At 33.5% G+C, this 61243-nt stretch overlaps 5 protein-coding genes, 1 long non-coding RNA gene and 1 other non-coding gene across 17 annotated transcripts; 5 read left to right on the top strand and 2 right to left on the bottom strand.

Annotated features, from left to right (window-relative positions):
* The first annotated feature begins 519 nt into the window (after positions 1-519).
* Positions 520-7779, top strand: LOC146920796 (phosphoenolpyruvate carboxykinase (ATP) 1-like). Its single transcript, XM_085714240.1, has 13 exons — positions 520-651; positions 1086-1347; positions 2626-2801; positions 3234-3387; positions 3660-3744; positions 4837-4937; positions 5178-5476; positions 5650-5823; positions 5946-6011; positions 6577-6755; positions 6840-7009; positions 7103-7271; positions 7375-7779. Exons 2-13 carry the CDS (start codon positions 1094-1096, stop codon positions 7519-7521), a joined length of 1974 nt encoding a protein of 657 aa, XP_085570366.1. The 5' UTR covers positions 520-651; positions 1086-1093; the 3' UTR covers positions 7522-7779.
* A 2958-nt stretch (positions 7780-10737) lies between these two features.
* On the top strand, positions 10738-16647 carry LOC146920795 (uncharacterized). The gene is made up of 10 exons (XM_085714241.1): positions 10738-10851; positions 11313-11373; positions 11499-11734; positions 12611-12728; positions 14024-14098; positions 14187-14310; positions 14411-14859; positions 14951-15090; positions 15275-15367; positions 16276-16647. Exons 2-10 carry the CDS (start codon positions 11335-11337, stop codon positions 16379-16381), a joined length of 1380 nt encoding a protein of 459 aa, XP_085570367.1. The 5' UTR covers positions 10738-10851; positions 11313-11334; the 3' UTR covers positions 16382-16647.
* Positions 16648-18050: 1403 nt separating this feature from the next.
* LOC146920793 (UDP-Glycosyltransferase superfamily protein) lies at positions 18051-27520 on the top strand. 4 transcript variants are annotated; one of them, XM_085714236.1, is made up of 20 exons: positions 18051-18205; positions 18719-18754; positions 18843-18876; positions 19622-19691; positions 19783-19905; positions 20309-20513; positions 20651-20785; positions 20921-21025; positions 21212-21310; positions 21560-21689; positions 21987-22037; positions 22222-22332; positions 23804-23913; positions 24387-24555; positions 24729-24815; positions 25525-25596; positions 25889-26008; positions 26334-26395; positions 26496-26592; positions 27198-27520. In XM_085714236.1, the coding sequence occupies exons 1-20, from the start codon at positions 18111-18113 to the stop codon at positions 27315-27317; spliced, it is 2031 nt and encodes a 676-aa protein (XP_085570362.1). In that variant the 5' UTR covers positions 18051-18110; the 3' UTR covers positions 27318-27520. The 4 variants fall into 4 exon arrangements, with proteins under 4 accessions (XP_085570362.1, XP_085570363.1, XP_085570364.1 ...); XM_085714237.1 differs by having other exon boundaries at positions 25525-25597; positions 25893-26008; XM_085714238.1 differs by lacking the exon at positions 21987-22037.
* TRNAL-UAG (transfer RNA leucine (anticodon UAG)) lies at positions 25229-25308 on the bottom strand. Its single transcript has one exon. It is a non-coding gene; the product is annotated as a tRNA-Leu (tRNA).
* A 2508-nt stretch (positions 27521-30028) lies between the features above and the next one.
* Positions 30029-41199, top strand: LOC146920792 (putative sphingolipid transporter spinster homolog 2). Its single transcript, XM_085714235.1, has 16 exons — positions 30029-30148; positions 30242-30373; positions 30473-30574; positions 31888-31992; positions 32087-32162; positions 32263-32337; positions 33781-33883; positions 33976-34041; positions 35162-35207; positions 36309-36400; positions 36606-36682; positions 37262-37375; positions 37824-37943; positions 39560-39688; positions 40203-40281; positions 40619-41199. Exons 1-16 carry the CDS (start codon positions 30096-30098, stop codon positions 40741-40743), a joined length of 1494 nt encoding a protein of 497 aa, XP_085570361.1. The 5' UTR covers positions 30029-30095; the 3' UTR covers positions 40744-41199.
* Positions 41200-42563: 1364 nt separating this feature from the next.
* LOC146920791 (uncharacterized) lies at positions 42564-50493 on the top strand. 3 transcript variants are annotated; one of them, XM_085714232.1, is made up of 2 exons: positions 42564-44369; positions 45722-46824. In XM_085714232.1, the coding sequence occupies exon 1, from the start codon at positions 42631-42633 to the stop codon at positions 44335-44337; it is 1707 nt and encodes a 568-aa protein (XP_085570358.1). In that variant the 5' UTR covers positions 42564-42630; the 3' UTR covers positions 44338-44369; positions 45722-46824. The 3 variants fall into 3 exon arrangements, with proteins under 3 accessions (XP_085570358.1, XP_085570360.1, XP_085570359.1); XM_085714234.1 differs by lacking the exon at positions 45722-46824 and adding an exon at positions 50179-50493 and having other exon boundaries at positions 42565-44369; XM_085714233.1 differs by having other exon boundaries at positions 42565-44369; positions 45730-46824.
* Positions 50494-51453: 960 nt separating this feature from the next.
* LOC146920790 (uncharacterized) lies at positions 51454-54569 on the bottom strand. Of its 6 annotated transcripts, XR_015011918.1 has the most exons (5): positions 54442-54568; positions 54244-54303; positions 53784-53938; positions 52781-53112; positions 51454-51864 (listed from the first exon to the last, which is right to left on the bottom strand). It is a non-coding gene; the product is annotated as an uncharacterized LOC146920790 (long non-coding RNA). The 6 variants fall into 6 exon arrangements; XR_015011919.1 differs by having other exon boundaries at positions 54142-54569; XR_015011917.1 differs by having other exon boundaries at positions 54244-54569.
* Positions 54570-61243: the final 6674 nt, after the last annotated feature.

Here is a 61243-nt window from a genome sequence, read left to right as displayed (position 1 = left end):
TTTTCAAAATATATTACCTTAAAAGCTCTAAATCATAGCATAATTTCACAAAAAATAATAATAATGAGCACCGTTGGGTATTTGAAGTTTTTTCTATAGAGGGGTATTTGAAGAAGGATTATCAATTTCATGTTTTAGATAAGTATAAAAAATGTATACGCTGTTATTGACAAAGTTTCCAAGTGTTAATAAAGAAAGAAGATTGAAAAATGTTTATATGGTAACGTGATATTGTTTATTTATTACACATATTGTAACATGAGTTGTGAATGAGTGTATGCTACGTTGGATATGAGAAACAGAGGATTGATTTCCCTCTTTGGTTCATTCAGATACAGAGTCATTAACCAGCTGCCCCTTATTCCCGAATAATGAGTCGAGTATTGACCGCTGACCCTGATGACAAGAGGGATAGGATTTAACCATGGTTACCCTTAACCATAGTTAATATCTAACTCTAGTTAAGAAGTGGCTATTACTGCACCCTATAAAAGGACACCACCAATATTGCAAATTTCCATCACCTAATTGTCTTCCACATTATATCATTATTGCACTTCTTATGGTCGTTTTTACAAAAATTTCCTTTGTTTCTCTTTAGCTTTCTCATTTTCCAGATTTTCTCAGCAACATCCTAGCTACAATTCCTTGGTTCGTTCTGTTTATTTTTTTCGTGGTACAATGTTGTTTTCTTTACATGTAGTTTGGTATCCAGTGTGTTTGATATTACGGTGAATTTGTCAATTGTGGTTCTAACAAATCTTCCGTGATAGCAAACATGCAAACAATAATTTATGTAAACACCACACTGACACATAAATACTGTTAAAATGATCAGATGTAACCCCTCCATCAATATCGTGTCGGTGTCATGTTTTTTTTAATATATTTTGTGCATGTTTGAAATAATCTCGTTAAACCACCGTGATTTTATAAAAGTGCACTTAGGGCTTTAACAAAACTTTGTCAAACACATGCACTTTGAATCTTTGATCTTGAACCATGGAAAGTTTCAAACAAAGCATTGTTTATAATAGATATATTTAAATATATGATTTTGATTAATTCTATTTTTTGTTCTGCAGAGAAAAAAATGGCATCAAACGGAAACGGAAGTGTTGCAACAGAGAACGGGAGCAACGGGCTTCCAAAAATCACGACACAGAAAAGTGTGAATGGGATTTGTCACGATGATAGTGGTCCCACTGTAAATGCAAAAACAATTGATGAACTTCATTCACTGCAGAAGAAGAAATCAGCACCTTCTACACCTAATACAGGAACTTCAACTCCATTTGCTACTCTCTCTGATCAAGAACGCCAGAAACTGCAACTTCAATCAATTAGGTACTATCTTTAATTTCTCACATTTTTATTTACAATGAGTATTGATATATCGTGTATTCATATCCATAAAAAATGGGGAGTATTATGGTCATGTGAAAAAGTGGTAAAGCGGTGATGTAGTTAGATTTTATTAAATTGCGTGCCTACATTTATTTGACTTTAATTTCAAGTTTTTACACGCTTCAGTCAATCAATAAAAAATTACAGTAGTTATAATTGCTTTATGATTAATTTTTTGTTTGTGAGTCTAATTTAAGAAACTTTATATCATCAATAAATCAGAAATTATTTATGTGGGTTTTTACGTAGTTATAACTCAAATTATTTTCCTTCAAAAAAAATAACTCAAATTATTTTTTTTAATGATCAAATATTATAATTGATTTTTTAAAGGTAATAATATATACTAATTGATTGATATGCTAAAAGTGTTTATTTTTTTTTATTTTGTTGGGTACAACTAAAAGTGTTTACGACTAAAGTATTTTTTTTGAAAGAGTTTATGACTAAAGTATTATTGTTGTGCTTTATATTGTTTAGATGAGATGACATTTATCCCTTCTAACTTAATTATAGTTTCAAATTAAAGTTTTGACATGCAAAAATTATATAATTCATAAAAAAAAAAAGTTTACCACTCAGTTGAGTCTACTAAAAGAAATAGTCTCTAGAGTTGTGCGTAAAAATACCTTTTTAATAGAAAAAGGGAAGAAAAATAAAATACGCGTAAATTTTTATAATATTTTCGTGTAATACACTAAGCATAATTAATTATTTATTGCAAATCGGTGTTAAGTCAATTGAAGACTAGCGGAAAATCCGTTTGGGCAACCTAAAAGGTGGGATTGTGGGTCCCATTTTATGTGGCGCCTTGACTAAGAAACTGATGAGATGGATCTGACGGCGCCAAATGCTCTGATTGCGTGGGACCAAATCAGCGTATCATCTTGGGTCTCTCACGTACACACACGTTTGCATATAAAATCAATTTTTTCTTTAAAAATAATAAAAAAAAAATATTGACATTAAATATTTTAATAAATGCCTGGAAAATTTATTTTAAAAAATGTGATATTTTTTCCTTAAAAGATCGATATTTTTGGATTGAACATTTAGACTGAATTTTAAACGATGTTTGTCACTTTATCGTCTTTTGATAAGACATATGAAATGGACTTTGAACTAGATTAATTTTATTTTTTATTTTTTGGTGGTGTAAATTATATATGTATATAAAATAAATTGTGACTATGTAAACATTTTTTTTTCTTGAAACAGTGCATCACTTGCATCATTGACAAGAGAAAGTGGACCAAAGGTGGTGAAGGGAGATCCAGCCAAGAGCCAGAAGGTTGATCATAATTTACACCACCATCATGTTCCTACTCCAACCATTGCTGTTAGTGACAGTGCTTTGAAATTTACACATGTTCTCTACAATCTCTCCCCAGCTGGTACTATACTCACTTAATTTCTAAACCTCCCTTAGTTAAATTTTTACTTTTTTGATTTTTTTATTTGGTCATGTTTTTTCTAACTAGTTTATTTATGATAGTTATAGTTATAATCATCAATTTTGTACATGTAGTGTACGAAATGGTTTAAAACGTCACCCTCTAACAAATTTATTTGAAATACTACTAGTTATTTAAATCTTGTCGTTTCATGAGCAAAGTCACTATTATTTAATATACATTTAAGAGTTGAATGATTATGCATCATATTTTATAAAGTTAACAATCATATATCTAATAATAGTTAATGTAAAAAATTGTCACTTTCTTACCTTAATAAAATGTATCTACTACGTATAATTGGTAGCAATAATTAATGTGAAATTGTATAATTGATTTTGTTTTTTTCTGTTTTGTTTGGATTTGGTGTAGAACTATATGAGCAGGCGATAAAGTATGAGAAAGGATCATTCATCACTTCCAATGGAGCAATGGCAACACTTTCTGGTGCCAAGACAGGTCGTTCTCCTAGAGACAAGCGTGTGGTTAAGGATAAGGTTACTGAAAATGAACTTTGGTGGGGAAAGTAAGTACATACTTTGGACAATATTTGATTCGATCCTTCTATCTCTATCTTTCAATTTTATTTGTTATTACGAGAACATATACTCTTAGGATTAGACGTGTCTCTGTGTTGGATATGTATGGTGTCTGACACCGATGCATATGATTACATTGAATTATGTCATTTTTTTAAATTATTATCAGATGCCGATGTGTCGCGTTCGAGTCTGAGCCTCATTGGTTATTATACTATTTGATGTTGTAATAATATTGTGCAAATTTTGTAAATTGTAGGGGTTCTCCTAACATTGAGATGGATGAGGAGACTTTCATGGTGAATAGAGAAAGGGCAGTTGATTACTTGAATTCTTTGGACAAGGTGATGATTCCTCTCTTCTTTTATTTTATTTTTCCAAAAAAGATGTGATGATATAATATAATATAATATAATAATTATAATAATATTTTACTTAAAAAGTGTGATGAATTAACATCACTTTCACACAAAAAATGGTGATATCATTTTTTACAAGCCAAAAACATTAAAAAATAAATAAAAGAGACTTTATGTGTCTCATTCATTTCATGGCAGTTAAGATAATGACATAGAAATGGTGCATGTTGTCATTTTGCACAAGTGGGTTTTACTTGACCCTTTATCTGACACAATATTATCTTCATGATGTGAAATGTCATTTACTTGCAAAAGGATTGCGTTTTCTAATGACTTTGCGGTGCTTTGTATTTTAGTATAGATATGGGGATATTTTTTGTCACCATTTTGCATATTGCTAAGTGATAGAAGATGTGTCCATTCCACACCATTCTTTAAGAAAATAATTACTCAGCCTCAGAATCATCATGCTGAGAATAAGTATATATGCTTTTAATGCCTTTCACAGTATAGAGCACCATGCCTATGCTGTGCTAAGGCATGTCTTTTTATGTGTTGTTGTATTATGACTAATGAGTTGATTGCCTCCATTAAAAAAGCATCTAGCTCTTCCTTTGTCTCAGTTATTTATCTTTTCTCTTATCTCAATTAACAAATTATTTATAAATTCATTGGTTAACATTGTTATCTTTTTGTTGAAAGATTATTTAGGAATTTGTTTTGTTGCTACAAAGAGACTTAGTAGTTTAGTTCCATTTTATAATTAAGGGTGGCTACAAGTTGAAGTGGACTAATTTCATTTTGGATAAAGATCAAGTTTATTAAACTAATTCATTCCAATTGGACATGTTTGGGAGGTCAAGTTGATTTTATTATCCTTACAATAAATTTCAGTATTATAATGTCATCTTGGCTCAAGTCAAACAAGATAGAGTAGTGCATTCCTCGAAATTTTGTTCGATATAATAATGTTTTAAACATACATAAAAACAAAAGTCACTTTTGCGAATGCACAAGCATCTTATTAGTAAAAGTAAGAAATAAGCAATAACAATGTCGATGACTATGTAACCACAGGTGTTTGTGAACGACCAATTCTTGAATTGGGATCCAGAGAACAGAATCAAAGTCAGAATTGTATCAGCCAGAGCATACCATTCATTGTTCATGCACAACATGTAAGTGTAAACTAAAGAATACTTTACAAAAAATTGCCAACACTATTTGTTTGGTTTCTCTTTTGTTCCTTGAAGACAAAAAGGTAGGTGTATAAGCTCCACCAGATAAGTATCCTATATCGTTGAAAGCCTTATATATAATTTATATATGTATAAATAAAAAGGTATGCAAAAGCATCACTATAATAATGCAAAACATCCCAAGTATGTAAAAATAGTCGATAACTGGGTTGGTTACAGGTGTATCCGACCCAGTCCTGAAGAGCTGGAGAATTTTGGTACTCCGGACTTCACTATATACAATGCCGGAAAGTTTCCATGTAACCGTTTCACTCACTACATGACATCTTCCACTAGCATTGATCTTAATCTTGCTAGAAGGGAAATGGTTATCCTCGGCACACAGTACGCCGGGGAAATGAAGAAAGGTCTTTTCAGTGTCATGCATTATCTCATGCCTAAGCGTCAAATTCTCTCCTTACACTCTGGTTCCAATATGGGCAAAGGTGGCGATGTTGCTCTCTTCTTTGGACTCTCAGGTATAGTATTCAATGTGGCTACCTCTTCCAACCAACCATGCGCTCCCCGATATGTTCCCTTCCTTGTCCTATACTCCACTAGATATATACTTAGCCATGGATATTAGTTATGGCTTTTGTTTCATTTTCTTATAATTCTAATGGATCTTTTTTTCTTATTTTTTTTGAAATAGGTACTGGAAAGACCACTCTTTCTACTGATCATAATAGATATTTGATTGGAGATGATGAACATTGTTGGAGTGAGAATGGTGTCTCCAACATTGAAGGTGGTTGTTATGCTAAATGCATCGATCTCTCCCGGGAGAAAGAGCCTGATATCTGGAATGCAATTAGGTTTGGTACAGGTATATGTTTATCTTTGACTAATATAAAAAACTTCTATGTCGCTGTCTATATTCCAACCGTGTATATATTTTTCAAAACATTGAAAATTATTTTTGATTTGTTTTCTCTTTTGCATTGTCAGTGTTGGAAAACGTGGTGTTTGATGAGCATACTAGAGAAGTTGATTATTCTGATAAATCAGTTACAGGTAAGCAATGATTTATTTAATTAAGATGAGTATTTGGATTCTCTTAATTCTTTTGTTTAATGGTTGACTTCATCAAATTTGGTTTTGTACATGACTAAGATGGTTTCATTATTCAATAGCTGACAAAAGAGGACTAAGCTGTGACTTTGTCTTTGCCAATTAACAGTTGACTTCGTACATCCTTACAAGTTGTACTTCATATGTAACAAGTAATCTATATATTATTGTGAAAGGTCACTTTTGATTAAAATATAAACCTCCTGTAATACGGCATTATGGATAGGAGTATAGGACGGTGTTAAATAAAGAGACGAATATTTTAATTTCAAAGATAAACAAGTCAAACATCTACTTGCCAGCTGCTGAATTTTTTCATTGAATTTGTACATCATCCTTTACAAGAAACCTCTGTAGCACTCACACTTTTGATCGTGTTAGACACATGTGACTACATTCAATTAATTCATTTTTTACAATTATTATTAGTATCGTGTCTAATGTCTGCATCAATGCTTCATAGCAAAAAGTCTCAACTGATAGTTACATGTGGTAATTTTTATTGCAGAAAATACTCGTGCAGCCTATCCGATAGAGTACATACCAAATGCAAAGTTACCATGTGTTGGACCTCATCCAAAGAATGTTATTCTTTTGGCATGTGATGCATTTGGTGTGCTACCACCTGTGAGTAAGCTAACCCTGGCGCAGACCATGTACCATTTCATCAGTGGATATACTGCTCTGGTAATAAATTTCAAAGTGACTAATTTTTACTATTTGTTAAACCAATGTTGCTTCAATTATATAATTCTAACCATTTTTATGTAGGTGGCTGGTACTGAGGATGGTATAAAGGAGCCACAAGCAACATTTTCAGCTTGTTTCGGTGCAGCATTCATAATGTTACACCCTACAAAGTATGCTGCAATGCTTGCTGAAAAGATGGAGAGCCATGGTGCAACAGGATGGCTTGTTAACACTGGTTGGTCCGGTGGCAGGTATGCTTTTAGTTCTTCACTTTGCAATATTGTTGAGTTTCTTTGTTTTATCGCTCTAAACATGATGTTCTTGTCTATGTCAAATTAATGCAGCTATGGTACCGGGAATCGCATCAAACTAAGTTATACTAGAAAAATTATTGATGCTATTCACAATGGAAGCCTCCTGGGGGCAGAATACAAGAAGAGTGAGATTTTTGGCCTTCAGACCCCAACTGAAGTAGAGGGTGTCCCTTCAGAAATTCTTGATCCTATCAATGCGGTTAGTTATCCTAAAACAGTTCGTTTATTCACCTTGCGTGGTAATAAAACACTTCTAATTTAGAAACGAGATATTAATAATTTGTGTGTTTGATGGATTGCAGTGGTCAGACAAAAACGCTTACAATGCGACATTGTTGAAGCTGGGTGGATTGTTCAAGAAGAATTTTGAAACCTTCACCAACTACAAAATTGGAAAGGGTGATGACAACCTCACAGAAGAGATTCTTGCAGCTGGTCCAATCTTTTGAAGTGAAGCAATGTTGTGTTGTGTGGGGGACTAGGATTGTTAGGGTGGTAGAATAAATGTGGCCTTATAATATATTGGTTGGTTGGGTCAGGTTCATGTTTCTAGTCTTCACATTTGTGCTAGTCTTCACTTTTGAAGCTGTTTCCGAATGAGTGTAATTCATATGTCATATGTGCTAGTCTTTACATTTTCATATCCTCATATTGTAGTATACAAATAAATTATATCACTGTACCAAAAAAAATAAATTATATCACTATATCCCTCATTTTTTTTTTTAACTTTACCTTATCACGAACAATTTGCTAATAGCATAAGGACCTCTCGAACATTTTGCTATATCAAAGATCCAACGTAATTACGACTACAATTTTCGTATATCAAGGATCATAATAAAACTCTCAAGTTCCTATTTAAGAAAGAGTTTCCTTCCACCGAACAATTACATATTTAAGAGATTCTCCTCAAAGGTAAGGTAAATGATGAGGAACTCAGTTCAAAATTAACTTAGAAAATAGGTTCTCTATCACCAGTGGTGTAGTAGGCATGCATGAACTTCGACATACCATCAAAAATGTCAATTTACCTTTTGCCGTTTAACTTTTTACAAATTCATCTTTCACTCGTACTTTTAACTTATTTTTCCTTTGAAAATTTGGTATCCGATCCAAGGACCGACTAATCTGAGAGGATCAATCCCACCGTCTATTTGGCACTAGAGGGAATCGAACATGTGACCGTGGAGCACATTCCAAATTGATTTTAACTTTATTCTTATTTAGCATGAGTTTACCCTCACGTGCGTTTTTCCGTAAGTAAAAGTTTTTTGGGTTGAATTTTATTCTCGAAAAACTTCATTTCAAGTTTCAACATTTCGAGTTTGAATAGAATTCCCAGAAAATTTATTAAATAATATTCCAATTTGTTTAACTTCTACCATAAAACTTAATATGACTTTTTCAAAAATTTTATCGAAAAACTTATAGGTTTGTATTTTTCTTACGGGTGTAGTACTCCAAATTGGTGCGGAAGTCACCATAAATGAAGTTATATTAAGTTTCAACATGTTCTTTTGGATTATAGCGAATATAGAACTCTTGAATTTTAAAACTTAATAACGAAAATAGAGTTTGATTTTCGCTAAAATTCAAGAGTTCAATTTTCTTTTGAATGGTAGCGGAATTTGAACTCTTGAATTTTAAAACTTTAATATAACTTCATTTATGGTGGTTGGTGAAATCGTACATGAGTTTCTCGGGAAACTTTATGAATTTATATTAGTTCCTATTCATGATTTTGTCCCCTAGGTTTATTAGCAAATAAATTTTCCGTTTTTAAGTAACATATAATTTTATTTTATTTTGCCAATAATAAGTAAAATTGTTTCCTTGACTGTGAGTGAGTTTTGTTAAAAAAAACAATACGGAAAATTCGAAAATTCTTATAAATAAAAATAAATTTTAAATAAGTTTTCTTAGATATTATACAAAACTATGAGTTTTGTTCAAAAAAACAGTCCAGAAAATTAGATAATTCTTATAAATAGAAATAAATTTTATATAAGTTTTCTAAGATATTAAATCTTTGACACTTAAAGCTTAATATGTAGGAGAAGAAGGTGGAGGTGGAAGGAGGAGAAGCTTTGTCATTCCCCTCGCACACCCTCAGAAGAATCCGCGAGAACAAGATGGTTAAGCAAGAGAAGATGGAAAATGGTCGAAACAACCTCAAATCGAGTTGGATTTGAAATACAGGTTGAAATGAGACATCAAATTTTGAACATTCATACTAACCACTTATCTACTGCCACAAAGATCACTTTTGACCCTCTGTATAAAAGACCAACAATGTTACCATGACATTCTAACCCATTGAAACATAAGAAATAAATAATGGGAGAAAACGTGAATTGGGAGGAGAAATCGTGAATAATGAGTTTTTATTTATAGGAAAAATACCCACATAAAGCGTATCATCAGTCAATAAACCGTGTAAAACACCACATTTTGACCCAAAAATCAATTCGACCCTCCAAAGACTTGTTGACCAAGCCACTGTCCAAATTCTAGTTCGTTTCAGGTTACATAATCATAAAATTGTCCAGTATTAGTTTAAAGAATATAAACTAAAACATATCGACATTGTGCAAAAACTTGTACTTTTGAAGGTTTGGTACAATTCAGATTATATTCTCAAAACCAGTCAAGTACAAGATTTTTACGTGGTCTATATTGCACCAACAGTTCACGTAGTCCATGACGCACATAACCTTTTATAAACTGATGTGTTAAGTTCATTTTCAAACCACACTGCAAAACCATGAACACTTATAAAGTAGATATAAACATCAAGCTAGCAGCATGTTACTACAATTGAGGGAAGCCTAATATGTTTTGGTCCACGTTGATGTCACACTGTCTGGCCTGAAGGACCGGCTAGACCAAATTAACGGTCGTCTGATCATAGAGACACAAGAATGGTGGGAAATGTTCATTATCATCGTCTGTCGATATACTTAGGTCGACGCATTCAGTTTACCCATATGAAGCTCCAAAACGACGACGTGAAAGTCATCTTTTATATCTGGTTAGCATAGTTCGAAGGGACTGATTGAGTTAGACACTTCTTCGGTGAGATCTTTTTTGTGATATTCGGGAAAGTATAATTCATCTCAAGACCTACGAAGAAATCAAGGCGTGCATGGATTGACCAGATGAAAAATTAAGTCTGGCTGACCCATAATCTTGTTTGTGTTTTATTATGTTGTTTTTCGTTTTTGAATTTATGTTGTTGAAATTATTTTGTTGTAGTTGTGTTGGTTATGATGCCATGGTTGTTTGCTGACCATTCATACCATCTTCAAAATTGATGTTCAATTTTTACGGGATGGTACAATCATCATCAAAGTCATTTGTATCGATTATGGGTTTTGAAATATTTCAGATTAAGTAATCAAGTTGTTCTGATTATATAATCCAAACGGAGTATTTATAAGTAATCAAGTTGTTCTGATTATATAATCCAAACGGAGTATTTTATGAATTTTGAAAAGCGCATGAGAAGTTGGTAGTGTGAGAAAAGAAAATCTCAAACTTCTATTGGGCTAGACAAAACAATCTGATGAACGTGTAAAGGCCCAAGTACAAATACACTTGCAATAATTATTACACTTTTGTCGATTTAAAAAGATTAAACTCTTTTGAGGGGGGAAGGGACTATGGAAAAATCTGGAACAACAACAAAATAATTTCTTCCCCTTTATCAACTCATTCTTCGCACGATTTCATTCTACCGCTGCTCAATTTCACTTCGCATCGCATCATCAATCACGGTACTTTCTTCCTCCATTTTGATTCTTTTTTCTTCATCGCTTCACACCCATTATTCCATTTTCTTCTTTTCCCCTTTCCCCTTTTCTTTTTCCCGATTTTTTTTTTCAATTTTGCCCCAAATTTTCAATCGATTCGATTTTTTTCGATTATATAACTTGTTTTTCTTCATTCTCGCTATTCGATATTTCAATTCCGCAAGGTGGGTCGCTGATTATATTGGTGTTTATCAATTTGAGGAAAAAATCAATCGTAGATTTTGAAAACCCTAATTTTACAAATTTTCAGAAATTTTGTTTCTAGGGTGTTTTTTTTGTGCAATTCAGTTTTTTTTTAACACTGTTAGTTACAGTGGATGCGAAATTTAGATTTGAATCTAATGTTAATTGCATTGCTGTGTGTATGAATAGATTAGTGTTTTTTTGTCAATTGGATTCTGATTTGATTTCTTGATATTTTGTAGCTGTTGATTTGATTCTGTAGCTATGATTCAAGCCGCAATGCGGGGCTATGATCAAGAAGATGTAAGTATTCTCAACTTTAAGATTTGAGAATTTGAGATTTCAATTACTGTTATTGATTTTGTTATCTTTGTTTTTTTTTCTTTCTGAATTGAATATGGTTTTTCTTGTGACTTTTTTGTGTTCAGGAATATGAGGATTATGATGATTATGAGGACGAACAACTGGAGGAAGGGGAGGGATATGAAGAGGAGGAAGGGGAAGAATATGTGGCGGAAGAGCCTCGGAAGCCCACTAAGGAAGAACTGGACTACCTTGAGTTGAGGCAGAAGTTGAAAGAATCAATCAGAAAAAAGATGCAGAAGCAGAATAGTACTTCCCTTGCAGATTCAAATGGTAGAAAGAAGCAAATTCAACGTGATAAGTGAGTATCGAAACCATCTTTTAACCATATACACATAGTCATATTATAATGCTTGAGGTTCTGTTTACATTAATTTTTATGAGACTCAATTCCAAAATAATTAGGGAATAGGGATTTGGTTTATGAGTGCATTGCAATTTTATGTTACTCATTTCTTAAAAAGTCCTATTGTTTGTTCTACTCTCCACCCTATGCCTTTGCCTTGGAGGCATGATGGGAGTTAAAAATACTGCTTTTTTTGCGTGGCAATTTATTAAGGGCCTGTTTGGATTGGCTTATTTTTTATATTATGCAAAACAACTTATGCAAATAAATAAGCTTTTAAGTATTATTCATAAGCTTGTCAAGGTAGTTTATGAAAAAACCGCTTATGAAGTTACCATTTTCGTTAGTGAGAACTTACGAATTAACATAAAAGCTTATTTATTTGCATAAGCTAAAAAATAAGCCAATCCAAACGGGCCCTAAGTCAGTCGTTTCAGGAATGCAAACTCATTTTCTTATTTGCTTCACTTTTGGAGGCTTCTTTTCTAACAAATTTGCGACCTTTCTCTTTTATCTGATTATCCCCATAGATGTATGACCCTATTACATGGCCATGTTTTTTTATTGTTTTAACTGAAATTGTATTTTTAAATGCGTCATGGTTGGTGTTGCACGTTTCTTTTTTCAGATATCTGTTGTTTCCTATCTGTACCTTGTTGTAATTGTAAGGCCACAATTATTTTTATGGTCTTGCTTGTGTAACTATTAGTTATGCATGTTTTGCCCTCTTCATTGATATGGTTTGTTGTTTCATAGCACATATAATATGTGAAATATGCCAAGAGGAATAATCTTGAAATATCTGTCCTCAATATTCATTTGTTGCTACAGTTATGGGTCTTTTTTTGGTCCTTCTCAACCAGTTATTGCACAGCGAGTAATCCAAGAGAGCAAATCGTTGCTAGAAAACCGACATTTGGTGCCCATGCCTTCTAACACACCTCAAATTGTATGTACTCGACACCTTGTATTTTCTACTTTCCTTTCAATATTGGTTTATCAATTTCTGTGTGATATTGTCAATCTTCTTTTTAAGGTGTTATGCTTGATAATTTATACTGTGGAATTTTTTAAATGTGATTTTGTGTGGTAAATAAATATATGGCGTCTTGTGGCTACTGGTGCCTGTTTCCTCTTAGTAATGTAACCAAAATTTAAACTAATAAACAACATGGTGCCTTTTTACATTTGTTGGGGTCAGCTATATGGATCAAATAATACTTTGATGTTTTCTCCAAAGTTATTTACGTCAATCTCTCTTCATGGTTTGGTCTTTTGTAACTCTGTTGACCCCCCTCTACTTATTAACTATTGAACCTTATTTGTTCAGTCAGCTCTCTTCAGCGTCGTTTCTATGAGTATTCTTTACACATGACCAAACTACCTAAGTTGTGACTCTACCATCTTTTCTAGTGAAAACCATCCTGATTTTATATCTAATGACTATATATAATCTTAGATTGTTTGGTGTATTGACTCATCCATAGGATAATTCTCATATCTTCTATATTTAGTTTAATATTCTATGGTCATCACTTCCTATCATTTAGTGGGCGTTTAGAGTAATAACTTATTTGGGCTTATCATTTAGCAGGCTTTTGGAACTATAATAACTTATTTAGACTTAACTTATGACGCAGGAACTTTTGTAAGTTATTGAATAGCTTATAAAATATCTTATGATATGTTCATTATCTGTTTTCAGTTTATTTTCGTAAGCTCTTGGTATAGTTTCTAGAAACAACTTGTGGAGTGTTTATGTATAGTTTACCCTCATATCCTCCACGATCGTAGTAACACACTATACTTACGCTCCCATGTAATAAGTGCTTATTGAATATGTTCTTGTTTGATTAGCGATTACACAATCAGTGGGATGTTAGAATTTCTCATGGTCTACGACATATTTTTCACTATTTATTTCACATTGATATTTACTTCCTTAAGCTTCACTTCCGATTGTAAAATCCTCTTGGGAGTGATTCATGATATGTAATATGGTCAGAAATATGACAATTCTGCTCCTGCATATGCTGTGGCTGAATAGCTAAGTTGTTAAACTTCTCTTAATTTTGTGTGTCAATCTTGTATTTTTTTTACCATTATTGTAGTTGATGTTTTTTTTTTTTGTTGTTCGCACATTACTTGGGATATACTTGCTATCAACATTTCTTTGATGTCTTTTTTACTTTGTAGTACTAGTATGTACGTTATGCAACTTTCTCATAAATATCCTGTGTACAGAACAAAAGCACAAGTAAAGTATCTAATGGTGTATTGAAGTCTTCAGCTCAGAAGCAGCCACCCAAAGTCAACGAGGTATTGTAGCTGGTGTATACAATTTGCTTTTGTAACACACTAGTCATTATCTGCTATTCTAATACGATAAACTGTTGTGTTTAAGCAGAAGCTAGTTAAAGCCGAGAAACTCAAGGTTACCAGAGATTACTCGTTTCTTTTGTCTGATGATGCGGATCTTCCTGTTCCATCAAAAGAGCCTCCCTCCAGGAATACATCTGTGCGCAATACTGGTATGCTACTGTTTATATTTTGTGCTGTTCAATTGTGGGTGTTCAGATATATTTTACTGTGATTAAGGAAACTTATACAGGGTTTTTGCTGATGTTAAAGTGGGACAAGCAGCTCAAGTTCCAGGAAAGAGTAAACCGTCTTTTAGCAATGGTGGCAAGCTTGTTCGTGGTACTGGTGAGAACCGGAAACCTGTTGCTGGGGCTAGTCACTTGGCTCCTAAACCGCGATCCAATTACAAGTTAAGTTCTACGAGTCAAGCCAGTAAGGTATCAGTAGATTCTAGAAAACAGCTTGGTAGCCACAGTGTGAATGGACCAGGCCGGCCGTTATTGCCAAAAGGCATGCCTTCAAAGATGCATGTTAATACCTCGGTGAGTAAATCGGTCAAACCTGGCATGAGAAATCCTGTGAATGGTGTGCAGAAGCCAGCCCCTTCAAAGGTTCCATCATCTGTTCCGAAGCAGGGTGTGGACCAAAGAAGAGATGTACGAGAACAGTATAAACCCAGAACAGTACCAAAACAACCAGTTTCATCATCAAAAGCTCAGGTATAATACTATATACACCCCCTTACCCAACAAGAACTCATGAATTTGATTCACCGCTCCTTATCATTATTTATGTTCAATTGCTTGACAGGTAAGTAAGCCACCACTTAAACAAATTCCTAAGCGTTCTGATTTGCATGATCAGCGCCCCAAGAGTATAGTTAGGAAACGCCCCCTTGATGAGCCTGAGCCTGAGGAGGATTGGCGCAGTGAGATCAGAAATTTGTTTGGGTAAGTTCTCTATGTTTAGGTCCCCTTTTTTTTAGTTGTTAATGCTTGATTTCTGTGCCGTGTGTACTGATAATTGTAAACTTTCAAATGGGGGAGTCTCGTTTTAATGACTGAAGGACCTCGTCCTTTCATTTCATATGATTTATTATACTTGATATTGATAATTTTGTTGCATTTTTTGTAGTTACAACCCCAAGAAATATGCCCATTACGATGACGATGACGACTCCAATATGGAGGCAGGCTTCGATGATATCCAGAAGGAGGAAAAGAGGAGGTTGGTTTCTATAAAGCCTACACTGTGATATTCACTTAATATTTTTGCTTAATATTTAGAACACAAATCCTACTTGAGTATAAAAATCTTTTTTCCATTCCTTTCTGAAAACAGGACGTCTTTCTGTTGCCAGTTTATTCTTATTTAAAACTTATAACCTTCATCTATTTATTTTTATGACATATAACCTTCATTTATTTATTTCTTTTGTATGTGTGCATTTTTTCTGTTGCTCTTCCCATTTTCTTTTCATACAGACTAATGCTAATCTTGACAAGTAGTTTCAGTAACACTCCCAAGACTTAATAAAAATGTTTACACTTGGAAAACAAAGTTATCCAACACCTTTAGTTTTTTTAACAGGACACTCTCTTTGTTTGGTAATTAGGAAAAGACGAGTGCTAGGTACGCACTAACAGACCAGCACCCACTTCTCGACACAGTATTTTCTATTTAAATGCAAATGGGATCCATATGTATTTCAATGAATAAAATATTAAGCAAAAATATGATTGAAGAACCATATGATTGAAGATTTTGTGTTAGGAAATTTTTTATTAAAAGCTGCTGTGCTGTGTGAGACTTCATTTATTTTTCTTTTCTGATGTTATTGATTGCACTTATAAATGGCAGTGATGCCCTTTACTTGTATTTCATATTTAGGGAGAGACTTCATTTATTTTTCTTTTCTGATGTTATTGATTGCACTTATAAATGGCAGTGATGCCCTTTACTTGTATTTCATATTTAGGGAGTGTTGTTTAATTTTATTTACTAGAAAGTGTTTTGCTAGAAAATAAGAAATATTTTGCTAGAAAATGTTATGAAGCAATATTTGGGCTAACAAAAATAAACCAAAAAAATGTAATATTTTCTTATGCTGATGATTGTGTATTACATGTGTGCAGTGCGAAAATTGGTAGAGCGGAGGATGAACGTGAAGCGAGGTTGTTAGCAGAGGAGGAGGCAAGGAAAGAAAGAAACAAGGCAAAGAAGCGTAAGGTTGGATTGTAACATGAAAGACATAACCGGTTTGATTATCATGGAATCCGACTTGCTCAAATTCAGTCCAATGGGGATGATGTTTTGTCAAAAGCTAGTTTGTATTATATTTTGTAATTTATTTATAATAATGCTGCTAATCATACAACAAATGATTGCAATTTTTTATGTTACAAAGAGGGCAAATGCTGGGGAGATAGTGTGATAAATTTAGCCTTCGACCATAAATTTTACAGTATTTAGTAAATTGTTTAGAAGAGATGATTTTTTGAGTTCAATAATTTGGTTGATCATTAGTACGTAACGTATGAAACCACGATGGCTTTCTATTGTCTTAAAAGCAAGCCACTGAAAGTCCGGCTAGATAATTAGGTTGGTCGTTAGTACGTATGATAACCCTTTCTCTTCTCTGTTTTTTTGTTTTGTTTTGAAGAAGCTAAAATTTACAATGACGGAGACGTCTCTTAAGCACAAGGTGTATTAAAGAGGTTGCTCAAAGTACAAATAGAAGCATCAGCCGATACCCACACAAAAGAAAGGGTCTGACCGCCATGACAACCATACACAAAAGAGGCATTATCAGCCCTCAACCATCAGTAAGAATTAAACGTTACCTTCTTCGTAGGCTGCGTAATGAAAGTATAACTGCGTAATGAAAGTATAAACATTATTAAATATTCTATTATTACGTCCTTTTCATATGAGACAAACACAAAGAAGCCACAATAACTGAAGGAATGATCGTCGACTCTTCAAGCCACCTAAATAGTTCTAAATTGAGTAAAATGAGTGTTGAGGCTGTGATGATCAACACTTGAAAAGCCAAGCCACATATGGACTTGCTGCCACAGAGAGTCGAAAATTTCATAATTACTAAACAAATGTTGCGCGCTTTCGACATGATCGCAATCTGCCACACAAAAAATATAATCATTATCTATTATACCACGGTTAAGGGGGTTGATTTTTGTTGGCAACTGTCTCGAAGCAACCAGCAAACTAAGATAAAAACCTTTAAGGGATGCCAAATAAGTCTCTGAAGTCTGAACCGTCCATCGAAGGGGAAGCCTGAGTAGTGAGCAACTGATAAATGTGTAATGTTGTTTTTAATGTAGTAGAGCACTTGTCCTATTTCAATGAGGTAAAATAGATTATTTTTTCATTAATTAAAATATTATAAAAAGATAAAGTAATAAAATTATAAAAAGATAAAGTAATAAATAAAACAATATAAATTAAGAATAAAAACAGAAGAAAATATCCAATTCAAATTGATATATATTTTTATATTGGTTTAAATATCATAAACAACCTATATAACCAGAAAAAAAAAGTTTATTCATAAGATTACGGACCACATAACAAATCTAATTTATCGTGAGACCACCTTAACCAATCTTAGTAACACTTGATTTTAATCGGACACGTGTTGTGTAGATGCATGTTTGTTTGTTGTCTTGTACCTTTTTGGCTGTAGAAGTTTCCAAATAAAAACATTGATGATATTTTTATGATGATAATAATAAGAGAAATGATATTTGTGCAACTATTTTGTGACAACTTTCGTACAATTTTCTCTCTCATATTAATATTAATATGATGTACTTAACCTCTATCTTTCTTTTTCTCTCTTCATTGTTATTGATCAAATATCATTGCTCTAATAATAATATCACTCTTCACTTGCATTATTATCACTTATCATAACATTACATGAAATCAGTTGAGTTCAGATATTATTATGGTGGCATTGTTGAACTCAACTATGCCTATTTTGGGAATTCCATCCACTTTTCTTCCAAAACCCATTTCACTTCATGCTCTTTCATGTTTCAGGTAACTCTTCTACTCCCACTTTTTCAATAACTTTCATCATTCATAATATTTTATACAGTTCATCAATCAAATAATTCATAATTTAGATTATGGTTTTCTGTTGATATAGAAAATAAATGAGGTGTATTAGAATTACTAGAGAATTTTTGAACAGTTTTTTAAAAGTGGAATTTGCTTTTAATTGAAGCTCTATTGTTTAATTTTTAGGGTCTTGTTAACGAGTGTCCTAATGAAGAAATTATTCCTTAAAAAAAAGTATAGACTTCAATTTTCAATGCAATAAATGCACAAACTTTCATAAAACCTTACTACTTTAAGTGCTTAAAGAGTGTTTTGGGGGCACTCGTTAACATTTCCCTAATTTTCTAAGCACTTTTATAATTTATTAAGGGTTTTTATTTTAAGTGAATTATCATAAATATATTTTAATGGAGAAGCTTTTATAAACTACAAGCTAATTTAACTTGGTTTTAGTCTATTCTTCTTGTTTCATTTTTTATAATGTGTTTTCAGGAATAATGGAGATGCCAGTGGCTTACATGAACAAAGGTAACCTTCTTTTCTTTTTAATTGTATATATCAGCTGCTTCATACACAAGCCTATTTGGCAACTAATTTTGGAATATCTGTATCTTAGGTTAAAGGTTAATAAAAATGAGGACATGTCCCAGGTATGCTGCCTATGTTTCTAATTGTGTGTCTGAAATATGGTTTATGATCGAATATTATGGCGTAATTTGATCCTTGTAGCCGACTCCACTTTGGTTGTTGTTGTTGTATTGCGTGTCTTATAGTTAAGGTTGAATCGACCAGGAGTACTCAGTTCGAACTGTGACTGTAACAATCTACCATACGTACATTCTGGTCGAATTTGGGATCACCAAACCCTTTTCTCTAGAAACCGGAGGGTTAAGACCAATAATATGTTGTGTTGTTTACAATTCCCTTTTACTATCCTAACTTTTCAAGTGTTTCGGTTAAGAATCCAATATTTTTATTTTTTTTGGAAAATTCGGTATCCAGTACAAGGACCGACTAATCCGAGGGGTACAATCCCACCGTCCACCTGTGGGGGCTCCATTTAAAGCGTATGGACTTGAAAAGTTTTCCAATAATTGAATTCCAAAGAACAAATGCTTTTAATAAGAAGTTGGAAAGAATAGGAGAGAATCTCTCCTTCAAGGATTTTCCCTTCACAATAGAGTTGATACTCTATTCACAAACTTTACAAATCGGAAAGATACTCTCTAAACTTTGCGTTCTCTTATTTATACACATGCTCTGTAACTGATCCAAATAACTAACTAATTATAACAACTCTTAACTACATTAACTACTAAAATTAGCCATTATTCTATATTCTTGCAGTTTCATTGCTTTCTTAATGTTGATTTTTTTCCTTCCTTTTTATTTTAGTCATTATCCGATGATGGCCAGAATGTGAAACATGATAATATTTGGCAATTGTTCAGAGAAGCTCAGCAGAGTTAGTTCTCTCACCTCAGTCATACTTGTGGGCTCATAGAAGTATATTTTTTGTTTAGTAATTTTTGGTGTATTTTTCTTACTTCATGCAGACATACTATACTTAAACAATCAACGCCTAGGTGCCATCGAGGAACTTAACAAAACAAAGAAAGAAAAACAGTCCATACTTGATAAGGTGAAGAAATTGGAAGCAGAAAAGCAGGAGAGTGCTGGTAAAAGTGGTTGTATAATAATGCTTATTATTTGTTAGTAACAGTCTCTAGGCTATCTTCTGTTATACTATTAAAACAAGCTTGTAAGCAACAAATTGAAACTAAAGATTAACAAGATAACGAAAATTTTGATAAAGTGGACGCACGAGTTGATCACGCAGTTCGGCCAATTGTCCATATGCTTCCGTCAGCAGATCGGCTACTGTGATTTCTGTCGATTTTAGTAATGATATGTTTAAAATCAATTCGAGTTTAGCAATGATGTGTTTATATATATGTGTGTGTGTGTGTGTGTGTGTGTGTGTGTGTGTGTGTGTGTGTGTGTGTGTGTTCTTAGAAGCATACAATTCATCACTAGAATGATTAGTTAAACTATTATTTATGTTTTAATTTTGTAAACCAGATAAGCTATCAATTTGTTCCGAATTGCTGCTTCGAATAGACTCAATGGTTCTGGGCAACGTAATTAGCCCTGCAGAGGCATCTGACTTTAGAAGTTTGGTGTTACACCATAAAGTGAGTGTGGCTGATGTCTTTAATGTCATTTCACATAAAAGAGATTCTGAACTTGTGGGAGAACTTCGTCACTTCTCAGATCAAAGCAAAAAGTAAATCCTTCCTGCAGTTGATCGCTTATTTTTTTTTCACATTTAAATGTCTGCTAATTTTTCTCGCTTTTCGATTTTGCTTTCTTGGATGGATTTTTGGAAATATGATTGTTATTCTTTGTATAAACTTCATTCAGGAATGGCTTTCATATTATTCACATTTGCACAGAAATGACACCATTGGTCTCTAGAGGATCTGTAGCATCATATGTCACCGGCATATCTCATGCACTTCAAAGAAGAGGTCACCTTGCAGAGGTTATATTGCCCAAGTAATTAAGAAATTAATGTCCATCTGTTTCATTGCTTCTTCTGTTATTTGTTTCAATTTAAAGTCAACCAAAGTAAACATGAGAGTCTTAAGCTATTTTGTGATCTTTATGTATGACTAAAAAGCTACCATGTAGGTATGCATGCTTAGACCTAGATGAAGTGCAAGGTTTGCGTGAAGTTAATGTGGAGGTTTACTCATATTTTAATGGTCAACTACACGGAAACAGAATTTGGACTGGGTTAGTTTGGCTTTGTTTGCCTATTTAATTACCATAGTTTTGCATATAATATGAATGTTAAATAACATGGACCGGTGGTGATAAAAGAATTAATGAAAGTTATTACAGCTAATGTTTCATGTCTTGTTTCTTGTTTAAAATATACTGATGTTGGTTTCCTTTATACTTACCCTTAGTGTGTGACAGTGTTGTTTATGGCATTGGAGTCACTTTGATCGAGCCGTTGGACCATTCATCGTTTTTCAGCCGCGAGATGATATATGGTTACCCGGATGATTTTGAAAGGTAAATGTAACAGTTTTGTTATACAAATATCTGGGAAAAAGTCATTGGTCTCTGTAACCGCACTCAAGTATTACATCGGTGTAATTTGATCTCTCTATCAACATGATGTTTTGGAATCCATTGTGACCATCTTTTTTGTGCCTTCAAACTATGTTAAAAAAGAGATATAAAAAACTATACTCTATGCTTGTACCTATTATGTATAAAAAAATTGTCAATAATCTTGATGTTGAAATCTTGTGCCGTCAGGTTCTCATATTTTTGCCGTGCCTCACTGGATTATATAGTAAAATGTGGGAAACAGCCTGATATACTGCATCTACATAACTGGGAGACTGCCATTGTTGCCCCTCTTTTCTGGGATGTATTTGTAAACAAGGTATCTTTTCTTAATTTTAATTTTCATAATTTCTGTGTATTGGTATTTTCTATAAAGCTTTTGCTATTGGGAGAATATTGGCTCTGATAGAGGGTAATGCAGGTATATACTTAAACAAGAAAAAGAAAAAGAAAAACATTTTGAACTTATTGTGAGAAAAACGTTAACTTCAAAGGCTGATTGTGCGTTGTCACATAAATCATCATTGCATCTTATTCTTCTGTTTCTGGTTTTTTTATATTTATAAGATAAAAATAAAAATCGCTTGCAATGTTTTCAATCGTTTGTTTTGTTTAGGGACTCGGAGGTACCAGAATATTACTGACAATCCACGACTTCACTTCACAAGTTAGTTGCACATGTTTCACTATTCGATATGCATTTTGTATTGGGTTTTCTCAATCTTGATACTTCTTCAAGATGGAATTTTCTTTTAATTGGCAAGAAAACTACATTTAGTTTGTAACGGACTTAATGTTTTCATTTGATCATGTCGGTGTTGTAATTATTGGATGTGCTGTGTATGTTATAGGGTACCGAGCAACCAGATAAATTGGCCTTATGTGGACTTGATCCTTCAAGTCTTCATCGTCCTGATCGTCTGCAAGACAACACTAATGCACAACTTGTAAATATTTTGAAGGTCTTCTCTTACTCTTGTATTCTTTATTTTCCACCCACTTTTAATCTCTATAAAAATTGTAAGATAGTATTCAAAAAGCCATTGCGGCTTTCTTTATCTACCTGGTTTTTCCCCTTATCAGTAAATCTAGTTCCTTGGACTAGTTTTTCACCTCAATATTAATTGATTAATTTAGAGAATCTTTACACTTGCATCTCGGAGCAAAGGCATTGTCATTGATGTCTATAGTAAGCAATGGCCTAATGCATTAGTAAAATATCGGCAAATTATGCAGTCATGGATTTGATCCTTCTTCATTTCGAGACTGGGGGAGTAGAGGGTTTGGTCACGAGTTCTCATTTATATTGAGTTTACTTTGTTGGTAACTGTAACTTTCCATCTATTTCTTTTGTTGGTTCGTCTACCAAGATTATGTCATCTGATAAAAATGCGTATCGTGGCACCATCTCTTGGATAGGTTCGTTAAGCACGTCTATAACTTCAAAAGATAAGCACTCAAAGCTGACACTTGGTGTCTATGAAAAACTTACTCAGACATGGACACCAAACACGACACCGACACAAAACACCAGTAATAATTTAAGAAAATAAAAGTGAATGAATGTAATCACACGTGTCAGCGTTGTGTCAGTCTCGGACACAAGACACGCCTTCGATCTAAAGTGTCGGTACTACATAGCTTGGTGTAACTATAAGTGGCCATCAAGGATCAACTTTGAGCTCCACTCCTATATCTTAGTTCTAGATATTCTTATTGAAAATATCGAAGAGGTGGTGCCACATTGTATTCTTTTTATAGATCATATAGTCTTAGCTAGACCGCCAATAAAAGAAATAAGCTAAAAGATATAGATGTGAAGACAAGCCTGGGAAACACATAGATTGGGCTCAAGTAAAAATTTGACAATAGTATATGGAATGCAAGTTTAACAAGGGACACACAGATCTCAACTGAAAGATGAAATTTGTAGATAGAGGGTCCATCATACAAATTGAACATGGTGATATAGAGGGAGGTTTCAACCATAGGATTCAATTAGGGATGAAATGGAGAATGCTTCGGATCGGATGTGACTTGAAATAGAAAGTTACTACTCAAGCATGGAGGACAATTTTACCACACTGTTATGAGACCTGAAATCTTGCATGAAACATAATGTTAGTCGGTAAAAAACCAACAAGAAAGGAAACTTAGTGTCTCAAAGACGAGAATGTTACATCGAATTCGGTCACACAAGTGAAGATAGAATTAGAAATACGACTATTGGAGAGAATATTGGCATGGCTCCCATTGTAGTGATGTTTTGTGATATCTATGAAGTCAGTTGTTTGGTCACTTACATATTTAACGATCCATCTTATGCGACAGAATAAAATTTTGTTGTCTCAATAACATCATTTCCCACACTAATTTTTTAAGAAATATTTACTTTATGACTGTATGATATTGAGTCCGCCATCAAATTTGCAGGGGGGAGTAGTCTATTCAAACAGAGTTGTAATAATGTCATCTATCCATCCAAAGCATGCAATTGTTCGTAATTTGAGTCATGAACTAGAACCTACTTTAAACGTTCATGGGTAAGTATGATGCTGTAACAGTTTAGCATTTTTCATATCTTGTTTAAATGTTTGATAAAGGGTTATACTTATTTTTTTTCCCTGCAAATTAATATTAACTTTAAGTTTTCAACATAGAATTTGTTCTGGTTAATAATATGTTGGTTAGTTACTTTAAAAGGATGCCCTTTCCTATCTGTATAACCTGGTTATATACTACAAAAATTTGTTTAGGAGAGCTTATAAAAACATTTTATGATGAAATTGTCCATAAGTTGTTTTCAACTTATTCCATAAGCCCTCCAAGATAGCTTATGAAAACAGCTTATATGAAAACAATTTGATTTGATTTTATTCTTTGTTATAGGAATAGTTTGTATACATGCACTTACGCTGTAATTGCCTAATTGAAATGTTTATCCAAACAGGGCCTAAAGTATTTTCCCTCTGACTTTTTCTTAGTATTTAAAATGGATAATGATATTTGATTGTAGGGACAAGTTGGCCATTGCTCCTTATGGATTTGAGAAATCAACATGGGATCCTTCAACAGACTATTTTCTTCCAGAAAATTTTAATGCTGAAAATATGAATGGAAAAGCCGTTTGCAAAGTTGCATTGCTGCAGCGGCTCGGGTTAACTGAACATTCTTCTACTATTCTTGTAAGTGGTCCACCTTTGTGCCATTCAAGCCTTAATAATGTGGTCCACCCTTTTAGAACAGCTTCTTTAAACTATAACTTTTATCACCAGTACTATATAATATATATGATATTGCAAATATTTTTGGATGATTTTTTACTTAGGTTATCTGTTCATTATTTAAATTTTATCAGGTTGGATGCAATTTTTCAGAAGGAGCTGATATTGATGAGCAAAAGATGAAGGATATTGTTTTGAATGCTAAGAAGCACGATGTCCAGGTTGCCATCTCTACAAAACTTACAGTTTTTTTCCCTTATAATTAGACTTCATATTAAACATGATTCAAGGGAAAACATGAGGTCCATGTTGCCATCTTGTTCATTAATATTGATATATAGAAGCTCCAAACATAGCACTAGCAGTGTGCATATGAAACTTCTAACTGTTTGCTTAAAGGGAAAACATGATTTATTTACTTTTTTAAAATTCGGTATCCGGCCCAAAGGATCGAAAAACATGATTCGTTATAAAAGACAGAAAATAATGTAAGGAAGCCATTTGTAAATAGGTAAAAGTTCATATGCAATTTAATTAGGGGAGGAGGAAGTAGTATTATTTTTTCTTTAACTTTGTAGGACACACAAAAAAAAAAAAAAACAATTTAATATTTAATTTAAAAAAAATTAAAAAGTGACAGCTGTGGGATTTGAACCCACGCCCTTTCGGACCAGAGCCTAAATCTGGCGCCTTAGACCACTCGGCCAAACTGTCTTTGATGACTTTGGTTTGCAACATATTATACATATATACTAAATAATACGCTTTTCAATTTTCTAAAATTATGCGTGTGATGATTTTATAAAAATACACTTGTAATATTTTCTTGTATATGAAGAAGTCAAGTTGAAGTGCATGTTGATAGAAGATCATGATTCAAATGGATTAATATATTTTTTTTTATTTTCAATGATTGTTAATGCTCCGCAGTTTATATTTATGGAGACCAGTGAAAGACCAGACTTGAATCAGGCACTAGAATCACTTCATATGGAATTCAAGGTTGCCCCTATACTCTTGATTTTCATTGTTTTTATTTTTTGTTATAAATTCCTTGCGACTGGTTGCACGTGCACACAATCATCGAGTATTGATGGCTTTGGCTTAACAAGTACTAATAGCTTCGGCTTATCTTGCTGCCATTGTCATGCAGAATGAATGAACATTTTGATTTAAAATAACTCGTCATAAAAATTCGTCACTATGATATTATGTTATCTGAAAATCCAATAGTAATATTTATTTAGACTTGTTTGTTTGCAACTAACACTGTCATTCCATTCAAAATCTGCAGGATGATGATGATAATATTAAATTTGTGCGTTCATATGATGAAGCTCTATCGCATTTATTATTCGCAGGATCAGACATTATATTATGTCGATCTTTTCATGATCCTACTGATGAAACCCCAGTAAGTCCATCCCCATTCCCTTGTGTTCTGATTATCCAACTTTGATTTTTATCAACTTGCACTTTATTTCATTTTTGCATAGTAGTATAATTCAATAGCACTAATCTAAACAAATTTGATTTTAAGCGGAGATTTTCACGTGGCACGTGTAGATTTTAGAGGTCAATGGTTTAGCTATCAACATGATTTATGATATCATTTCAAAAAAAAAAAAAAACATGTGCAATAGCACAAATAGTCGATGTGGGATATGGCTTGATTGTTGTTGCTGTTGTTTTGTGTTATGTGAATTGAGTCATACAATTATTTTAAATTGAATATGTAGCTCAAAGCTTTAAGGTATGGAGCAGTTCCAGTAGCAGTTGACTCTGATTCTCACACAAACAGGTAGAAGTCCTTAAGAATATTTGTGACTTATATGTATTTCTTTCCATATTTGTGTAACACTCACATCATTCATATTTGCTCGGGTGACACCTTTTAATAGGAACTTCATAAACCATGACCAAGAGGCAACTAAGTACTCAAAGTTAATCAACAATACCTTTGGAAACATGTCACTTGGCCTTGCCATTGATGAAATTGTATGTAGTTTCTGGTGCTTTTTCTTATTTAAGTTTTACTCTATGATTTAGAGAACTCATTCACGTTGTGATGTCATACTCCCTCTGTTTCAAAATAAGTGTCGCTTTAGCAAGTAAAACTTGTTTTAAAATAAGATTCGTTTTGCTTTTTCAATGCACTATTAATTAATTGATTCAACTTTTACCCTTAATTAATATTGTGTACACAACTTTCAAGTTATTAGTGCATTTATGACAGTTGTTAATAGGCAATAGTTAACTGGGGACAATTTTGTAAACTTGTTGTACATATTCATTCATTGATGGTTTTCCTCTATCTATGTGAAAGAACCTTAAACGACCCTTAATTTGGAAGGGAGGCAGTATATAACATTGACATTTCATATTGAAGTCATATCTTGTGTCTAACACATGTAGGTGTCTAACATGTGTTGGTGTCCGATACGATCCATATATAATCACTTCTACTTTAGTAAACTATCATTGGTCATGTGGTGTTTATGTGTATGAGAGTTAGTATCCAAAATCTCTTTATGTGTTTTTGCTAGTGCTTCTTAAATTATGACTCATTAATTGATTAGTTATTGACTTTGATATGGGTGTAGAGGAGTAACCCATCCAAATGGAAACGAAGAATAATGGAAGCAATGGCACATGATTTATCATGGGATGGTGAATGCTACGAAGTTCATGTGGCAGCTTACTCAGCTATAAAGAATATGTGAAGTGGGTGTGAAATTCTTGTATGTATTGATGTATATATGTAAAGAATTTTTATTCACTATTTTGAGATATATGGCTGATTAGTTATTTACAATTTGCAAGTCATTAGCTAGCTTTTCAAACTTTGTATGCTGTAAAATCTGTGAAGTAATCTTACTCAAGAGAAGGAAAGCCGGAAAAAGCATCCGCAACTTTGTTAGCCTCACGATAGATGTGTTGAAACTTTTAACTCAAAAGCTAAGCAAGCAAACTCGGAAATATGAGAACAAGGGTGCCCTCCACCACACCTCTTCACTATAAGCTCAATTGCTTCGTGCAAAATCTGATTCAACAATCACCTTCTTAAAAACATAATCTAGAGCTAGCATTTCACCCATATGAATAAGCTAAAGCTCTTCCAAAACTACCGAGGAAGCGCCGAGATTAGAAGAAAACCAAAACATGAAACTCCCATCGGAGTTGCCAACAATTCCATCACAAGCCGCACAACCACCATCGTCAGTAACTGCAACATCACTATAGATTTTGACCCATCCATCACGAGGTTCCTCCCACACACTACTATAAGTTATCAGAGAATCAAGGATATTGTGATACAACAAGATTTAGGACTTCAAAGTATAATGAATACCTTGCAATTGATAATGAGTACGAGAAACCACTTCTTGCATTGAAATAGAAACACTGTTAAACACTTTTTCATCTCTAGTCCTTCATAACCCTTCCATGGCAAATAGAACCTAAGTTCCACTCTTATTGTTCTTCAGATGACAACCTCTCATATTATTAAGAAGCCAAATTTGGTCCTCATGCAATCAAAAATCACCAAGAACATTCCCAACTATAGACCTCCAAATTCTAGACCCCAACTAAAATCCTCAAAAAAATGTACAAAAAAGACTCAACCACACAATGGATATCTCAATTCAAGTGTCATGCCCTTATGAGCTCGCCGATCATTAGTAAAAAGACATCCCTGAGCTATCTTCACAGAAAACATACTAGTCCCTCTGACCACTTTGAAATACATACGAAATACACAAGACTCACCATTGTTTCTCCTTCTACTGCACTGACTATATATATCATAAGCAAACTGAGGCGAAAAATTCCCTCATCATTTGCTTTACGCCAAAAAAGAATATCATCCCTGTTAGCATTGGTCGAAACTACCAACGTCCCAACTCTGTCAAGGATAGTGTGAGACACAGGGATATCCAAATCATTCAGGTCCCAATAATTATTCACATTAACATAGCTTCTAACCGGCTTGGTGAGCTCATTAGCAAGTAAAATTAATTAGTTAGAGTTAACTGTTTCAATGAGTTTTTCAGTGTCTGGTATCTTAAGAGTCCTACCAAAAATTAATTTGTAAACCATTTCCAATTCTCCACCCATGTAACAGATTCCATGACTCACAAAGCCTTCTCCAAAAGATGGACCATGGCTTCATCACCTCCATCAGTACATAATTGTACTTGTTATGAACAACTCTCATCACATATCTTACTTAAATCTCAAGCAACTTTCATCATACTGGTTGTATTAATTAATATTACGAGTTAATCTTCCTACAATTCGGCTTGCAAATGTTGTTCCAATAGGTCAAATGATCTTTCTTAATATTATCACTTATCAATTGTGTTGCGGATTCGATGAAAAACTCACACCAATAACAACTTGATGTGTGGAGCAAGGGATAATTAAGCAACCAAAATCAAAGTGTATGGAACAATTAACACAAGCCAAAAGTAGAAAACAACGGCGAGAAAAAAAGGAAGAGAGAACACAAATAATTTGTTGACCCAGTTCGGTCCAAATTGACCTAGTCTGGGGGAGAGAGCAGCCCTCCGTTCCACTATATGATGAGTAACGTTACAAAAGAGATTTCAATGGGTTACAAGAATAAGTCTCCCGCCTAATTCTACCCAAATCCCAGCCTCTTCCCGTAACCAAGAGACTCAATCCTAATAGTGTTTCCCAAGGTGAATCAACCTTCAAACCCTAGTTTGTTGCCAAGAGACAAACTCTATACAAACCCTAGTTTGATTTCTAAACCCTTGTTTCAGCCCCCTCTATCTCTCTCAAAATAGTCTGATACAAGGCCTATATTTATAGTAAAAGAAACTCCCATAAAATTGTAACAAATCTGGCCCAAAAATACGTTTCTGAAAAATAACAGCACGCGAAATCGGCCATCGTGCTCTGAAAATCGGCCACCGATTTTTCCCGAACAGAAAGCCTCCCAAAAGGCAGCCAAAATCGGCCACCGATTTTCCAAATCGGCCACCGATTTGTACTTTCAGCAAACATCAATTTTGGCCTCCAAACTCCAATTTTGAGTCATTTTCACAACAAATTGTATCACAAAGATCTTGGAAGATAAAGTTATTAGATAACGTAGTTGGATTTTGCTTGAAGCAGACTGATTTAGTTATGTTAAGAAGAAAGAAGGAGAGAAAAAAAAAATTATTATCTAAAAATTTGTTTATTAGGCACAAAACTTCTCCGAGCTGGCCCCATAATATTAATTAAATATTAGTTTGTAAACAAATACAAGTCCTTTTTATTTGGATAGACACTTGATCCTAAAAGATATTTTAGTAGTAGTATTTAAAAACTAAAATGATTACGTAAACAAACTAAGAAATTGGAGCGGTGGGAACCGATTGCGTGCGTAACTATAGAAAGCAAATAAACATGAATTAAAGACAACACATACTTCAACAACCAATACCATTGCTTAATATTTTCCAAATTCAAAATCCCTCCCTGCGAAAATGGTATCCAAATCTGGTCAACCTCCCAATCCCTCGTGGTTTACCCCCAAAAGGTTCTTCTTCTTCTTTTTGCATTTCAATGTCTTTCTATCTTTAGAATTTCTCATAAATCTAATCTATTAATAATATCATCGTGGTGATTTCAGGCTTCTTATAATATTTTGTGTGATAAACTTGATCAATTATGTGGATCGAGGAGCTATAGCTAGCAATGGTGTTAATGGAACTCTTGCTACTTGCACTGAATCTGGTGTTTGTACCGCTGGTACTGGAATTCAGTATGTGTTGACTTTTTTTTAATTATCTCTAATTTTGTATTTACTTCCTGTTTGTCATCATACTTATTTAGCACATTCTAATTAATTTTTACATTTCAGGGGGGATTTTAACTTGAGTAATTTTCAAGATGGAGTTTTGTCATCTGCTTTTATGGTTGGACTTTTAATTGCTTCTCCAATTTTTGCTTCTCTTGCTAAAAGGTGAACTTAATTGCTTCAGCGTTGCATTATGCATTATATACCTCTCTGTAGCACCAATACATGTGATTACGTTCAATTAATTTGTTTTCTCAAATTATTACTGGTGTCGGTGTCATGTCTGTGTCAATGTACTGCCTGCTTTTGACAGTTTTGATATTTATGCTGTAATCATGACATTGAAGTGTCTATTTGATACTTTGATGGCAGAGACTAGTAATTGCAGTGTAGATTTTACATTAGGCCTGTATATAATTTAATGTTAGTTAAGGGATTTGTAATCGAGTTGCATATGTCCTTCAATTCATCAAAACGAAAATACCAGAAGAAGATCCTTGACATGCCGGGGTTGTTTTAACGTTTTATTATTATGTAGTGAAATTCTTGAGTCTCTTGATCTAATTATATAGAGCAACATCATAAGCCTAAGAATTTCTCTTACATGTGTGATTTGTGGATCAGAGGAATTGAACTTCGAACATCCTAAGTTGTTTGGTCACTGTAGGCCCATTATATCATGTTTAGATGGAACAATATCCAATATGTTGTTGAGGAACTGTTCGTACGAATAGGTTCGACAGTTTTTATCTCTGGCAGTAGGGAAAGAAAGAAAGGAAAATTCTGTTTTCTAGATTCTGAATACAAATTCACTGAAGTTCTTGTTGCCAAAGAATCTAAGGTCTATACTTGGGTTACTTGTCTGATCATTTTATGTTCTTTTAAAATTCACATCAGTGAATAACAAACCTGTCATGGATTAAATAGTTCGACTCCTCCTGGACCATGCACAGTACTGTATAGTTTTTTGTTCTCCTAAGTTCTTCCTTGCAGTTTGGTTAATGTAATCATAAAGGTGTAATAATTCTGCAGACGAGTAGCTATTTCTGCACTTAAACAGTTTATTATATTTATAGTTCTAAATGAATTGACTATTTATTCTCATGTGATTTATCTTATCTTTAGGGAAATAGAAAGAAAGTCACTTTTTTGTTTCTCCTTGTTTCTGTGATGATTTTACGTAACCTTCCTATCATCATTTATGAGTTTATTTGATCAACTTTGAACCACTATTTTTCATTCTGAAAATCTAGACATTGAAGGGAAATGAATGATGTCATCTTTCAGCATGTTAAGTTTCATGAATGCATATCATTTTATTACAAAGTGATACTTAAAATCACATGAATTGGACACTGACTATTTCAACCATATATTCTAAGACAAAGCTTATGTAGCTTAACATGAGATTAAATATTTGCAAACTCCATGTTTTCCCTCTAATTGAATGGCGATCTAATACATTATTATGTTTTCAGTCACAATCCATTCCGGCTTATTGGTGTTGGATTGTCTGTTTGGACATTTGCAGTAGCTGGATGTGGCAGTTCTTTTGATTTTTGGTCTATTGCAATATGCCGAATGTAAGGGAATATTTTAGTGCTTTCAACATTTCAAGGCCTTCATCATTTTCTTATTTTATATTTGAGTCAAGACTGACAGCATTTTGTTTCACAGGCTAGTTGGTGTAGGTGAGGCTTCCTTCATAAGTCTTGCAGCACCATTCATAGATGACAACGCCCCTGTAGCACAGGTTTGACTTATTTCTCCAGTTCCCTCCAGAATTCGTTAAAATGTTACTCTAGAATATTAAATTCAGAGTTTCAGCTTTATAGTGTTTTAATTGATGGCAGAAAACAGCATGGCTTGCTACATTTTACATGTGTATACCAGCTGGAACTGCTCTGGGATATGTTTATGGTGGATTGGTAAGATTACTCGCACAATCTAGCTTTGTTAAGATGGTTTTTATCGGTTATTTTGGTTGGCGGTGTGAACTAATTGTTTTCTTTCTGTCATGACTTATGTCAGTTTTTACTATACCTAATAATTGTGTTGTCTCATTTTCTCAGTCGTCTGTACATCTATATATACATATATAGATGTGCACATGACCTTGTCATAGCATCCCACACATTTACTAAAAACAATGAGATGGTTGGGTTGCCACATTAGCATCCCACCCATTTGCTCTTGATAACCTGATGCGAAAGGGGAGGACATTCCAAGGGAAATTGGCATAACAATTTTCTTGCCTAAGCAATGTTCTATTAAACCAACTTGTGAAGATCCAAACTCCCTTCTTTCTTAGGACAACACCGTTGTCCATATTTCATATCTGCAGCACCAAACAAAAGAAAATCCCTCATAATTTTTTAGTATCTGTCACTCCCAACTGTGATATAAAAGATAGATGGGTAGTGCAGAGGAATGCAATGGTTCAGAGACTATCCTGAATGAGGATAATCTGCCCCCTAGTGAAAAATAATCCCCTTTCCAACTCTATTGGAGCTTTGAGATTTACTTCATACTTGATCCTAAAAAGAAGTAGCTCTTTGATTACCACCTATGACCCAAATAAATTGGAATGTCCTTGTTTCCTAGATCTGACAACCTGCTATTGATGTAAAGAGGGGATCAGTTTGACAATCTAGATTAACACCCACCATACTGCTTATTGACATTAGTCTTTGACCAAGAGTAATGTCTATAAAGCTGAGAGAGAGAGAGAGATCAGAAATCTCCTCTTCCTTTTTCTAAAAGTGAAATTGTGCCTCCTAGCAAATTGTGAATGAGAGGCAACAACCCCTTTCAAGCCCACTTTAACTCCTTCAGTGGACCCAAATGCAACTGTTCTAGAAATTGAATGGTCGAGTACTTCACACAATATAAGTGAATGAAAAAGAAAGGACATGGTTTGAATTGAACCATTTTAAAAATAGTTGGGTTATGAAGGATTAACTATATATAATGAAATTCTGCAGAACTATTGAGTACGTTATCCATGCTTTTAATTTAGGGTCATGCTAACATCTGTCCTAAGGGCACATGTTGAGAATTCTACAAATAGCAAATATTTATTGAGAAAAAATAATTTTTAACTTTTTGAGAAATAAATTGGCACAATTTCTAATACATAATTTCTCCTTTTGGTATTTGTAGAATCCTTAATGTGTGCCCTAAGGGTACATGTTAGCATTTCCCTATGTAAAACTGTTTTCAGAAGAAACTATTGTATTACCCTTATATAAGCTGCTGGAAAATTGCAAGCTCAATGACCATGCTCGGTTCGTTTATTATTATATAAGAATGTTGAACATTGTTTAGTTAGATAACGAGTCTGCTTCAAATTTTCAAATAATGTTGTATAGGTTGGAAGCCAATTTAACTGGCGCGTTGCATTCTGGGGTGAGGCGATTTTCATGCTTCCTTTTCCCATATTGGGTTTTTTAATAAAGCCTTTGCAGTTGAAAGGTAACCATTTTATTCTGTTTGAGAAGTTTTTAGATTGCCCTTAATTCTTCTAATCCTTCTTTAGCAACTCATTATCTGATTTCTGATAATAGGTTTTGGTCCCATGGAATCCAAGCAGACTCGAACATCCAATGAAACAAATGTTTCAGAAAATGGAGGTAGCTCTACATCTTTTGTATACTACTAGGGCAATTTATGCTCTATACTTTCTTAGGTATCTTTCTGAAATTTATGGGAGACATAAATGTAGGGCATTTGGTTTCTGTTTTAATTTTTAATTTTAAATACAAAAATGCTACCAAGATTTCACTGTTTCATATTTTTTATGTTTTACATGAGATACAGTGAATTTCTTTTCAATACCCCTGTTCATATACTATTTGAATACAAAAAACAATGTGAAAAATAGGGGGTATTTTTGCAATTAAAAATTAAAACAGAGAATGGAAATGTAAACCAAACAAGCTTGTGAGAAAATTCAAAGGCTGGACAAAATTCGCTAGATAAATATTACTCCCTCCGGTCCTTTTTATAAGAAAAGAAACCAAAAATCATCAAAACCAAGACAATCATTAGTGGTTGTAATTTTTTGAATGTTTTTACAAATATACCCCCTCATAAAAATTTGTGAAGTATTAAATATACCCACTAATATTAAAAAGACAAACATTAAATAAGGGTTAGAAAAGTCTTTTAAATAATAAATGTACCTTAAAAGTTGTGACTTTTTCTTATATATTGGACCAAAAGAATTTTTGAAAATTTTCTTATAAATAGGACCGGAGGGAGTAATTTTGAAATACAGCAGTAATACTAACCAAGAGAAGAAGAGGATAGAGTGTGTTGTCTTCATATAAAAATAGGTGAACATTTTACCTTTTTTTGCTGGTGGGTATCCATATGTATCTGTTACTAGTTGAAGAATTTTTTTTTTGTTGATGTAGGCTTAAATCATGTTTTGCAGTATGTCTGGTTTACAGTAAAAAGCTGCAATTGCAGTGAATGCCAGAAAATGGATTGCCTTTATAATAATTATATCTCTCATAGTTTTTAAAGGTTATTTTTCATCCTCAAGGAAGAAGCCATATTGTTTGGAAATCATTAAAAAATTAGAATAATTGTATGTGCTTTAAGTGTTGTATGTATTTTCAATATTTGAAAACTTTTTGTTGCTTCCCGGTTCCCATCTTACCTTTGTTTCCTTTTGTATGGTCTGTTTTTTTCTTGTGGTACTAAATGATTTTTATGCTCTAAGTTAGAGGTTTCCCTTGTATATAGATGATGGCATCCTTGCAGATGATCAAGCCTTTATCAGAGGATCCAAGTGAGTTGCTCTGTTGCCATTGATTTTCTGATTTTATTTGTGTTTCCCTGCTTCTGTTTCCAAGCAGAGGAAAATCCCTAACACCAAAGTAAATTTTTAAACATGCACAAAAAATGGGAAAACAAAAATGAAGTTAGGGGCAGAATTCTACTATGTTAGATCGAAGTCTTTGTGACACAATTGGCACTGTTACAGATTGATAATCTTATCAGGACTCTGTCTGACTGAAAATGATACTCCCTCCGTTTCAAAATGAGTGTCGTTTTAGGTGTTTCACACGTATTAAGAAATGCAATGATTAAAAAAAAGATAATGGTTATTTTACCAAATTATCCTTATTAACTATTGGTTAGTTTTAAAAGTAATACTTTGAAAGTAGTGTGCAGAGTATTAATTGGAGGGTACAATTGAAAAGAAAAAGTTATTATTGCATTGGAAACTGAAAGTGACATTCATTTTGAAACAATTTTTTTTGGCTAAAGCGACACTCATTTTGAAACGGAGGGAGTAGTATGCAAGTAGACAGTCGGTCAGAGACAAACACACATACGCATGCGCATGCATACTCACATAGTCACATAGCATACTGGAAATTGGATTATCTCACTTGATGTCATGTTTCATTTTGCTATTAGATCAATGCATTGATCTTAATATAACTGAACAGAGAAGAAAGTTGCCATAGCATATTAATCACAAATGCCCACACTTTCACCAATTCCCTACTTTCATAGAACTTTTCTTGTAACTTATTTTAATGTTTTTGCATATTATGATTAAAACTCGGTTCTACACTCTCGTGATGGCCATGGGTGCCCCTTCTAAACAGAGAAGAAAGTTGCCATAGCATATTAATCACAAATGCCCACACTTTCACCAATTCCCTACTTTCAAAGAACTTTTCTTGTAACTTATTTTAATGTTTTTGCATACTATGATTAAAACTCAGTTCTACGCTCTCGTGATGGCCATGGGTGCCCCTTCTAAAGTTCGAGTAAATTTTAGGACCTCCTTAGCAATCTTGTTTTCTTCTTGTGTTCCAAGAGATTAATCAAAACATTATTTATTCGACAAGTTTGAGTAAGTCTGCGATATTGTCAGGTTAACATCCAAATTGGGGAGTCAGTTCACCAGATTCTTGAACGATATGCAGGAGCTTTTGCATGAGCGTGTGTATGTTATAAATGTTCTAGGTACTTGTTCCTTTTCCTTACCTGCTGATAATTACTTTTCTCTCATTTTTCTCTGGAACTTGAGGTTTATCATATAAAAAATAGGAACATTATTTAGTGTGATTGTTTTATCGACAATAATTCCCGATAAATTGAATAAATTTTTATTTTGAGGATTCTAAACTATGTTATTTCTCTCCTTACTTGAGAATTGAATTATTGCCAGGGTATATAGCATACAATTTTGTCATTGGAGCTTACTCCTACTGGGGGCCGAAGGCAGGATATAGTATTTATCATATGGTATTTTCATATTTTCCTTCATTAATTTTATCGTATCAAGTTGATAGATCTATTATTATTATTATTATTAGGCAACAGTTATTATATTAATGTGTAGCAGTTATGTTTTAGGCGGTTAATAGAGAATAAGTTACTGGATAAATAAGGGATCTGAAAGACAATGTCAATAGGCATTTTATTGGGGATTGGTTATTGGTTGGGAGAGACCAAGCTCTCGAATTCTTGGGAACCTATTGTGTAATCATATTCTATTATTAATAAAATAAGTTATTTCTATTCCGTTTCTATGTTTGGTACCGGTTTCTATCACAAGTATTGTGAGAAATTAACCAAGAAGGCCTTAATCTAAATGGTCTTTTTTTATTCGAAAGTTTGGTTTTTGAGTCCAATGTAGTTGATTTCTCTATGTAGTCGATCGCAATTAGTGGAATCAGACTTGGTAGTCGATCGCAATTAGTGGAATCAGACTTGGTTGTTGTTGCTTAATGTTGTTTGTGTGTTATGGTTACCTTTTTACTTTGGTACAATTCCAGCATTGCTGGTAGCAATGCACTTCCTTGACAATTTTTTTTTTGACAGAGTAATGCTGACTTGTTGTTTGGAGGTATTACAATTGTTTGTGGGATTTTTGGGACTTTAGCTGGAGGCTTGATTCTTGATAAGATGTCTTCAACAATCTCAAATGCTTTCAAGGTAAACATGGTTATGCCATTTACATGCACTATAAATAAGTCAAATGACTGATGAATCCCCCTGTTTTTTGTCCGTTATTTGATTGAAAACCTAGGCTCGCAAAGGTTGTGTATTGCTTGGATTTAAAATATCTCTTGACCTAGATACAGGAAAATTATTTACACCAGTAATACCATGCATGATTTCCTGAATTTAATGTCATTGTACACAAGGCTTTGTCAGCCACTTTGTACAGACATAAAACAGAGATAAAACATGTTGTGTACGTTTGTATTTCTTTGATTAAGATAAAACAGAGATTGCCAGTGAATTTGTATCCTTATCCATATTTATTATATTTATGGAGAAGTTCCAATGAGTTTGACCTTATTTTTTTAATCGTTCATGGTAATTTTATGCTACGCTGTTCAATTCATTTCTTCTTTGGCTTCCCTTGTTACAATTGCAGATTCTTTCTGGAGCAACATTTCTAGGGGCAATCTTTTGCTTGGTTGCTTTCCTTTTCAAGGGCTTGTCTGGTTTCATCATCCTCTTCTCTGTGGGTGAACTGCTGATATTCGCCACCCAGGTAATTTTATGAATCAACTGCTGGATTAAATTTGTTTATCTCTTAAAAGTGTTCACCTGCTTTTTTATTTGTATGAAAGTTGCATTTTATTGGTTTTGTATTGGATTTTATTTTGAGATTGGTTCATCCTTTTCACTTCTTGGGCGAGTTTACCAACCATTCCGTCGCCTTGCATGAATAGACTAAATAAAATTGCGACTATAGTCCAAACAAGTCTGTGTATCTATTTTGTAGTTATTGCGTGTCCATTGCCTTAATTTGGATTTAGTTAATGCTCTCAGGCAACAATCTAATCATTGGATACTTCTGTTGCCTGCTTTAAGGGTGACCCTGTATATAATTTCTTTTGAGGGGTTGCAGACCATAGATCTATAGCTCAATTATATCTTGGATTTAGACATCTTGCTTTGGACTGCTTGATTAACTACACACCAGACTATGAAAACCATAGAGTCTAATTTTTAGTTTTTAGTGATGTGATGCCTGAGGGTGTTTTTAGTTTTTAGAAATGTTTTTTCTTTCATCAATAATTACAAATTTGTTACTTTGTTTTCACTTAATTTTTATTTTCTAATTATTTTTTTTTGGAAACGATGATAAATATAACATTCATTTCTTGTATAATTACACCTTGTTATGTCTAGAGTAAATGTTAGTGCTTTGAAAATTTTACAATATAATGATGATGGTGAGATATGCGTTAAGAATATTGTTTACAAAGATTTTTTTTCAAAAAATATGGTTTGATTTTAGCAATCTTATTGTTTAATTTATTGAATTTTGTGGTACAGGATAGGATTAGGAATGACACCATTAGAGAGAGAGTGGGGGTAGCACCTATAGTAGAAAAGTTGGTAGAAAATAGGCTTAGATGGTTTGGACATGTAGAGAGAAGACCCGTAGATGCCGTTATAAGAAGAGTAGATCAAATGGAGGAGAGTCAGGTTAAAAGAGGTAGAGGAAGACCTAAGAAAACCATTAGAAAAGATTTAGAGGTCAATGAGTTGGATCCAAATATGGTTTTTGATAGAACACTATGGCGTCATTTGATCCATGTAGCCGACCCCACTTAGTGGGATAAGGCTTGGTTGTTGTTGTTGTTGTTTTTTAAATACTAGTTGGATATCATAGCACGGCGTAAGGGAAATACAATGGACTTTCACCTTTTATTTTGTACTTTCATAATTTAAGTCATGGTTTGGTTGCTCATTTAATAGTAATTATTAGGCTGGTCTGATGAAATATCAGAGCGTGTGTGCATTGTTATATTAGGCTGGTCTGTTTTTGCTTGATTTTTTTTTTGGTTGTACTGATGGAAATCCGTGCATTTCGCATGAACCAAAAATACTAGTACAATTATTTGAAAACAGGAAATAAAGAGAGAAGGTTACATTTTTTGTGAGTTTATTAATGAAAATATTACATTTGTGTAAGTACTAACCAAATGCATCCTCATTTGATTGGATATACCACTTCCAGATTTCCTTTAATGGCATGATGATAGTTCGATAGAGATCTCAATCATCTGTTCATCAATTGATATTATCTTTCTGGATTGAATTCTGATATAATCTCTTTATTAATATGTGGTTGATGACATAGTACTATTTTTGCAGGCTCCAGTAAATTATGTTTCTCTCCGTTGTGTAAAACCAAGTTTGAGGCCGCTGTCTATGGCAATTTCGACGGTTTCAATCCATATCTTTGGTGATGTCCCTTCCGCACCACTCGTTGGGGTCCTTCAGGTTGCACCTAATTTCCTGATATTTTTGTTGTCGTACATGAATTTTGTAAGATGATTCACTTATAGTGCTCTAGTGAAGTTCATCTTACCTACTCTGGAGTCTGGCCTTTTTAGGATGGTCTGTAATCAGACACGAGTTTTGCCTTTTCTATTGACGTTTGTATGTTCAATAGGATGTAAGTTGTAGGATACATGATACACATGGTTTAATTTCTCATAGTATTGTTGTTTTAGCCGTGTCATTGTCTACTTAACTTTCCCATTGATGTGAAGGAGTTCAAGTCTTAGTTTGCTAAACTAGAAGATAACTAGTAATGTGCCCTTAAAAGATATATTGCAAGATGTTTGAAAAATTAGTGGCAAGAACAAAACAGATTTCTGTTTTGCATATTGATGTGGCCATCATGAAGATTTGCTGGCTTAAATATTCTGTGGCAATATCCAGCCTTTTGCCTTTTTTTTGTTTTAATTTTATGCATTATCTCAACTCTAAGCACCTCAGTTTTCCTGCACAGGATCATATTAACGACTGGAGGAAAACATCTATTTGTCTAACATCAATTTTCTTTCTTGCTGCTGGAGTATGGTTCATAGGTAAGCGTCACGCAGCTTTTTAATTTACCAGTTATTCATTTCTTTCTTTATATCACAAGGGGAGCTGTAAGTTATTATTGAAGGAAATGCCAATCCTAGCTACTCATCGGTGATCTCATTATGTAATTAATCTGAAGTTTGAATTTTTTTTCCAAACTTAATGTGTTCTAGTAGAGATCAAAAGTGATGTGCAGGTATTTCTTCAATAAGAACCTTAATGAATGTGTGTGGGCTGGTCAGTACCCCTAAGTGGATATATAAAAAAAGTTTTACTATTGAAAGTTGATATATACATACCTGGATTATTTGTAGTTACTTAATCATATAAATTCTACAGGAACCTTTTTGAAAAGCGATGATCTGTTTAACAAAGATGATGAAGAAGACGAATCCACCACAACTCTAAGAGGGGTAAGGAAGCCACTGCTTGAAGGAAGCAATGACGCTTCCAGTCAAGCCTAATTTCTCATGCACTTTTATTGCTTATGTTATGCTTACAATTTGCAAATGAAAGTATCCTGGTTTATCTTTCAAGCGGTAAAAATCAGTAGCATATTTTCTCTAATAATCAGTCATATAGAAAATGGTGGGTGCTACTTTTGATATTTGTTGGTAAAAAGGATATAGCATAAACTTTACATGTCTGGAGGAGCCTGCAGAAATATTTTCCAGGTCTTGTAACCACTCATCACGATGAAATTGTCGTTCCACTTATCATGATATTGGATAACCACTCATCATGATCAAATTGTTGTTTCTATGTAAGTATTGTAATTCTCAGGTCTTGTCATGAGAAAGAAACGAGTAGTGGATATTTGTTATTCCATTTCATGTAATTATTGTAATTAAGTACTGACTTCAAAGGAAAAGAAAAACTAGCAGTAGATATTTTCTGCTGTAAATGTGTACTTGCTCAAAGTTTATTTCGTTCTATACAATTCTCTAAGCTTTCAGGAACAATCAAAATGCTCTTTTTATTTTGTCCTAAGGTTAGAAAATACCCGAATATGTTACCCGTCATGACAGGAGCAAACATGGAATACATAGAAGAGCATGTCAATATGTCTACACATTGGAATTATTTTCAGTAAGTAGCTTATGAAGAAACTAGCAACTAATAAAAGAATATGTTATGTACTTTAGTGTATACATGTTTTCATTGGTGATTTGGAATTTAAATTTTAAGTTCACAGCTTACGATTTCTTTATTAGGAATTCTCATTTATTGGCGATTGTTCTTTTTACTTCAATTGTGATGATCTCTTTTGGATCTTGCTAAAAATCGATCAAAATCAACTATTGATTGTCACATTTAAGAATTTCATTTTAAAGCTGTACCAAATAATGCGGCAGTCAACAATAAATTTGCTTCCTCTAAAAAAAACAATAAATTTGCTGATTATTTGGAATTTCACTTCTCTAGAAGAATATTTTTCTTTAAAAAGCAAAATCACAACTGAATATTTTTCTTTAAATAAATAAATTATTTTTCTATATTTATACCATAAGATAGGAGTGTCAAGTTTTTATTGAAGCCAATGGTTGTAACTTTGTAAGGTGACACTTCAGCTTTGAGGTACACAGTTGAAGGCTGGCACCAAGAGATACCATAAGATAAGAGGAAAAAAAACTAATTTTTCTATGTTTATGGCATCTATACTTTGAAATTAGATCTTTCAACATTTTTGGGCTGAATTTTTTTTTCCAAAAATATTCTCTATTTTCAATTCAAATAACACATATAACAAATAGATAATAATAAATTTAAATATTAAAAAAAATGTAACAAATACGATATGAATACTTTTTTTTTTGTTTTTTTACCTTTATTATTTCAAAAGTGTAACAAACTACATGATTATATTTATACTTACTTTTTCATCATTCCAATTATACCCTTAAACAACTTTTTCTATAATAAAAATGTTGTTGGTGTCATTAAAAAAAGAATTGAGATTATATTTTTTTTGCTGTATTATTGTCGGTGTCATTGAAATAGATAATCATGGTTAGCTTGATTTTTTATAACCTGAAAACAACAAACATTTATATTTTTTTTAGTTTTAATCAAAATCAAAATTTCATAAAAAAAACACCGTTCATAATTTTTAAACTTTAGCGCAATAAAAAGAGCGGAAAGACGAGCACGTGAGTGTCCGTCTTTTCGCTAGTAATAGAAAAGAATAAACAAGTTGTTTTTTTATTTATTTGCCAAATACTATTAAATTTTGCTACAGTAAAAAAGAAAAGAAAAATAGTGCAAAGTGACCTAATATTATACTGTACTTTTTTATCCTATCCCGACATCTGAAAGCCTCAACCCCAATCACCGACCTGCACACAGAGAACATGGCAGTTTCAAGAAAAACGACGGTTGCAGATTGCTACTTACCCGATGAGTGCTGGGAGGCAGTGTTCGGTTGCCTCGAAGACGACCGCTACTTGGAGCATCTCTCTCTCGTTTCCAAACAGTGTCTCACCGTAAGCAACGGTTTCCGATCATCCCTCACTATCTGTGATCTAACCCTTCCTTTCCTCCCCCGCCTCCTCCACAGATTTCCCAACCTCACATCCCTCGACCTTTCGCAATTTCACGGTGATCTCGACAACCTTCTCACCCAGCTATCACTTTTTTCCTCCTTAGACCTTATATCGCTCAACCTCTCCAACGGATCCGCGATTCCCGTCAATGGCCTGCAAGCTTTGAAGAAAACTTTGATCTCTCTCAAATGCTCCAGGATGGTTCGTCTCGGAAAAACCAACCTGCCGCTCATCCTCAATTCTTTTCCTTTACTGCAAGAACTCGACCTCAGTTTCCCAAATTGTTATGTTGAACTTGAATTGAATGAGTTGTCTTTGTCCCTTCCCAACCTCCGTAAGATTAATCTCTCTGGTCATGATATGTCAGATCAATCACTTTTTTATTTGTGCAAAAACTGTGAGTTTCTCCAAGAGATTGTTATGATACGCGTATATCACATAACTGTTGCCGGAGTTGCTTCTGCAATCTGCCAGAGACCAAGTTTGAGGTGTTTGTCTTTTACCATCACACAATCGGCGCAATTAGCGTTAGAACGGCTTCGTTCCCTTTTCACTGCCTCCTTGTTCAGTTTGAAGGGTTTAACTTGTCTTGATTTGTCATTTTCGTGTGTCCCGGATAAGCTCTTCTTCTCTCTTGCAGAGGAATGTCCTCCATTGACGAGGCTTGGCCTCCAAGGTTGCATTGGATATAGTTATGCTGGAATATTTCGTTTGTTATCTAAGTGTAAATCTTTTCAGCATTTGAATCTTCAAAATGCCGAGTTTCTGAATGATCAGCATGTCGCTCGGTTGTCTCACTTTCTTGGCGATTTGATTTCTATAAACGTTGGTTTTTGTAATAAGCTCACAGAATCAGCATTGTTTGCACTAGCTAAAAATTGTCCTCTACTCACCAATATCAATATGGAGGAAACTTGTATTGGGAAAATGGGTTTGGAGAATCCGAATTCTTCAATGGATTTCGTTGTAAGCCCTCAAGTGAAATCTCTTCATTTGAAGGGCAATGCATGGTTGAGGGACAAAAGCATTCAAATATTTGCTTCCTTTTTCCCGAATTTGGAGCTGCTTGATTTGAGCTCTTGTAATGGTATATGTGACAGACTTGAAGTTTTAAGAAGAGGCTGTAATATTAGACATTTGAGCTTAGCCTCCTTTTTCGGAGCTAAGCTACTTGAGATGAACTTTGTAGTCCCCAAATTAGAGGTATTGAACTTGTCCCGGTCTTCAACGGATGATGGTGCACTCTATGCAATTTCAATGAGCTGTTGTGGCCTGTTGCAACTGGACCTGGAAAATTGTTATGATGTCACAGAGAAGGGAGTGAGGCAAGTTGTAGAAAAATGTGTAAAGCTGAGAGAGATCAATTTGGGGGGTTGTCAAAATGTTGCTGGCAATTTTGTTTCTGTGGTGGTACTTTCAAGGCGATCGTTGAGAAAGATAACACTTCCCCCTTTTTATCATCCCAGTGATCGCGAAAGGGAACTCTTCTTGCATCATGGATGCCTTGTTTGCTAGTATTCCGGAAGTTCCCTGCCGAAGTATGAAATGTAAGATTTTATGTTTGAAAGTTACTTCTTTGAGATATTCTTTAAATGCCAATTTATCTTTGATGTATTTGCTTGCATGATAACTGCCTAAGGAATTGTGTTAAATAGGTCAGGCCGAACGGAGCTTTATAAGGCTTGAGGCTGACCTATTATAAAAAATTTAGACCTGAGCCTAGCCTTTAGCCTGCAACAGGCCAATTTTCAAGGTCAGGCCTTTTTGAAGGCTTGTCAAACCTGAAGCCTGTTTAAAAGTCTACTTTATGTTAAGGCCTAAGCTCACCTCTTCTCCTAAACAGAACATTTTTTATTAAGTTTGGGAGATGATCTTGTCAAATAAGCAAGCTGTAAACCTAAAATTGTTGTAGAAAATAAGTAGTTCAAATGATTATGGTCATAGTTAAAAGAGCCGAGAGGAGAAAATGGATTGTGGGATTTCTAAGCAGTGCAACTATCTTCTAAAATTTACTAATATTTAAAGTGTTTTCTTTTAATATAATAATTATTAATGTATTATATGGTAACATAAAATTTCATTTTTATTGAAAACATTAGTTACATATAGGTATTGAAAAAATTTCTGCAAATTTGGCCCAAATATGTAGATATTTCATAGTTACATAGAGGTATTGAAAATATTAGTAGAAAATTTTGAAATCTCTACGCAACAAAGAATTCAAAATTTTCTACAAATTTGGCCCAAATATGTAGAGATTTGATCTTTTATTCATATGTTTGTCATTTCAATTCATTCAAAAACTCCAATTATGACTTCGTTTATACTAATTTTCTTTGATTATGCTATGTAATCTTAAAATAGGATCTTATATAAAAATTTACACACAACCTTTGAACTTTTTTCTTATGTTGAGATGGGTAATGGATTCTCTCAATTGGAATTCTCTCGTTTTCTCAATTGTTACATCTACACCATTAAACATAAGATAGAGAAAGAAATATAAAATTATAAAGAAAAAAGATATTGAATGTATGATTGAGATGCAACAAATGATTTTTTTTTTAGAGAATTACACTTGAAAGAATCTATTTCTGTTGAGATGGGGACATTTTTTTATGCGCAGGAGTAAAATACAACTACCCAATTTTTCAAGGATATCTAGAATTTACCACACATTTATGTAAATAATATTCCCCTAGTTATATATGATTTCTATGAAATTTAATTCCAATAATAATTTTTGAAATCTTACCTTCAGTTTTGAAATCTTACCTTCAGTGTTAGTCGGCATGATTTTGATAAAGTGATATAAAAATAGATAACTTCTTTTTTAATTTTTTTTTATGTTTCATCACAAATTCTTATGACAAACATTTTGGTTGATGTTTATTTTAAGAATGAAAGTACTATGACTCGGGGATTGGTTGCCTAACAACATCATCAATCGTTTTCTCGTTATGCTTCCCCCAAGCCATGAAAAAGGTGATGATAAACATCTTTGGAGTGGTTACCAGGGAGGTGTCTTCACCATCTCTTCAGCTTACAGTCTGTTACGTGGTTTTAATGATGATGCTTTGGATGATGGTTGGTCGAAAATTTGGAGTCTCAAGGTTCCTGAACGTGTCCAGAGCTTCATTTGGTTGGTAAAACATGACAGGATAATTACAGATTATATGAAGAGCAAGATGTTGATATGAGAACATTGGTGTTCAGAGGATGATGGTTGGTCGAAAATTTGGAGTCTCAAGGTTCCTGAACGTGTCCAGAGCTTCATTTGGTTGGTAAAACATGACAGGATAATTACAGATTACATGAAGAGCAAGATGTTGATAGGAGAACATTGGTGTATAGATGATGTTGCAACAACGATTCATGTGTTTGTGAGATTGCCCTCTGGCAAAAGTGATTTGGTGTAACGTTTTGAGATTGGATGTGCTTGATCAATTTTTTAATACTAGTTTGAAGGATTGGATTTATTTGAATCTTTATCATGATCTAGGCAAAGAGCAGGAGCTTGACTGGACGTGTTTCTAGGCAACAAGCTGCCATTTTCTATGGAAGTGGAGGAATAAAGAGGACCACAACGCTGATTTTGTACGAGCTCTATAACCTTAGTGTTTTGTCCAGCGATGGGTTAGATACTACAAGCAAGCTGATAGGAACAATGTGGTAAATGTTAATATTCAAAGAGTAGAAGTTCTAATTGCATGGTGGAAGCCTGCAGAGGGTTGGGTCCGCTTAAATACAGACGGATCAAGTTGAGGCGATTACAAGGGAGGGTGTGGTGGATTCTTGAGAGGAGTAGATGGTATTTGGATGGGGGGTTTCTCAGAATTTGGGGCAGTGTAGTGCCTACATATTAGAGTTGTGGGGTTATTGGAAGGTCTTCGTCTCACTTGGGCGATTGGAAATTTATAATCTGTCAATCAAAAAGTGATATGTTACAAAATTGTATGTATTTATTTATTTATTAAAAAAAAAAATCAGTTATTTGATATATTATACATAGATGTGAAATGTTTAATTTTACAATCACTTTGGTTTTCCCATCAAAAAAGAAAATCACTTTGGTTTTTTTTTTTTTTTTTTTCGGTTGCAAAATTTACTTTGTATTATACATTTAATGGTTTAGATCTTCAATGGAGGTGAAGTGACAGGAGGGAATCTCTTTCCCTCCGGGGAACAGATCCTCTCCAGTGAAGGGAATCTCTTCCCCTCCGAGAATCATATTTAGTTGTGTATGTTGAATATTGCTTCCGCACTTGTTATGTTGAATTGAATACTTACTCCTTTCCCTTGAATGTCATTGATCTTTTGTCTAGCTTTTGTACCAAAGATAGCTTCGTACTGGTTCTGTTCTGGTTCTATTGATCATTCGTCTTGTTCTTGACTGCTTCATTATGGTGTTGTTGACCTTGTTCTTCCTACCAAAAGATGATTTTCATTGCTTTGTTCTTTGTTTATGTTTCACTCTATTTCCAGACTGTGAGTGACCGGACTATTGATTCAAAGTTGCTTTTGTATTTTTATCACATTTGTGATTTACCTGATTTACTGGATGATGGTTCACTAGAGAATGTTGTTATCTGACTCGTTGCCTATTTATTGGTCGTTTTAGCTCGAGAATAACATTTTCAATCAAAACCAAAACATCAAGGGAAGACTGTCTTCACGGAGGTAAATGTATTTTATCCTATTAAGTATATAAACACAATAAAACAATGCAAGGATTATTTTACAGCGATAGACATCAAGGTTCATGAATCCTGATGTAAGGAAACCAATTTGAACATGGCTACACTCAATCTCTCAATCCAACCATAGGAACACTCAATCTCAGCATCCCAATAGTCAGCAGCAGAATGAGCCATTTCATATCAGAGTTACAAGAACCATCAAGAAGAGGTTTAGAAGGATGTTTACTATAATCAAAAGACATAATCCTCATCTCTAATAGTTTTAGTAGCAATAGTTTAGAAGGACGCTACATTCAGCAACTCATGCCTCCCTTCCAATCTCATCTCCCATCACCTTGCTAACAACTAACTAACTGTTATAGACCAAACCTAAGATGGGCAGGAAGTGAATGCAGCCCTTTCTGATAGAACTCAGAAAATTCAAGGTAACACTGAATTATTGAACTGGAAAATAGTGAGCTAGAAGCTCTAAAATGGTGAAAAGGAAAATGAAAGGCTTAAACCAGAGTTCTATGAGCTCCTAGACCAGAGAGAACTTCTCTTTTAAGAAACTCTTAACAACTTTCTGAATTGACTCTATAACGATCCATGTTAACCTCCTTATGTCGTATCCATTATCATCATAAAGAACCACCAAGCTAGGGTGTCCTAAGTCATTGTACCCACTAAAATATCAATTCCATGGTTAATTAATTGGTTGATACACAATCCAATCTTCAATTAGTCGGTACTTCATATACATACACACCTGTGAAGCCCGATACTTCAAAAATTGTGGAAGCAACTGGAAATGTCCATTCCCCTACTGATACGTCCCGGTAAGCGTATCATAGAAGTGTCGGCTAATTAATATTTATTTTTTTGAAAAAAATGACCGGTGCGTGTCGGACACGGCTAACTTATACTTCGATACAGATAACTTATACTCCGGCACCGATACTTTTGTCTTACATATTCCTTTTAAAAAAAAATAAGAAATAAAAATACAGAAAGACCGGCAGCGCTGTCAAAAACATATTGTCTCTTCTGACCACAAAAAAAATAGGGTTCCTTGTCACCACTATGTTTGTCTTCTCTCTGATGCTATCTTCTTATGATGACAAACCTTTTGCTTTTTTCCATTAGAGTTTAATTTTATGCATTATCTCCACTATGGTTTATTACTAAGCATCAAGGCAGCTTTAATTGTAATTTATTAGTCATTCATCCCTTTATTTATAGCCCGAAAAGAGCTATAATAAGTCATTAATGGAAAGATATGTCAATTCTGGCTACTCTATGATGACCACAATCTGTAACTAACCTGAAGTATCAACTGTGTTCCAAACTTATTTGTTACAGTAGAGATCAAAAGTGATGGACATGTATTTGTTCAAAGAAAACCTTAATGAGTGTGTACGGGGTTACCTATGAATTTGCTTGAAAACTTATCTGGACAGGACTATAGTAACTTAATAGTATAAATACTACAGGGACCTTTTTTAAAAGTGATGATCTGTTTAACAAAGATGCATGATGAAGAAAAAGGGGGAAAAGGAAGCCATTGCTTGAAGGAAGAAGTGATTCTTCCAGTCAACCATAATTTCTCACGCACTTTTACAGTCTGCAATGTAAGTATCCTGGTTTATACTTCAAGAGGTGAAAATGTTGGAAGTATAATTCAGTTTGTTAGAGTAGTTTAGTTAGTTGAAAAAGTTAGTTACTCAAGTTGTTATGAGATAACTTGCTTGTGAAATAACAGTGTAACATCCCCGTTAATTGAAGTTCTTTTCAGAAAATCAGTTAAAAAAATAATTCTATTTTGAAAATATACCATCCCCATTTTCTCTTTTCTAAGAATTTTTTTTTTACATTTAGTTTCATAACTTGTGTCTCAATGGTACAAATTAGCTTTTCCCAGATTATAAAGAATCAAAAACTAAAAAGAGAAAGAATATGTTACAATGGACCGGCCACTAAAAGGTACATCCAGTTTTACTAAGTTGGACCTCTAATTTATGGGAGACTCAAATTTTTAGTTATATGGCAATTTATGGACCAAGTTTGAGGCCACTGTCTATGGCAATTTCGACGGTTTCAATCCATATCTTTGGTGATGTCCCTTCCGCACCACTCGTTGGGGTCCTTCAGGTTGCACCTAATTTCCTGATATTTTTGTTGTCATACATGAATTTTGTAAGATGATTCACTTATAGTGCTCTAGTGAAGTTCATCTTACCTACTCTGGAGTCTGGCCTTTTTAGTATGGTCTGTAATCAGACACGAGTTTTGCCTTTTCTATTGACGTTTGTATGTTCAATCGGATGTAAGTTGTAGGATACATGATACACATGGTTTAATTTCTCATAGTATTGTTGTTTTAGCCGTGTCATTGTCTACTTAACTTTCCCATTGATGTGAAGGAGTTCAAGTCTTAGTTTGCTAAACTAGAAGATAACTAGTAATGTGCCCTTTAAAGATATATTGCAAGATGTTTGAAAAATTAGTGGCAAGAACAAAACAGATTTCTGTTTTGCATATTGATGTGGCCATCATGAAGATTTGCTGGCTTAAATATTCTGTGGCAATATCCAGCCTTTTGCCTTTTTTTTGTTTTAATTTTATTTTTAATTTTATGCATTATCTCAACTCTAAGCACCTCAGTTTTCCTGCACAGGATCATATTAACGACTGGAGGAAAACATCTATTTGTCTAACATCAATTTTCTTTCTTGCTGCTGGAGTATGGTTCATAGGTAAGCGTCACACAGCTTTACACGTAATTTACTAGTTATTCATTTCTTTCTTTATATCACGAGGGGAGCTGTAAGTTATTAATGACGGAAATGCCAACCCTGGCTACTCATCGGTGATCTCATTATGTAATTAACCTGAAGTTTGAACTTTTTCCCAAACCTAATGTGTTCTAGTAGAGATCAAAAGGGATGTGCAGGTATTTGTTCAATAAGAACCTTAATGACAGTACCCCTAACTGGATATACAAAGAAAGTTTTACTATTGAAAGTTGATATATACATACCTGGATTATTTATAGTTACTTAATCATATAAATTCTACAGGAACCTTTTTGAAAAGTGATGATCTCTTTAACAAACATGATGAAGAAGATGAATCCACCGCAACTCTAAGAGGGGTAAGGAAGCCATTGGTTGAAGGAAGCATTGATGCTTCCAGTCAAGCCTAATTTCTCACGCACTTTTATTGCTTATGTTATGCTTACAATTTGCAAATGAAAGTATCCTGGTTTATCTTTCAAGCGGTAAAAATCAGTAGCATATTTTCTCTAATAATCAGTCATATAGAAAATGGTGGGTGGTACTTTTGATACTAGACCTTGCACCCGTGCTGCCGCACGGGTCATATTGACGGCAAACAAAACAATAAATTATATTGTAAATAATAATCTGATTAATCTGTACCAAAAAAAAAATCTGATTAATCCAAATACAATGTTAAAAAAAAATAATACACATAAAAAGAGGGAACAATTGAAAAAGATAATAAAATGCAATTTATCAGCTACTTATGCAACTTCAAAATTGTACGGAGACGAAACTAATACGATTTTTTTTTTTTTTACAATTGATGTTTAAACATTCTGAAACATTTGTTATATGCTACATTAGTAGTTGTATTGATGCAATCAACGTACAATTTTTAACATTCTAGGCATAGACTTTCTCCTCCTGATATCACCTTTTCCTCAAGAATATCTACCCAACTTTGTAATTATCAACTGAGTACCATTACATAGGCTAGCAGTAAAGTCCAAATATCACATTAACATTATATGAACTCCAACTTTCAATTTTAATTTGTGATTTGAAAGACCAAAAAAATTAATTGTGTTCAAAAATTTAGACGTATGAACATCATCTGGCCTATTGACCATTGAAGTGTGAGCAAGGAGAATCGCAACTTAAAAAATGGTTAATCAAACATAGAAACAACTCCAATGGAGCTACATTTGTATACTCACGTACATTAAAATCACTTTAAAATACATGACACATACACTCTTGCCATACTATATAACTCAAGAGAGGCTAAAAATCTATTTTGGTATGAGCTTTCTTATACTAAAATAAAAGCATCAGTACACCAAAATCACATACAAAATCACACTATCAATCTCTTTAGGATCTCAAGCATCTAACTTAGTGATGAAATAAATAGTAGCTTGCCATAGCTAAATAATTTTTTGTAGGCATGAACTCCAAGCTTCTTGCCTTTCTTTTTAACAATGCTTAAGCAGTACAACTCCAAGATACAACTCCATTCAATCGTCGACACTTACTTTTTCTCACAGCCACGTCAATTCGAAATTCATGTACACATAGTTCTGAACTAACACAAAAAAAAACAATGGAGTTGCATCACATGACTGTTGCAAAACACACTTTATGCAGAAAAATTACAACAGGAATCAACAGGGTTAGCAACACAAAAAATCCTTTACCGCCAAAGATTAATAAATAACCACCATCACTATAGCACTCCAAGTTGCATCAAAATTAATAAGCAACAACGCCTTTAGTATATTTTTCATAACACAACAGTATAAGATGTGAACACCTATCTAGTGGACTATCTAGTGGATCAATGTTTGCTCTCCCTCCTAAAAACAAATGTTTGCTCTCCCATTTTGTGTACATAATTACAAAACATGTGGTAAAAGAGATAAAAAAAACATTTCAAATTATCAAAAGAGACAGAAAGATACATCATACATCAGCCTTTTCTAAGGAGTACATGAGCAACTTTATGTCAATGCTTCCGTGAGGCTTAAAATGTACTAAAATTTTCAAAGTTGAAATAAACAAAGTAAGATTCAATAAAATCAAAGAATTGCTACAAAAGGAAAGAGTAAAATAATAGGTAGCATAGAATGGTAGAATATAACATAATCCCTACTTAGACATACATTGTGAAAAACATAGTAGTTTCAAATCAAATTTTCACTTTCTCTGTAATCCATATTTCATATCATGTCATTACAATTAGTCCCAAAACACTATACTAATCAACACCTGATGAAGTATTAATCAAGTATACCATTCTCATTGAAATAATAACCTCAAAATACATATCAAAATTGAAAGCAAGTGATAAGAAGGTTCAAATGATTTTGAATATGAGGAAAAAAGAATGAAATCAATAATTATTTTCAGCCACACAAAAAAAGATGATAGACAACAACATCAATATTAAAATCCACTTCAAATATATATTGAATAGAAAGCAGAGAAAGCACTTACCTAAAAAAATGTCAATATTTCACATGAAGCTTGAAACATAGTGTGCAAAATCGTACTGTTATGTGAGTGCTAGCTCCATACTTTAGTCCTCATAAGTCATGCACCCATCCGCTGAAACTGCTGCTATGCACAAATGAACCTTTTAAAATAGCACAACACATAGGCTTCACTTAGTTCTCACGACCTTTTAAACTGCTTCAGCAGGAGTTTTGGTTATCATCTGGTCAACCACATGAACTACACTTTGAAGCTCCTCCCATATGGCTTTGTACACCATCATTTTCCTATTCGCAGCTGATTTTCCCTCAACGGTTGCAGATACAACATCAATACTGCAAAAGATAACTCCAAATTAGACATATCAAACAATCTATACATTGTAGAGTCCAAAACACAGCAATTAATTCAGAACATTGATTTGTGCTTCAAATATAACTTTTTCATTAGCTTTGATGGCCAATAAGAACCCTCTTGTGCTCATAGAATTAGATCAATACATACTTGTTTTGTCTAATTGTCCCACTTTATGAAAGAAAACTATCAAAACCTTATCCAAGCACAATGTACTTCCAAGAAAGAAGCTACTGACACAATTTTGGTCCTAAATTCTTTTTCCTAATACTGTGATTTGAAACCACTTATATTTTTTTAATATATATAAGCATGTCATTATGAAGTTATGATTGCCAAGTTTGGTCAAACTAAGTGGTGGGTTGGATAACTTAGACTATGCACCTCATTTTCAAAAGTCATTTATAGATTTTCAAGTTCTCTATTCATGTTCTATTTCTAAGGGGGTTCATATTTCTGATGGAGAATTAGATAGATGTATTAGTTTATTGAACTATAGCCTCCTATCACTTTGTTGTCATTTAGTTTCTCTGTTTTGGCTTCATCACAGTTTTTCTTTAACCCAAATTTTGACAAAAAAATCGTTTTCTCACTTCAACACCAAATTACACAGAATTTTAACAACAATACACATCAAACTGGAACAAATTACCTTTGTATCCATGATAACCATTTCAAGCTCCTCGTTTACCTTGGCATTGGCCACATTCCGTACATCAAGAACACAAACAGAAAGCCTATATGTCTCCTTAGAATCTTTTAAATTTTTTGATTGAGTCAATTGAAATACCCATTTATACCCATTTTCTGCACAAAAATAATCATATACGATGTAATTTGAAATGAACATGGGTCTCGCAAGTTTTTAAATGAAAAAGGGAATGGAAAAGTTGAAATGGATTTTGCAGCAAAAGGGATTCGAAAATTTGAAAATCGGATTCAGTAAAGGGATTTTCTGCAAAGTTGAAATGGAGAATCAAAACTAACTCAGAAGGGAATCGATCCACAACCTTTGAATGAGAAAGGAGTTGAAATGGTTCTATCGCAAAAGGAAATAGAAAACTTTCAATTCCGATTCGCATAAGAAGAAATCGAAAGCTTTTAAAACATACCCAGATTCAGAAATCAATTTGGAACTCAATGATGTGCAGAAAAATGTGACAGACAAACAACTGCATTCAACGATACAAACAAAATGGTTGATTATCAACTTTACATGAATCTGTCAACATTACAACAATCGCAGTTGAAAGAAAAACACATAAGAGCATAGCATAGAAATTGGAAGGGGAAACAAAAACAGAACATACGGTTTGGAAATCGTATGGAGCAAGACATAGGTAGAAGGAATGAATGATATAAAGGACAGAGACGGCAGTGTATCCCATCTTCTTCTGCACCGTCTGAGTTGAGAGAGAGGACACAACTATATGTAGATAGATAATGTAACACCCCGTTTTCCCAACATAAAAATTCCACATAAAATCAGAGTATTTAAATCACAAACGGAATGTCACATGCTTCTTGAAAATCATAAATAGATAATAATAATTATCTTTCAAAATTTCAACATCATAAAATCTGAAACTCCGCAGCGGAAAATAGTTCAACATTATAAAATCTTGGCACGCATGTCTCATCAAAATCTCATAGTTTCAGTTCAACATTTATTCATAAAAAAGTTCATAAAGACACGTAAGGAATAGTAGTAAAACAAGCCCCATCCCGTTACGTATCAGAGCACCTAGACACAAAGTGAGGAGTCCACTCACGAACGCCTCTAGTCTTTATTACCTGCAAGTTACTCATATGAAGGGCAACATTTTCAAGCAGAAGGGGTGAGATTTCACAGTCAATAAATTAAGCATATAATTCATCAAAATGCATTTAACAACATAAAACATTATTAACATATCAAACATTTATCATTTAGCATTATATCAATTCATAAGTAATTATCAAATATCATCATTAGTTCGTAAACAGATATCATCTTTAATTCATAAGCAAAAATCATCTTTAAATCATCATCTAGTATCATCATATATTTAACAACTTAAGACATCATAACATCAGCATTAATAATCATTTATCATCATTTTATTATCATCATCAGTCATAAACAAACATCATCATCAAAACATCATCATCAAATCATAACAAACATCATCAACAGAGCATCATAAACATCAACAACAATAATCATTTATCATCTTATAATCATCATAAGACATCAGGTTCGACTTAACACATGACTCAACAACACGACTCAACTTGACAATGCAACTCTTAACAACTTAACAACTTAAACCATCGTGAAACTTCTTGATATGCAAATGCATGTGGTACCATTCAACAACATATATGAGCGTAATTAGGCTCTTCAACGTGTGAGCACAAAGGCTGCCGGGCCTAAAGCCCCCAACTTTAATGAGCACGAAGGCTGCCGGGCCTAAAGCCCCCAACTTTAATGAGTATGCAATGGACTCAACTCCTACAACTTAGACATCTTGAACTTCTTAAACAACTTATATGATTCCAATAATTTGGACAAATTCTTACGACTTCACAACTTAGACCGACACTTACAACTTTATGACATTAATGGTCAACAACATCAAACGATAGACATCAACATCTTAAACATCGCATCAACATAAGCATCATAAATAACACATATTTAAATCACACATCTTCCAAATAGCATCATTATCAATTACACATCTTAGAATCATACATCTTAAAATAGCACATCTTTATATAACACGACAAATACACATCTTTAAATAGCATCATCGTCAAATACAACATCGTTAAATCAACACATCATCATGATATCACATAGTTCACAAATTACATTTAGTCAAATAATTCATCAATTAGACTTCCTTAAATATCTCATCAATTATATAATTATAATCCAAATTGCTTTGTTTGCATAACATTCAATTGTATGTCAGAAAAGAGTATTAACTAAAATAATAAATCCACAATCACTTAAAGACCAAAATGTATAAAATCAATTCATGCTGGATGCATCGAAAATGTAGATAGTAATAACAATAAACTATTTAAGATGACAAAATAAAATTAGAAACACTCATGATATTTTCTTTCATCAATAAAAAAATAATTAGAAACATAAGTACGGCAAAGAACTCTTTTAAGCCAAATGCAAAAGGTCAAAAAAAGAAAGGTAACATCTTATATAAAGCACGTGTAATATGAAGAATTCAACATAGAAAATTGATAGTTTTTAATGTCAAAAGTTAGAAGAAGAAACACATACACATCATAAGTTTCATGAACCGATAAAAAAAAATCACTAATTTATGTACAAGACTAAATCATAACAGATTTTAGCAGCAATTGTAATAAAAGATGCATCGCACCGGTTCCTTGAATTATCGGTGAACAATCTAGCAGCAAGGATAAATGATTAAACAAAGCAGCACTATATTACAGATAGGTATCAATGATTTAGTAAAACAAACTGAAGCCATCATCGACAAACAACATAACTATCAATCAACCGCGAATTTAACACATGAAAAATAATGAATTCAAAAATATTAACATACCCAAAATTATAACAATCAATAGAGCACTGATTTAACATGAATTCATTCAAAGATCGTGAAAAACAATGGAAAACAAATTCTCCTCTTGAAAACCCTAATTCTCAAATTCTCACAAACTCATCCTAAAACATGCTAAATTCATTTTTCAGAATCATACCCTTAATAATATTGAGAGTTAGTCTCACCCTTACCTGGTTATTGCAGAAAATCGATAGCCTCCTCTTGTTCTTCTCTCTTTCTGACTTTTCTCCCTTTTCTCCAAAAACGTACGTTCTGCCTAAAAACTTTTCTCAACCTAACTCCTTCTATTTATAACCTCACCCTAATTTCTCTTTACACCTCTAAAAATACTCTTTTCACATCACAGCCCAAATTCTAATATTTTTATTTTATTTTCATATCTTATTTTATTAAATAATAAAATAAGTCTCAACACCTCATAACATCTCTAAAAACCATAACATCGCATATATCACATAATTTCCAGATAAATCACATATCTCTCCTAAAATCATGTAAACCTCATAAATCACTTAAATTCATAAATCATATAAATATATATAAATATATTTCTAAATAATTAAATAATTTACGACGGGCGTTACAGATAACTTTAGAGATTTAAATTTGAAATTGGAAATTAGAAGAGATAAGAGCAATGTATTGGGAAGATGGAAATGGTTTGGGAGGTTGTTGTCTACAATGCATTCCACCGGTTATCAGCAGGTTTGGCATCGAGAAGCATATTTCGGCATGGTGAAACGTTGGTGATTGAACTTTGAAGAGAGAGAAAACGGTGAAGGAAGAGAAAGGGTTGATGAGTGTGAGAGAAAAGGGAGAGAGAGGGTTAGGTTGCAACACCAAGTATTGAAAACAAATGACATTAATGGTTTGTCATTTACAATACAAATAAAAGATTGGAAAGGCACCAACATTTAATGTAGTTGGAATACATATGGGTGGCTGCACTCGGTTCATTGTAACCTTTAAGTGGGGGATTTGAATTTCAAATTCAGCATTTAATGAGATTAGGAGATGCATTTCCCGCTCAAAATCTAGGGTTAAGGGTTTGCAAGTTTTGTTTACACTAGATTGATGACCCGTGCGTCGCACGGGTCTTATGAGCTGTAATACATTTACGCTCATAATACAATAGTTACTTGAAAATAGACTTTTGACTCGTACGACGTACGGGCCATAACCATCAGAAGTAGGCACCGCTAAGATTTTTTTTTTATTTTCAATGATGTTAAATAAGTCATTTGTATAACCGTTTTCTCGACCCGTTCGATGCACAAATCTATTTCACTACTAAATAATACACATAATTCAATTATCCTTATTCTAGCATTACATTGGTACCACGAACAACTTGCAAATTGTTCCCTTCATCAAAATTATAAGCAGCTCTTACTTTTTGCACATATTCTAAAATAATGATCGGTGAATTTAATGTGTACATTTCGTATGTGAAAAAAGGATGTATTGATAACGGCCTTAAACCCATAGAATATGAAGAAAAAAAATTTCTTTCAAAAAAATGAAGAAAAAATTTAATTTATAGTTTGATTTATGACAAACAACATCCACGATAGATATTATCAAATGAGTATACAAAAATCAGAGCTTTGGTTCCCTCTTATCATTGTTTCCAAAGACTTCTTGATGTCTATGTCTATATGATTTTGTTATTTTCCTGCTCATTGTGAGTACATCATTATTCAGTACAACAAAAAGCCACATTTTATATGGAATATATCAAGTAATTTTTATTGACAAAATAAAGAGATCATAAATATACAAAACAAAGCAATATATAAAACTTTATTTTCATGAAATTGAGGTAAATATGGAAACAACTCATCGATGTTATATGATACACCGTCTGAAGTCAAAGAAAACAGGAATTTCAACACCTTAAAAACAACGTTTTATGAATTATAAAAACTTATTTTTGAAATTTATCTAATTTTACCTCATTAGCAGCATCAATTATCTAGTATTTAGCCAATCCAAATGCTTTTTTGGAACTGACAGATGCTATTTTTGGATTTTCTATGCCACCACTTGTTCATGAAATCCTCAAATTCATGAAGAGTTTGGTTGATTTCTTCTATAGTTGCTTCTTTTCCTTTATACAGTACACAACTCTACACCCTCCGGTCACTATTATAAGCAAAAATCCACATTTTAGATTCATTCAATAAATGATGTATGTAGTCTATATTAAAGACCACATACATCATTTATTGAATGAACTTAAAATGTGGATATTTGCTTATAATAGTGACCGGAGGGTGTACACCAGAACAAATCAGATGGCAGCTATAAACTAAGCAGAAAATTCCCAACTTACCAATTCAAGCGCTAAATTGAAACTTGATCACCTAGACTCATATGCTTAAATAGAAAGATACTACCTACACTCAGCAAACTAAACCAACAGAGGTAATTGTTGCCACAGAACCATGAGCTGCACAATTATAAGGCAACTCTCAACAAATACAGCTACAATTCAAATGAATATGGTGAGTAGAAAAACAACCTAATATTGATACATCAACTCCCCAATCAAGATACATCTACCAAAGTCCTAAAATAGTATGCATATAGCAACACTGCTAAAGTTGGAACACAATACTTACATCCGTATATAGATCGATGACAAGCTAAATGTTTCTTTGAGACATGTTCGGTTCAGAAGATTAGAAGAAGATGAAAGGTATGCTTCAACAAATTCTAACTTACACGTATATATAGCATGAATGGAGAGTGAAGAGATACAGATAAATGGATGCATGTGAAATAGCAAAGGTTTCAAAACTGATTGGTTTGCATGGGGAATGAAAAAGGACGGAATTAAAAGGCTACCACGTTCTTTTCTGTATGTGACGTTCCAACAAACACCACTATCATTAAGGCTGAGTTAATGCTCCCGAAAAATAGGAAAAAAAAGATTACAATGCAAAGTTTAAAATTCAAATTCAAACCGAAGGAGGGAAATATTTTTAGGGTTGATTAGCAATTAATTATAGGTGATTAGAGGGAAAAAATAGGTTTAGTGATAAGCTAGACCTAATAAGCTTTAAGAGTAAGTGATTGTAGCTTAGGATTATATAATAATGATTTGTTGATAAAAAGGATATAGCATAAACTTTATGTCTGGAGGAGCCTGCAGAAATATTTTCCAGGTCTTGTAACCACTCATCACGATCAAATTATCGTTCCACTTATCATGATATTGGATAACCACTCATCATGATCAAATTGTTGTTTCTATGTAAATATTGTAATTCTCAGGTCTTGTCATGAGAAAGAAACGAGTAGTGGATATTTGTTATTCCATTACATGTAATTATTGTAATTAAGTACTGACTTCAATGGAAAAGAAAAACTAGCAGCAGATATTTTCTGCTGTAAATGTGTACTTGCTCAAAGTTTTTTTGGTTGTATACAATTCTCTAAGCTTTCAGGAACAATCAAAATGCTCTTTATTTTTTCGTCCTAAGTTTAGAAAATGCACGAATATGTCACCCGTAATGACAGGAGCAAACATGGAATACATAGAAGAGCATGTCATTACACATTGGAATTCTTTTCAATAAAAATTCACGAATATTCTTTTTTTAATTCAAAAAAAGGGAGAGGAATGAACTTAGAAACATGAATGAAGTAAAATTATGTTTGTGACTTTGTCCGTTTTCTTTTCATTTTGACTCGAATATTTTTCTTTAAAAAACAAAATCACAACTGAAATTATTTTCCCTCTCACACACCTCGTTTGTCAGAAAATACTCTTGTTCGTATTTTATAATTCAATAGTGTGGTTTTTAGTTTCAGATATTAGAATATGGATGGATTGTAACCAAAAAAGATATTAGAATCTGGATTATGACCAACAAAACCATGTTTTAAGCTAATTTCCGTATTTTACACATCCGGATTTTAGAATTCATACGAACTACTAAACCAGAAAACATGAAAAATGCAGAAATTGACTGAATCAACCAATTAACCCTGGAATTGATATTTTAGTGGGTACAATGACTTAGGACACACCCTAGCCTGGTGGTCATTTATGATGATAATGGATACGACACAAGGAGGTTAATAGGGCTTCCTCTCGGCGAACCTAATTAATTTTTCTGTTTTAAATTTTCGTATCCTAGATGTTGTTTTACCCACATACATGTGCACAATAATAATATAAAATTTAGAGCTAGAGACTACAAGAAAAGTCTTGGATTTGAATTTTCTGCAAACATGCAAATGTCGGATCAAATAGTTGGTTGAATCCAGATAAGACAACTCATATTAAAAGAGACTATAAGAAAATATTTATGAATAACTTATACTTAGTTGGTAAATATTTACATTAAAATTAAATCAAATCATCTATCATGATATTGAAGTCTCACTCACAACAAGATGATTTGATGGGAAGCTCTAAGTGCCACCCGATTTGCAACTCCAGTTTCACCCGCGAAAACAACAAAACTTGTGGCTTGATGGCTTACATAGCAAAGAAATC

This window comes from Medicago sativa, chromosome 5 (assembly GCF_051527215.1).
Source record: "Medicago sativa cultivar Bolivia chromosome 5, Bolivia_mono, whole genome shotgun sequence".
Classification (NCBI taxonomy): Eukaryota; Viridiplantae; Streptophyta; class Magnoliopsida; order Fabales; family Fabaceae; genus Medicago; species Medicago sativa.
The sequence above is the reverse complement of the archived record's forward strand: the minus strand, read 5'-3'. Positions and strand labels throughout refer to the sequence as shown.

Bases quoted from the DNA above. Each gene is read 5' to 3' on its own strand.
- LOC146920796 (XM_085714240.1), top strand. From the start codon at position 1,094: ATGGCATCAAACGGAAACGGAAGTGTTGCAACAGAGAACGGGAGCAAC. The intron at 2,802-3,233 runs GTACTATACTCA...GATTTGGTGTAG, and splicing joins CTACAATCTCTCCCCAGCTG to AACTATATGAGCAGGCGATA. The intron at 7,010-7,102 runs GTATGCTTTTAG...AAATTAATGCAG, and splicing joins ACTGGTTGGTCCGGTGGCAG to CTATGGTACCGGGAATCGCA.
- LOC146920795 (XM_085714241.1), top strand. From the start codon at position 11,335: ATGATTCAAGCCGCAATGCGGGGCTATGATCAAGAAGAT. The intron at 14,099-14,186 runs GTATTGTAGCTG...GTGTTTAAGCAG, and splicing joins AGCCACCCAAAGTCAACGAG to AAGCTAGTTAAAGCCGAGAA. The intron at 15,368-16,275 runs GTTGGTTTCTAT...ACATGTGTGCAG, and splicing joins CAGAAGGAGGAAAAGAGGAG to TGCGAAAATTGGTAGAGCGG.
- LOC146920793 (XM_085714236.1), top strand. From the start codon at position 18,111: ATGGTGGCATTGTTGAACTCAACTATGCCTATTTTGGGAATTCCATCC. The intron at 18,877-19,621 runs GTATGCTGCCTA...TTTTTATTTTAG, and splicing joins AAAATGAGGACATGTCCCAG to TCATTATCCGATGATGGCCA. The intron at 25,597-25,888 runs GTTGCCCCTATA...CAAAATCTGCAG, and splicing joins CACTTCATATGGAATTCAAG to GATGATGATGATAATATTAA.
- LOC146920792 (XM_085714235.1), top strand. From the start codon at position 30,096: ATGGTATCCAAATCTGGTCAACCTCCCAATCCCTCGTGGTTTACCCCC. The intron at 36,401-36,605 runs GTACTTGTTCCT...AATTATTGCCAG, and splicing joins GTATGTTATAAATGTTCTAG to GGTATATAGCATACAATTTT. The intron at 40,282-40,618 runs GTAAGCGTCACG...TAAATTCTACAG, and splicing joins TGCTGGAGTATGGTTCATAG to GAACCTTTTTGAAAAGCGAT.
- LOC146920791 (XM_085714234.1), top strand. From the start codon at position 42,631: ATGGCAGTTTCAAGAAAAACGACGGTTGCAGATTGCTACTTACCCGAT.